The 72,089-nt window shown below is 43.5% G+C and overlaps 1 protein-coding gene across 2 annotated transcripts; it reads right to left on the bottom strand.

Annotated features, from left to right (window-relative positions):
* Nucleotides 1-6,798: 6,798 nt before the first annotated feature.
* On the bottom strand, nt 6,799-33,353 carry HNRNPH1 (heterogeneous nuclear ribonucleoprotein H1). 2 transcript variants are annotated; one of them, XM_073649505.1, is made up of 12 exons: nt 33,205-33,353; nt 32,775-32,974; nt 32,546-32,701; nt 28,238-28,381; nt 25,868-26,006; nt 25,226-25,398; nt 24,823-24,894; nt 24,625-24,731; nt 21,230-21,365; nt 17,540-17,623; nt 17,182-17,277; nt 6,799-7,299 (listed from the first exon to the last, which is right to left on the bottom strand). In XM_073649505.1, the coding sequence occupies exons 2-12, from the start codon at nt 32,860-32,862 to the stop codon at nt 7,181-7,183; spliced, it is 1,314 nt and encodes a 437-aa protein (XP_073505606.1). In that variant the 5' UTR covers nt 32,863-32,974; nt 33,205-33,353; the 3' UTR covers nt 6,799-7,180. The 2 variants fall into 2 exon arrangements, with proteins under 2 accessions (XP_073505606.1, XP_073505605.1); XM_073649504.1 differs by having other exon boundaries at nt 17,182-17,280.
* Nucleotides 33,354-72,089: the final 38,736 nt, after the last annotated feature.

The following is a 72,089-nucleotide window of genomic DNA, read 5'->3' on the forward strand; positions in this document are numbered from 1 at the left end:
GATGAACAGATTTACAGAGATACAAGGATTCCAAGAAGCAGCCTCCTAGATTACAGACAGAGGGAGGACAACAACAGGGTGCCTCTAGTGATCACATACAACCCCCACATGAACATTCTAAGGAAAAATGATGATTACCGGTAATTTGATTTTCTTGAATCCCATGACAGCACCATGGAGAGAATGGGCTCCGCTTGGACAGGTAGCCAAGAGCACAATATAAAAAAGGCAACTCCCACCTCCTCCTTCAATGTGGTTTCCAGGAAGTTAAGTAGGAGTCACCCAAATTATAATCATTCTTGTTATTATTTATACATTCACTCAGGCCCATTCTTCATTGTGAGAAGACTGAGAACCATCATCAGCCATAGGGAGGGAAAATTAGGGTGCTGTCATGTGTTTCAGGAAAATCAAATTACCGGTAAGTAATTATTTCCCCCCTCACCCATGACAGCACCATGGAGAGACGATGATAAAGGAATCCTCTGATAGGGATAACCCATTTAGGATCTTACACCTGAAGAAAGATCCCAAGAATATCCTAGTACAACAGATGGTGCTTCAGGAAGGAAGATTGAATGATCTCTAAAACCTTACACAATCAAGATCATGACCATCAATTTGGAGCTCCAGCAAAAAAAAAAAAAAAAAAAAAAGCACCAAAAAAGGAATTTTACTGTTTACAACTTTCCCTCTTTTTTTTCTTAATAGAGAGGGTCTATAGTTATAGATTTCACTTATATGTATGGTTGGTTATCTTCCCAAGATTTTAATTAGATATTCTATAGTCATTAAAACACCTAACCAACAAATGAAGTATATAGAACCTGGTACTAAGACTTAGAATGTGGAAACCCAAGTTTAAGTAATTCAGTGACCGTGATAACTTTAACAAGGCCTTGACTGGGGTTTCTACTCCAAAATTGTTTACCTTTTCTATTGAAGGCCCCCCTCTAAGGCCAGATCTGAACCATAAGACACCCTTCTAGTATCAATGATCAGCTGGTGGCTTAATTTCAACCTAACTATGCTAGCATCCCAGAAAGCCAAAGGGGTTCCAGAAACCAGCAGGAATATTTCGTTCCTTATTATAATCAGACTTTACATTTTTTTTTTTTCCCTTCAGTGTGTTTTAGGGTGTAACATTAAGTTCTCCTAAGAAGTTTATTTAAGCCGATACGGACCCCTATAGTTTGAGATTCCCAACTTGGGGAATTTCTGGTAACCGCATCCTAGCCACGTACTAAGATACCACCAGAACAGGGAAGAGAAGAAAAAAAAAGAAGAGCGATCCCATATTAAGAAAAGCCACTATCCACCCTTCTTATAGGGATGATAGGATTTATCCTATTCTCTATAATGGTATCAATTTTACAACTTAAATGGATGCTAATACAAATGAACTGTGTAGATCGTTAGCTGAAAACAGTTCAAGTGCAAAATATATTACTAGTTTTGAGCAAAATAAAACCTAAAAGACAAATGATAACCACCTCTTACCTTTTTTTTTAATTTTTTTCCCTAAGGGTGCGACTCAGTCAGAAAGATATATACCTCCTATGGTATTGGTCAAATCTCAGATGGTTTTAAACCAAGGTATTAGAACCCTGTCCAGTCAATCATGTACCTTATGGACAGTATCTGTGCTTGAATAATAAATCAGAAGGGTCTTACCTCCACGTGAAGTAATTCGTTTTAACTTGCGAGGAGGTTCACAGGTAAGGGGACATTAACTCATCCATCAATTCCTCTTCTTGTAGATTACAGAGTTTCCGTTTCGTCACTCCAAAGAGCATAATGACTAGATATTTCACCAACTCAGGGCTTAGTTGAATATATCAGTTTTAGGATTTCAATTCCAAAATACTTACTGGGTATAAAGGCTCCATCAACACAATTACCAATGAGTCCATTTTCTGAGTTCAACTCTGAGGATACGTTGGTTTGGATATATTTTACCAGATCCAGCATAACAATGTGTGTCATGGTATGCCATTTATTAAAAGGATAGACTGGGATATCGATGGTTTATCAGACCTATAAATCCAACTCACACCTCCATTAGCAGGGCAGATCAGTATAGTGCAGCTGCACTTGGCACAATAAAGTTCATTTTACCATTCCATACCAGGAGGGTAGATTTGGAGCCATTGGTGGTTTATCAGTTTTTATCTTCCTGTAACTGGATACACCATGGGGTTTTGGGGCTACACTGCATCATGCCAGGCTGTTTTCCCTCTCCAGAATGTCCTTAGGGATATTTCTACCCCGGGGATACACTGCACCATAGTTGGTCAAGCACCCTGTCCGGGGAGGCTGTACCAGCTTTGGTCCCTGGGGATACAGCACTCCATACCAGGGCATTCCCCTCACCAGAAGTGACGCCTTCTGTTCAGTCACGCCTAATTCCATTTTAGCGCAGCAATGTACATCTTACACCTCCAACCAGAAGGGTGAACTGAACTGTCTTAGCAGTCTTATGACCACAGACTGGAAGGATCGACTGGACTTCTACTGGTCTTGTTCAGCTTAGCCATACCCAAGCTACAAATCCCCTAGAAGGATAATCTGGAACCAACCTAGATGCCAACCAGTCCAAGTTATGACTCTACCCCCGAAACCTGGACTTACAATGACTGACTCATCACAACCGTGACCAATTTCAACAAGAAAATAACTGGGATCTAGATGTTAAATGCAGACCAGTTAAAAAAAAACAAACAAAAAAGCCTATCCAGCTGCTCCAGGACTGTATTTTATCAAGGCCCCTCACAGGCTGCCTGCATCATCTGGAAGCCATCCTTACCCAAATCAGCAGTATTGCTAGTAAAGGGTAGTGAAGCTTTGAGACAATAGTGAAAATAGACCTACAAGCCCCAAGTCGGCTGGCTAGCCAGGCAAAAGTCGCACCTTGAGGCAGAGCCTGCCAAGGAAAATCCTAGACCTATGACGTGGCCTGAAAACTTTCAGGCCAGTCACCAGATATGAGGTGGCACATAACAGATGGTCATAGTCCAAGCGACAAACCCAACCCACAAGCCAGACCAGAGGCAGCAGGCTCAATACACAAGCCATGAGGCAGCACAACACACCATGGCCAAGACAGGAGAAAATCACTAGGCCCCAGGGCTACTGAAACACAAGGCCCTAGGCCAGACACTAACCATAGGTAGGTCATGACACATTAAATGTAGAGCCTCCTGGTCTGAAGTCAGCATTTCAGCGCCCGACTGGGCCCACTAGAGCAGGGTTCCCCAACTCCAGTCCTCAAGGCCCACCAACAGGTCATGTTTTCAGGATTTCCTTAGTATTACACAGGTGATAATTGCATCACCTGCACAGGCAATAATTCCATCACCTGTGCAATACTAAGGAAATCCTGAAAATATGACCTGTTGGTGGGCCTTGAGGACTGGAGTTGGGGAACCCTGCACTAGAGGATAGCTATAGAACACACCATGGTGTTACATGATTCACGGCTGCTCCAGATGTGTGCTCAAAGCTCCTACATCCAGAGGACAGGAAACCACACTGAAGGAGGAAGTGGGCGTTGCCTTATTTTGTGCTTTTAGCTTCCTGTCCAGTAATAGGGGCGGAGACCACTCTCTCCATGGTGCTGATCTCTAACCCATATTCCACAGACTAAAAGGAATATTCCCAGAACAATCAGTTCTCTCCTACAAAGTCCATTAACTTAAGGAATCTCCTTGTCAGAAAAGTCCTCTCATCACTATCAGGGACGGCGCATTCCCAAGTAAAAATAAAAACGCAAGACTTGTACCCACATATTACCATCAAATACAGTCTACATACCAAACACAAATCAGGACTACAAAATCATGGATGTATTCATGTACATCCTCCAATGTAGTGTACATGATACAATGTGCAAGGTGCCCGGAAGGTGTCTATACTAAACTATGCAAAAACTGCAAACAAGAACAAATTTACACAGACACACAATTAATTGTGTTTCTGTGTAAGAGTGAACTCTTAAGAGTGAACTGGACATCTGTGGGAAAACATTTCTCTATTCTAGATCTAAAAGTCTTTATACTAAAGGGTTATTTCAAGGACAGAGAAATTTGGGAATTCAGGCTGATAATGTTCAATTCCTTGACAATAGGACTCAAATTTAACACCTGGATTTATGACTCACTACAGCGATGGGAAGTAAAATGGCTCCACAGTACGCAAATCTTTTCATGGCCAAGCTTGAAAGTGACTTTGTCCTTATGTCCCAGCAGGCCTCTGGCCTACTATCGTTTCATTGACGATATTTTAATCATCTGGACAGGGTCTGAGCAACAGCTGAAGACGTTCCATGAACAATTTAATCGATTTCATCCCACCATCAACCTAATACTCAACTACTACTGTACTGAAATTAACTTTTTGGACACCATCCTCAAGCTACAGACCAATGAAATAGAGACATCGTTGTACCGGAAACCAATCGACCGTCCTACATACCTTAAATGGGACAGTTTTCATCCAAAACACAAACTCTATTGTTTACAGCCAAGCCATCAGATACAATCGGATATGTTCCAAACCTATGGATAGAGACAAACACCTTGATGGCCTCAGAAAGACCTTTCTGAATCAGGGCTACCATCCAAGAACAATTGAGAACCAGATTACAAGAGCCACCAGAATATCAAGGAATCATCGCTTACATTACAAAACCAAACAAGAAAACAACCAGGTGCCTCTAGTAGTCACCTACAATCCAAATCTGGAGGCGGTAAGGAGAGCCGCACGGAAACTACAACCCTTACTACAAAAAGATGCCCGATTACAATCCATATTTCCGGACCCCCCACTTCTGTTTCAGGCAGCCCCCAAATCTAAGCAGCATCATTGTCAGAAGCCTCTGTCATCTCCACCAGCTACAGGTACCATTCCTTGCAACCAGAAAAAATGCAAAACCTGTCCATTTATAACGACCACAGACAAGATGATAATACCCAACTCACATCACGACTATAAGATCCCAGGTACGTTCAGCTGTATCACATCTAATGTAGTGTACTTAATTATATGTACCAAATGTCCAGCTGGGGGTCTTTATGTAGGGGAGACAGGGCAAAAACTTAGGACAAGGATGAATCATCGCCACACAATAAAAGAAAAAAAGAATAGATCTGCCTTTAGCCAAGCATTTTTGTTCCCCTGATCACAGCATAAAAGATATGAAATTACTAGTATTAAAAGGTAACTTCAAATCTCAAACAGAAAGAAGAATCTCAGAATATAAACTGATGATGACCTTTAACACTTTCAGAGCAGGAATGAATGTGTCACATGGATTTATGTCATTCTACATCAACTAAGGAATGTGCTCCTCAGAATTGTGAGGCCATCACAACACTGGACCTGGTCAAAGGACAATAAAACCTTCACACTACTTATCTATTAACTGCTAAAATATTTATAGCCAGAACTGTTTCTCTTCTATAATAACTCTGCTTTTCATCACCTGTCTTACCTATTGCATTTTTTTTTCTCTTGTGTGTCTTATTGTGTATAAATATGCGACTCTTCAGATTTTGTCTTATACTATGCCTGATGAAGAGACCTGAGTAGTCTCGAAAGCTTGCAATTTGTTACCATCTTTTCAGTTAGCCATTAAAAGGTATCAACCACTGAGGACTCTCAAATCTAAATATTTTTGACTCACTACATGGATTCAACTCACACCTCCTCCAGATGATCTCCCGGTAATTAAACACTCCCACAGCCTCTCAATTTGCAACAAAAAAAAAATCCTAATTTGATGTCCTTGTCATTAGGAGGCATCACCCCCTCCACCTCATGAACAAATGTCCTGCTGTAATATATCTCAAAATGTTGTGCTTTCTTCATTTGTCTTCTTAATTCATTTGTAATCCCGCCTGAAGGAATTTTTTTTTTATGGTTAGCCAATTAAAAGGTATCACTCCATTTTTGGACACCAGCATTTACATTGTTTTCTGTATTAAAATGTATGTATTTTATATGAGCAGGTTGGGTCTTTGTAGTGATTGGTGCTTGCCTGTAAACACTATATAAACCCAGCCAAACTATGCTTTACTGTTTGTACTTGATAAAGACCCACAGGTCAAAACGATGTATATATTAATGATGGAATAAACTGTACCATGTGACTGAACACCCTGGATTGGAGGCTGTCTACATTTATGTTCACATTAGAGTATCCACTAATGGACAATGCCAGTTAAATTAATAAAAAATTTTTAAAAAAAGCACATGGCTACATGACGTTGTGTCACTTGACAGCTGCAGCCAATGAGGGGGCCACCATTTGGCTACAGCTCATCAATACTCCATCAAGAGACATCCACTCTGATGAAATAAATGCTGCAGCTGACGAGCAGCCCTTCATCTGTCACATGACTGCCACGTCACTGCTAGGAAGATATGACATCACAGGAACAGTGTAGCTTCTGGAGGAGAGTCTACAGTTTAGATATAAGATGGGTTCCTGAATTAATTAACCCCATAACTGGTATATCATATGTGGTGGTAACCTTTCCATTTCAGTGCACAAACATTTTTTTTTATTATCATAGTCTATATATTTGTATATAAAAGTAAAATAATTTTATAATACATGGAGCGGTGTTTGTTCTTACTGTATTGGAGATGCTAATACTCAATTATTAACTAGCCTGCATTGTAGGTTTCATATACTGAAAACTAAAAACAGCTGGGGTGGAGGCACAGTAGAAAGGAAGTGCAATGAAATGGTGATTAGGGGGAAAAAAAAAACAAAAATAAAAAAAACACCCATAATATTGTTTTAGAATTTATTGGTCAAGAGTTTGAGAAACAGCTATACATATTCCAGAGCTGGAAGAAACCGGAGAAGTTTGGGGGAAAAAAACAAAACAAAAACCCAAAACAAACCATACCCCTCAGATTTATATGGGAGAAAATAAATGTCATTATGCATTAAAGAATATGGCAGGCACAATTCGCTTAAGGACTGCTAAAGCAAACAATATAAAAACACAGCTACTGAAATTCCTACAGAAAAGCTGGATGTTTTAGTTACAATATTTAATAGCATCTTGACAAACTGAAAACTAAAAAAAAAAAAAAAAAAAAAAGTTATTAAAATGGTCTCACAGTAAGCGGAGTACAAAAACAAAATAAAAAAAAATCAATTTTACATTTAAATTCCCCATGCAGCACTCATGTTCATGCTGCTTGACATTCCAGCAATTCCGTTCACTCCTAGTGAGCCTCGTGTCCCACTGCTGTAGTAACTGTTGTTTAAGCCACTTTGATTTCCTTAAAAAAAAAAAAAAAAAGTTAATAAGCATTCACTTAAGAGAAGTGGGATGAGGAAAAGTAATCAGAAAATCACCTACTGCTTAAAGGGAACTTGTCACCATTAAAATGCAGTCACATCTGCTGGCACCATGATATAGAGCAAGGCGTGCAAGCAGAGTCAGTATAACCTCAAACCTCTGCTCTTTGTGGGATTTTCTGTCCAGTGAGCAGTCCCATCAGTGACTGATTGCTTTCTTTGTATCGGCCTCTAACAGCCACGCGTGGGGCTTCACATACGGCTGTTAACCTGCTTAATGCCATTGGCAATCTGACAGCCATATTCAGAGCACAAGTCAAGGAAGTACAATGCTCTATTCTAACTGCCCCTTACGACTGCCATGACAACCAAGGTCCTGCTCAAGACCGCCCCCCCATCAAGACAGTGCCCCTTTGAACGCCAGCATCTGGCTAGTGTTAACAGTGATTTTTAATATATACAGCAATAAAATAGTTCAAGTCCCTAAAATACAGTGAAAAGCAAAAATGTAATATATACACGTAAATATACATTTTTTTTTTTAAATGTAAAAGAAAAATACAGAAGTTCAAATCACTCAACATGAAATGAGCTCCTTGACCCCACAGGTCTTTCATAAATACCTTTACCATTGAGCTGTAAGAAAGTTACAGTTTAACCCCTTAACATCTGACGTACTAATACGCGTCTGTGCCCTGGGACTTAAGAGCCAGACCCGTATTAGTACGTCATGGCGATTGCGCGCGCACACAGGCTGTGCGGGTGCGATCGCCGCCGGGTGTCAGCTGATAGTACCGGGTGTCAGCTGTGACAATGTGCAGGGAGCGGTCCTGCACCGCTCCCAGCACATTAACCCCCGCAATGCTGCGATCGAAGTCGATCGCAGCATTGCGGGGGCAAGGGGAGGTGATCGCAGATACTCACCTCCTCTTCCGGCTTCCAGCGCTGTCTGACACTGCTTCCCGGGTGTTGCCATGACGACCCGATGTCGTCATGACAACATCCGGGTCACCAGACAGCAGGAAGATTGTTTGGACATGCGCAGTGCATCTCCAAACAATCTCCCTGTCCAGCGCTGACAGCCTGCATGGCATAGGGATGGTGCTGCATTCCTGTGCCATGCAGGCGATCAGAGAAAAAAAAGTGAAAGTCCCATAGTGGGACAAAGTAATAAAGTATAAAAATTATCAGAAAGTGAAAAAAAAATAAAAAAAAATAATCCACTAAAAATCAAAATATAATGTACCCATCAATACATATTCTAAAAAAAAAAAAAAAACACAATAAAAGTACACATAATTGGTATCACCGCGTCCAGAACAACCTGACCTATAAAACTGTCCCACTAGTTAACCCCTTCAGTGAACACTGTAAAAAGAAAAGAAAAAAAAAAAAAAAAAAACGAAGCAAAAAACAATGCTTTATCACCATACCGCCAAACAAAAAATGGAATAACACGCGATCAAAAAGACAAATATAAATAAAAATGGTACCGCTGAAAACGTTATCTCGTCCCGCAAAAAACAAGCCGACATACAGCTCCATCAGCCGAAAAATAAAAAAGTTATAGCTCTCAGAATAAAGCGATGCTAAAAAATATTTTTTTCTATAAAATTGCTTTTATTATGTAAAAGCGCCAAAACCATAGAAAAACAATATAAATGTGGTACCGCTGTAAACGTACTGACCCGAAGAATAAAGCTGCCTTATCAATTTTACCACACGCGGAACAGAATAAAAAAAAAAAAAAAAAAAAAAAACAACAATTCCTGAATTGTTGGTTTTTGTTTATTCTGCCTCCCAAAAATCGGAATAGAAAGTGATCAAAAAATGTCACGTGCCTGAAAATTGCACCAATAAAAACGTCAACTCAGCTCGCAAAAAACGAGCCGTCACATGACTGTCTGCCAAAATCTGGAAAAATTATAGCTCTCAAAATATGGCGATGCAAAAACTAGATTTTACAAAAAAATTTGTCTTTTAGTGTGTGACAGCTGTCAGTCATAAAAACCCCATATGATTCTGGTATTGCTGTAATCACACCGACCCGAAGAATAAAGTCGTCTAATCACTTATACCGCACGAGGAACGGCGTCAAAAATAAACTCTTGGGTTAGGATTGGGCTAGGGTTGTGCTAGGGTTAGGGCTGGGGGTGGGATTTTTTTCAAAAGTAAGAAAAAAAGATGACGATATGGCGACTAGAGTTGAGCGCAAGTGCTCGCTACTTGAGTTTGCATCGGGTGCTCTGGTATGCATTGAGTATCGTGGGTATTTGAGTGACACGCTAAAGTCTCTGCCCCATATGCTTCGCGGCCAAAAAAACTTTACGGGGATTGCCTGCCATGCACGAGCGATCCCCGCATGTTTTTTTTTGGGTGTCTAATAACCGTGAAACATGCGGAGCAGGGACTCGAGCACACGCTGTACATGGTGCATACCTGAGTACCCGATGCAAACTCAAGTAGCGAGCACTTGCGCTCAAGACTAATGACAACTTATTCAATATGATGACCTAATGTAAACAAATTCTGTGTCGTACCTCTGGGTTCAAAATGTTCACTATACACCTTAATAAAATCCTTGAGGGGTATAGTTTCCAAAATGGGGTCACTTGTGGGGGAGCTCCACTGTTTAGGCACATCACGGGCTCTCCAAACGTGACATGGTGTCCGCTAACAAATTGAAGGGAAAATCGTCTCAAATTGTTAGCGGACGCCATGTTGCGTTTGGAGAGCCCCTGCGTGCCCAAACATTGGAGCTCCCCCACAAATTGATTCATAAAAATGAAAAAGTGAAAAAAAACAACAACACTTTTTCAATTTTACTAATCAATTTGTGAAGCACCTGGGGGTTCCAAGTGCTCACTATGCATCTAGATAGGTGCCTTGGGGGGTCTAATTTCCAAAACGGGGTCACTTGTGGGGGAGCTCCAATGTTTGGGCACACAGGGGCTCTCCAAACACAACATGGCGTCCGCTAATTATTCAAGCAAATTTTACAATCAAAAAGTCAAATGGCGCTCCTACCCTTCCGAGCCCTGCCGTGCGCCCAAACAGTGTTTTTTCCCCCAAATATTGGGTATCTGCGTGCCCAGGGGAAATTGCACAACAAATTTTGGGGTCCATTTTTTCTTGTTACCCCTGTGAAAATAAAAAAAATTGGGTCTAAAGTAAAATTTTTGTGAAAAAAGTTAAATGTTCATTTTTTTCTTCCACATTCAAAAAATTCCTATGAAGCACCTGAAGGGTTAATAAAGTTCTTGAATGTGGTTTTGAGCACCTTGAGGGGTGCAGTTTTTAGAATGGTGTCACTTTTGGGTATTTTCTGTCATAAAGACCTCTCAAAGTGACTTCAAATGTGATGTGGTCCCTAAAAAAATGGTTTTGTAAATTTTGTTGGAAAAATGAGAAATCGCTGGTCAACTTTTAACCCTTATAGCTCCCTAACAAAAAAAAAATTTTGGTTCCAAAATTGTGCTGATGTAAAGTAGACATGTGGGAAATGTTATTTATTAACTCTTGTGTGACATATCTCTCTGATTTAAGGGCATAAAAATTCAAATTTTCAAAATTTTCGCCAAATTTTCATTTTTTTCACAAATAAACGCAAGTGATATCGAAGAAATGTTACCGCTATCATGAAGTACAATATGTCACGAAAAAACAATCTCAGAATCAGGGGGATCCGTTGAAGCGTTCCAGAGTAATTACCTCATAAAGTGACAGTGGTCAGAATTGTAAAAATTGGCCTGGTCATTAACGTGCAAACCACCCTCGGGGCTTAAGGGGTTAAAAAAATAAAATAAAAAAAATTATATATATATTTTAACATTTTCTTCAAGAGATAATATGAGATAAAAGTAGTCTGCAAATTCCAGTCTATCCAAGGTGTTGAGAAATGGAGCATCATTTGGAGTCTTCAGCACACATTTTTCTAGATTGGTTTTTAGACGCCATACAACCTCCCATTTGTGACACATTTTGGCAAGTACAGCGCTTAAGGAAGACATGTAGTAGGGTATAAACATTTTTACTTCACAGGCATTTCAAATATTTTTACCAGTTGGCTGTCAAAGTGAAAGATTACTTAACTACATAGTATTGTAAAAAAGTAAGAGTACACCACAGTTTATTAAATTTTTCTGATTGCAACAATCAGCAACCCGCTTGTTGAATCACTCCCCAAACCAACATCTAAAAATTAAAAAAAAAAAAAAAAAAAAAAAAAAAAAGATGCCCGAAACTTTTTTTTAGGTCAACATACCTCACCATAAAACGTAATACAAAACGAAAATAACAGTTCAGCATGAAGAAAACAAGCCATCACACAGGTCAATAGATAGGAAAAAAAATTATGATACAAATCTAAAAAAAAAAAAAAAAAAAAAAAAAAAAATAGAAGACTTGGGTCACCATTTTTAACTCAAATCAACTTCTATTGGAGGATAAATGGCATATAGGGGATCATTTGAACCCCTTGTTGCTGTACAGGGTTGTGGAGTCGGAGTCCATTTTGGTGGAGTCTGTATAAAAAGGACCGGCTCCAAAAATATATATAATAAATTGGGTGCAGTAGTTCAATGCTGTTTGTGGGGAATATTTTTTCATAAGAATTTGGGAAAGTTATGAAATGTCCTATAAATGTCTGTCCTATTCCTGATCTAAGGGTGTAGACCAGGGGTCCTCAAACTACGGCCCGCGGGCCGGAGGACTTTTATCCGGCCCGCCGGGCTGTGGAGAGCGGTATCAGCGCCCACCCTTCCCCCCGCTTTCTCAGAGCCCCGGCAGCCCGATACTTACCTCTCCCCGTGCCTCAACAGATCCGCTGTCTTCCTGGTCTGCGCTCCCTGTGACGTCTCAGGTCAGAGGGCGCGGTGACGTCTTTACACCGCGCCCTCCCGAGTACCGTCACAGGGAGTGCAGAGAGGGACAACGCCGGAGACGCTGGAGTCCGGACCTGAGCAGCGGCAGCAGGCAAGGAGGGAGGAGAGTATTGGATTTTTTTTTTTTTTTAATGTATGGAGGCATGGGACATAATATTAGGGGTGACATCCTGCATGTGGCATTATATGAGGGAGAGAGGTGACATCCAGCATGGGGCATTATATGAGGGGGGGAGGTGACATGCTGCATGGGGCATTATATGGGGGGGGGGGGGGGGGGGGGGAGATATCCTGAATGGGGCATTATATGGGGGGAGAGGTGACATCCTGAATAGGGCATTATATGGGGGGGTGACACGCTGCATGGGGCATTATATGGGGGGGGGGGAAGACATCCTGAATGGGGCATTATAAAGAAGGGGGGAGTGATATCCTGCATGGGTCATTATATGGGGGGGGGGGGGGTGTGACATGCTGCATTATATGGGGGGGGGTGACATGCTGCATTATATGCGGGGGGTGACATCCAGCATGGGGCATTATAAAGACAGGGGAGTGATATCCTGCATGCGTCATATGGGGGGGGGGTTGACATCCTGAATGGGGCATTATAAGACAGGGGAGTGATATCCTGCATGTGTCATTATATGGGGGGGGGAGTTGACATCCTGAATGGGGCATTATAAGACAGGGGAGTGATATCCTGCATGTGTCATTATATGGGGGGGGGGGGTGACAACCTGAATGGGGCATTATAAGACAGGGGAGTGATATCCTGCATGTGTCATTATATGGGGGGGGGGGGGGGGTGACATCCTGCATGGGTCATTATATGGGGGGGGGGTGACACATCCTGAATGGGGCATTATAAAGACAGGGGAGTGATATCCTGCATGTGTCATTATATGGGGGGGGGGGGGGGGTGAAATCCTGAATGGGGCATTATAAAGACAGGAGAGTGATATCCTGCATGTGTCATTATAATGGGGGGGGGGTGACATCCTGAATGGGGCATTATATGGGGGGGTGACATCCTGAATGGGGCATTATAAAGACAGGGGAGTGATAAACTGCATGTGTCATTATATGGGGGGTGACATCCTGAATGGGGCATTATAAAAAGACAGGGGAGTGATATCTTGCACTGGGCATTATATGGTGGGAGAAAGGGAAATCCTGCATGGGGCATTATAAGGGGGAGACAGCCTGCCTATTGAGGACCTATGCTGCCTATTGGGGACATTTACTTGCCTATTGGGGACCTATGCTGCCATTGGGGACATTTACCTGCCTATTGAGGACCTATGCTGCCTATTGAGGACCTATGCTGCCTATTGGGGACATTTACCTGCCTATTGAGGACCTATGCTGCCTATTGGGGACATTTACCTGCCTATTGAGGACCTATGCTGCCTATTGGGGACATTTACTCACCTATTGAAATACAGGTTGATTTAACTTAACTTGTTCTTCATTTTAAATATTGTATTTGTTCCTGTATTGTTTTTTTTACTACAAAATAAGATATGTGCAGTTTGCATAGTAATTTGTTCATAGTTTTTTTTAAAAAACTATATTCCGGCCCTCCAATGGTCTGAGGGACCGTGAACTGGCCCCCTGTTTAAAAAGTTTGAGGACCCCTGGTGTAGACTTTTAGCTGAGATTAATCTGTGCTACAGTAAATTTATCACTTAAACATGAGCCGTGTATGAGGGAGTCTGTGTCATGGAAATTGAGGAGTTGGAGGTTTGGCTTACCGACTCCACAGCCCTGGTTGCTGTGGCCAGGTTTTCACCTTTCTGGCTAGTTTACATTTTCAAATTAAGACAAGTGTCACTTTATGTGGTTATATCTTTTGAATACTTCATATTATATCAGTCACCCAGACTGTTTTTTTTCCTTCATCTCCTCCCCAGTGGTTCCGACTGTTATAACCTTATTTATTCATCATAGCCATACGAGGGCTTGTCTTTTTTTGAGATGAGTTGCAGTTTTGAATGACATTTCCTTTACCATATAATGAACTGAAGGGAGAGGGGGTGCAAAAGGTTTGAAGCATTTCCCCATTTTTATACTTCAGTGGTTAAAAATTGAATTTCTAAAACCCATAAACCTTTTATTTCTCCATCCACAGACCTGGGAGAGGTCTCTTTTTATGTGACGAGCCATCCACATGTGCCATGCACATGCTGCGGAAATTTCCGCTGTGGATTATCATTGTGGAAAAAAAAAGCAGCACTACCAATTATTTTGCGGAAGCACTGCGTTTTCGCCGCCATTGACTTGCATTGGAACACATGGAATCCACATCCCTGCATCTGTCCATGCAGAATCCATGTGTTTCAATGTGCAGATGGTACCCAGGTGTGGAGGACAGGAGACTCTCCTCTGTACCCAGGTACCATAGAAACTGTAAAAAAGAATAAAATAAAAAATATGTTATATTTACCTTACGGCGGCTCCCGCTCTCCTTGTCTTCACTGCCTGCAGTTCGCGATGGACTGAAGGACCTGCGCTGACGTTATAGTCATGTGACGGGTCACGCGACGCTGACATTGGCAGGTCCTTCAGTGTACCGCGAGCTGCCGGCAGCCAGGATGGAGGGAACCAAGACTGCGGGGGCCATCGGAAGGTAAGTATAATATTTATTTTTAACACTCTCTCGGGTCACACTATATAAATTCATGCTGGTTGCATGGATTTATATAGTGTGACCAAGTTGTCAAGCACTTTCAAAGTGATGCTAAAATCGCTTGGAAAGCGCTTGTTAACCTGTATGCGGAAATGCAAGTGAAGAACGCTTCACTCCCGCTTGTCCCTGGCAGGAAGAACGCATGTACAATCCACATGTGTTCTTTCTGCCAGGGAGATGCAGAAACTATCAGGAAAAATCCGGAGCATTTCTGCATCGTGGACACCTAGCCTAAAGCATGGGCCCAAGTAATTTTAGATTGAGATCAGACTTTTTTTTTCCCCCCAAAACAATGATAAAGGTTTTAAAATGTATTTTCGAATAAGGAAAAACAAGGTTTGGAGAGGAAGGGGCTCTTATATAATTTAAAACTTTTCTTTTCTATGTTAACTTGTAGTTCAGTTGGGGACTTGAACCTCCAAACATTTGAGTGCCCATTCTATAAATACTCTGGTATGCAGAGTGCAGTTCTAAGCCCTTGCTCAGACTCAACTTCACAGGGGAACTAAGATGGCAGCCAGTGTTTTTGTGCTTTGTTAACAGCAGCAATCGGAGCAGTGAAGAAGTTACAGGCAGATGCTGGCTATGTAATACAGTCGGTATCTTCTACATATGAAGTGGGCTCAGCTTTTGAGCCAGCTCCACACCATACAGCCTTCAGTGAGGAAAATGTATTTAACCCATTATCTGCCAATGTCCTTTTTTTGGGACGCCTAATTTTTTGCTTCTAGCAGCTAAGATTTTCTAATTGGGTCCAAAAAAAACAAAAAATGAAAATTGCTAATTTGGCAAGTAATGGGTTAAGATGTCAAAATCTGTCAGCAGGTTTTTGCCATCTCAGCTGAGAGCAACGTAAGGCTATGTTCACAATTGCGTTTTTTTATGATCATTTTCAGCTGCGTTTTACAGTACCAGCAAAATCTGAGATTTCAGAAATCTCATGCACACACCTTAGTTTTTTTTTGTCCTGACTTTTGTCAAACCGCTGCGTTTTTGTAAAATGCATGTTACTTTCAGTGTTTTTCACCCATAGAAAGCAATGGAGGTTGAATCAGGTTATTTTTTTATGCACCAAACTTTTATCAGCATGCACAAAAGACAAATGTACCCTGACAAAAAAAAAAAAAAACAGTAAAAAAAAATACCACAAACTCCGCAAAACCTGCTTTTTTGACGTTGCTTCTTTATTGCCAAGAGAGCAGGTTTTGCTTGAAGAAAAAAAAAAAGCAACATCTGAACATAGCCTGAGGCTATGTGCCCACAATGCTGAAAATTTCTGCATGTTCTTGGCAGTCAAAAATGCGGATTTTACATGCGTTTTTGCAGCGTTTTGACATGCAGATTTAACTTGCATTTCTTAAATGCATTGGGACCTCAAATCCGCATGCAGAAATGCACAAATAATGGACAAGCTGCGGAAAATTCTGTAGCATGGGCACAGAACATGCAGATTTTCATTGGGGATCATGGGGCATGGATTACCAAGCATTTACACTGCGAAATTCCGCAGCAAAAACGCTTGAAAAACGCATAGTGGGCACACAGCCTAATGTAGGTAGAGAGAAGCTGAATCCAATGATGTATCACTTAGATTACTGGTTGAAGCAGTTCTGACACAGAGCTTTTAAATTTAGAATGAAACAGAGCTGAGAAAGCTACCCCCGTCCACACCATGCTCTCTGTGTACAAAGAGCCATAGACCAGAGGTGCTTATCACAGGAGGGGGTGCTGATGGACTAGTCAGCAATGCTAATCTCTTACTGATGAATCCCTCAGTTAGTAAACAACAGCATTCAGTTTGATAAGTGATATACTTAACTCAGTTTCAGATTGCACAGCAAAAACCTGCTGAAAGATTCTTTTTAAAAAGGGACAGTCAGCAGAGTTTGACTGTTCGAACCAAGTCCCTCCACTTCATGGCGGAGCCAATCATTTAAATACCACTGCTTATTTACCCTACATCACCACCCCTTCCCCTCTCCTTTGATTGGCTCTATGAAGCTAGAGCTGTCAGAGGGAAAACAAGCAGTTGGGAAGGTGTATTTAAATGATTGGCTCCGCCATAAAGCATCGAGGCCTGTACTTTGTTTGATCAGTTATTCTGTGCTGATAAAATCCCTTTAAAACCCAAAAGCCATACAACAACAAAAAATAAGTTGATAACTTTTGTCATATGTCTAAATCATTCTTTTGTTACTATGTAGATAGGCTCAAAAATGAGCGAGTGTGCACGAGCACAGATGGCACTGAAAAACACATGCATCACAGCACTGTAATAAGACACTTACCATAACCACTTAAGCTGGCTTGACTTCCATATCCTGCACCATAACTGCCACTCATTGCTTGTGATCCAGGACTGCCATAATTTGTTTGTGCGCTTGCTGCTGCAAATTATTAAAACAATACAACTTTATTTTTAACAAACTTCAGCAAAAAACACACACACGTTGAATGCCACAGAAAGCTTTATAGAAAATATAGATATACAGCAAAAGATGTGCAGTAACCAAGGAACTGTTTTAATACAACACTAACCAGAAGACAATCATAAACCAAAAGCCTAGTGATATTTATGCAGTATTTTGAATCAGTTTTAAAAATTAACGTAAATCTAAAAGCACACAAACATGACTTAACACGTACCAAGTCCTCCCATAATCTGGCTACCGTATGCACTGCTAGATCCACCAGCTGTTGAATTAAGAAATAGCTCCACATATCTGTGTTCTGTAAAGAAAAAAATATATATATTTTTCAAAATTAATATAAACATTTAACCCTAAGGACCCAGATATTTTCATTTTTTGCACTCACTTTTGTATTTTTTTCACCTTTCAAAATCCACAGCTCTATTTTTCAGTCCACATTAGCCATACAAGGGCTTGCTTTTTCTTTTTGGGGGACGACTTACTTTTTGAATGACACCATTCATTTTACCATACTATATATTGAAAATGGGAATAATTTCCAAGCAGGGTGAAATGGGGGCTGTTGGAACCACATGATGGCTGATTAATGCTACGTTCCCACGATGAGCTTTGGACGCTGGAGAATTTCTTCAGCTACCATTAAATGAAGTCTCTTACTTAATTTAAGTCACTAACGTTTTTTTTCATTGCATTTTTTTTAACAAGCGTTTGTCAGTGTGTTTTTTTCGTCTCTTTATGGTGTGTCATGCTTTAAATAAAGCAGCTTTGTGTTTGATCCTTCCTGGTATTTGGCTGACAGAAATTTGATATACTTTAGGTGTGGATTACATGCGTAATTGACGTGTTTCTGCAGCAGAAACACAAACTGCATGTGCATTCTTTGATTACCTGCGGATTTTCCGCATCTAATGCAAGTCAAAGGGGAAAATCCACACAGAGAACACTGCATACCTGCAAAAGAAACTGACATGCTGAGGATTTGAAACAGGCTCTGCAGGTCAGCTTATGCTAAGTAAATGCACAGTGCGCATGAGATTTCTACAAATGCCATCCACTTTACTGGCGCTGCAAGACACAGCATTTTAGGTCACGTGGGGAACGTACCCTAAATCAGCAATTAACTGTCAGGAAAGATGCGGTTTCAGAGTGTGAGCCTGCATCAAAGGCACACGACATATGACATACATGTCATGTTGTGAAGGGGTGAAGTAATTTTAATTCTAATCACAAAAAAAACCCTTAAATTTTTTTTTTTATATATAATGCTATATTTTAATCATACCTATTCGCCCTTTACATTCCCTACATTATATACACAGCTCTGCTAGATGCACATTTACATACATACACTATACATTACAATATCTTGCAGTTTCTGATCGGGACTGAATAAAGGCTGCAAGAGCTAAGCAGCCCACACAATTACCTCAAGGACCTTTCAGGTTATGTGAGCCATCACATGATCTGAAAGGTCCTTGAATTACTCAAGTAGGAGGTCCTTCAGCCGCTCAGCCTCCATTCAGATACACATGGCTTCCTCTCCTGTTCTGTATCGATCACAGATCAGTGCAGGAGGAGAGAGGCAGCTCTCTCTGATCAGGAAGGACGCAGTGTCTGATCTCCATCACAGGAAGCTGCCTCCGGACTAAAAAAGAAGCACACACTTAAGTTTTTCTTGATAAAGAATGCGTCTTAGGCTGCGTTCACACATTGCGTATTTTCGCGCGCTTTTTTGCGCACGCTTTTTCAAAATACGCAATGTGCCTTGTGTCTGCCAGCAAAGTGAATGGGAAATTCACTTTGCCGTTGAGACACTAATTTTACGCAGCGGGAAAGCGCAGCTGCGTAAAGAATTGGCATGTCAATTCTTTACGCAGCTGTGTCCTGCGCTTTCTCACTATTGTGCCCATTATAAGCGCTGGAATTCCGCAGCGGTGTTCACACACTGCGTAATTCCAGCGCTTTTTTACGGAGGCGCAAGACAAACTATGGATACTCACTTATCCGATGGATGGGAGAGGCATCCAGTCCCGCGCTTCCAGCATCAGCCGGTGAGCCGATCAGCTGTTAGCTAACCGGCTTGTAACCGGCCAATCAGCTGATTTACAAGCCGGTCAGCTGACAGTCTGCTGATCGCTTCACGGCAGATGCTGGAAACCGCGGGACCGGACGCCTCTCCCATCCATCGGATAGGTGAGTATCCATAGTTTTTTTCTTTCAATAACTTAAGCAGTGTATGTACTGCAGCCAGAAGCTGTCTTTACATACACTGCTAGGGGGACACTCACATACACGACACATACATTACACACACACACACGTGTCCATGCTCATCACACTTCATTTCTCCTGCACCTCAGTAAAAAAACGCAGTGTGTGAATGGAGGTGCTTTTTTTACCTGCGTAAAAAAACGCAGGTAAAAAAAGCAGGAACATACACGCGCGTAAAAAAACACAGAGAAATACACAATGTGTGAACGCAGCCTTATAGTGCGATAAATAGTGTATACTGCGGTACTGTTGTATATAGTACAAGAGATTGGACGACTGAATGTTCTAAGTACCCTAAAAGGGATAAGCAAAAAAAAAAAAAAAAATATGTGTCCATGAAACTCTGATCGAAATCTAAAATTAAGCTGATAGGTAAACTGCGCAACAACAAAAAAAAGTGGAAAATAGAAAAATTATTTCAAGATCGATTCAATTACGTCAACACATACTGATAGGGAATGCAGATTGTGAGCTCCAAAGGGCACAGTGCCGATAATGTCTGCAAATTGTCTGAACTGAAAAGTGCTGCGGAATATGTTGGCGCTATATAAATAAGATTACTACTACATATTTGGAGAAACATATTACCTACTTTTACCAAACAGTAAATACCCCCCCAAAAAGTTGAGGAATTGATCCCCCCTCCCAATTTCACTGCACTTTCCTACCCCTATTTATTAGCATGAAATGGTATTAATTGTGCCATTCGAAAGAAAGCAGGAGAGCGAGAAGAAAATGTTCGAGAGAAATTGCAAGAAATAAAGACCGCAAAAAGGAAAGGGTGACTGATATACCCACACCTACCTACATGTATGTATATTTACATTCATACACCTGCACATCTTTTATTTGTAGCTTTTATCTACACTGCTCAAAAAAATAAAGGGAACACTGAAATAACACATCCTAGATCTGAATGAATGAAATATTCTCATTGAATACTTTGTTCTGTACAAAGTTGAATGTGCTGACAACAAAATCACACAAAAATCATCAATGGAAATAACATTTATTAACCAATGGAGACCTGGATTTGGAGTGACCCCCAAAAGTAAAGTGGAAAAACACACTACGGGCTGATCCAACTTTCATGTAATGTCCTTAAAACAAGTCAAAATGAGGCTCAGTATTGTGTGGCCTCCACGTGCCTGTATGACCTCCCTACAATGCCTGGGCATGCTGCTCCTGATGAGGTTGCGGATGGTCTCCTGTGGGATCTCCTCCCTGACCTGGATTAAAGCATCTGCCAACTCCTGGACAGTCTGTGGTGCAACGTGACGTTGGTGGATGGAGTGTACATCCCATCAAGAAGGTGTACACAGTCCAGAAGTAGTGAGGTTACTGTTGCACCAACCACCAGATTGCTGCGACTTGTGATTGGCTACAGAGGTCAGCCGACTTTAACAGCACATAATCTGATGTGGTATGATTATGCACTGCTTACTTTTCTAACATACCGTCTCCTGAATATTACTTTGCTCATACAACCCCTTTAAGCCCTGGAAATGATCTCTTGCATCTCAAAAAAAAAAAAAACACCACACAACGTGTATGGTGGGAAAACCTGATGCACAAAATCGTGTTTACATAATATAGTCAGCTTTGCCACAGAAATGTATAAATTGTTACTTACGCATATTTGCTTTATCTTTGGACATTGCAGCCACAGCATCTTCATGAGTAGCAAACTCAACATCAGCTTCTCCAGTTACTCTGCCATCTGCTCCTATTTCTATGTGAACTCTGACTGGATTCAATGGAGAGAAGAACTGCAAACAAAGAAAGAGGCTTACTAAAAGCACCATACTATTATATACAATGGGCAGCCAGTAGTGGTGTATGTCCTATAGCAAGTATTTGTAGAGCACCAACAGGAGGTGGGCTGAAGGGTGCAGTATTTCTGTAAACTTGTTTACACAGAGGGAACCTATAAAGGCTTGATAATGCTGTTAACCTGCAAATATAGGATTAATCTGTAGGTTAATATTTTCATAGATACCTGGCCTTTGTGCACAAAGTGCAGCATCTGGGAGAAAATGTACTTTATTTTTCTTGGGAACTGAAGGCTTTCAATCACACAGCCGCTGCTTCAGTCTCTGCTCACAGCATTGGGATTGGTGACTAAGCCCACCCTAGCACTGACTGACAAGTTGTTCAGCATTGAGTCAGTACAAAGTAGGCCATTAGTGCTGGAGCGTGCTTACAGCCATCACACTCAGTACGGTGAGTGGTGACCAATTTCTCCAGGCCTGCCTGCATGACTGAAAGCTGGCAGCTCCTGGTAGGAATGAAGTCCTTCGTAACGCTATTATCCCTAGATCTGCAGATTGAAAAAAAAAAAAAAAAAAAAAAAAAAAAAAAAAGTTATTGGACCCGACAGGTTCCCTTTTAATCCTCTCACGATCTTGAACGTATCCATACGTCCTGGCTGGGAAGGGGTTCTTGACCTAGGACGTATGGTGTGGGCACAGGAGTTGTGCCTGTGTGATCGCCGACGGGAGCTTGGCTTACATGACACCAAAACCCAGTTCTCAGGAAACGGAGTGGGGTTGCCTCTCCCTGCTGATCGACGCCATCAGCAGGTCCCAATTATTGCCATGGCAACCCAATGTCATCATGACGACCGCCTGGTTACCCAGCTACAGAAAGCCTGTTAGACCATGTTCAGAGCTTCTGTCAGTGCAGCACTGACATGTATAAAGCACTGAAATGCATCAGTGATAAGAGTTAAAGTCCCAAACAGAAACAGTGTGACAGCAGCCAAAGAATCACTGTAATCACACAGTCCTGAAGAATAAAGCCATGTAATCACTAATACCGAACGAAGAATGTCACAGAATATAAACAAATCCAATTCTTGACCTACTATTTGTTCATTCTGACTCCCAAAGATCGAAGTAAGGCTCGGCTCAAATTTATCCTGTGCTCTATGCCGAGCGCTTACACCAGGGTTTCCTTGTAAATCTCTGAAATATGTGATTCAGGTGGAACCCCTGGCGGAAGATTCCCTATGAAGTCATGTCTCCAGAAGAATGAACTGGTCACTACAACATCCACTGCTGCTTGTTTCTGGAAAACACCCATGGAGTCAAATCACCACTACACCTGTACATAAAATCTTAAAAGGGGTAGAATTTCCAAAATGGGGGTCACTTGAGGGGGATTCTGCTTTTCTAGTAAGCAGGGGCTCTGTATATGAAGTCTGCAAACTATTCTAAGAAAATCTGCGCTCCAGGAGGCAAACAGCGCTCCATCCCTCCAGAGTCTCGCTGTGTGGCTTAGTACTGTACAGCCACAAATGGGGTAATTCCATATTCAGCAGAAATTGTGGGACAAATTTTGTTCCATGTGAAAATTTAAAACCTGGGGCTAAAACAATTTTGGTGGTACAAATGTTATTTTCTCTGCACTGCCAAATGGTATAAAAGTATGTGACACACATGGTGTCAATATGATCACGGCACCCCTTGATTAACTCAGAGGTATATTTTGTAAAATGAGGTCACTTATGGGGAAGGGGGGTGGAAGCTCTGCTGTTTTGGCATCACTGGGACTTTTCCAGTGGGCCATGGCACCCGTAACTAACAGTAAAATCTGCACTTAATTATGGCGCGCCTTCCCTTCTGAGCTTTGTACTGTGCCTGAAAAATAGTTCCCGAGTACATGTAGCGTACTGGCATACTCAGGAGAAATTGCACAAACTGAGAGGTCCATTTTTTCCCTATTAGGACAAAACAACATTTTAGTGGTAAGAATGTTACTCTTTTTTCTCCATCTAATGGTATTAATTTCTGTGATGCACATGTAAAGTGCTCACTGCAACCCTAGATGAAGTCATTGAGGGGTGTTTTTTTTGTAAAATGAGGTCACTTATGGAGGGTTTCTGCTGTTCTGGCACCTCAGGTGCTCTGCCAATGTGACATGGCACCCTCAAACCATTCTAGCAAAATCAACTCTTCTTCCCGTCAGCTTTGCACTGTACCTCAAAAGTAGTTTTCGACCATATATGGGGTATCTGCGTACACAAGTGAATTTGCATGGTCCATTTTGTGTCTGTTACCCCTTGTGAAAACGAAAAATTTGGGGCAAAACCAACATTTTTTGTGGGAAAAATACATTTTTTTTTATTTTCACAGCTCAACATTATAACATTCTCTGTAGTACCTGTGGGTTCAAGGTGCTCACTACACATCTAGATAAATTCTTTAAGGGGTGTAGTTTCCAAATTGATGGGCTTAAACAGTGGAAACCAATCAGGAGCTCTTCAAACGTGACATGGAGTTCACTAAGGATTCCAGACAATTTTGCATTACAAAAGTCAAATGATGTTCTGAGCCCTACCATGCGCCCAAACAGTAGTTTTCCACCACATATGGGGGTATTGGCATACTCAGGAGAAATTGCACGGTGCATTTTATTTTGTTACTTCTGTAAAAATGTTAAATTTGGGGCTTAAGTAGCATTTGTGTGGGGAAAAGTAAAAATATATTGAGGACTTTGATGAGTGCAGTTTTTAGAATTGTGTCACTTTTGGGTATTTTCTGTCACATAGGCCCTCAAAGTCCCTTCAAATGTGAAGTTATCCACCAATTCTTCCTGCATAGAGCAAGATGATCTCAAACCACCTTGAGAAAGATGTGCACCTAACTGGTTATTTCCATTTTTTTGGGCAAGAAAATAGTCAAGTTTTCCTGGTTGGGAAATGCGACCTATTTGTAGTACTGGAAGAAAACAGCTTCCTTAGATGTAAAGGCAAACTAGTCCATGACAAATAGGGTGTGTCTCAGTGCCTAAGGTCTGGCATACATGAAACCAACTTAGAATACAGCTTAAGGCCCTTTCACACTGCGCTTTGTCCCATGTTCAGTGGTATTGTCAGGGCTTACATACATATTCCCCTGCAAAACATGATTTGGGCGTACATGCGCCGTTGACTAATTTTGCCGACAGTCAACGTGTGCTCTGTCATGCATAATTTTTGTGCCTATATGCCTACTGGAGGCAGACACTCAAACGTAGTAGACTTACAGTATATATATCAGTTTCGGTTGCTCTGTAAGGTAGACCTCTCATATGGACGCAGTGACCAGTTGTGCTTTGAAAGCTAGATCCATCTGCGTATCTATGGTCTGAAACTGTTGGTAAAAAAATATAACATGCAAATGTTAAGGGCAAACAAAGGTGACACTAAAAAGAACGTGAGGGAGTAACAGCCATAAGACATACCTCTTCCAAACCTTTGGTCGGCACCAAATGCATATTCATTGTATCCGTTATATTCCTCATAACCACTGTAGCCTGAAGAACAGAAAAACATGTCATTTAAAATCCACAGTATAGACAATTCACCATGATGCTGTGTGATTAAAACGTCAAGGCCTCCTATTTCAGCCATGTATTTTAATTACAACCACCCCCCTTTAAACATTTTGTTAAAATTCATTTTAAAATCTAAAAAAACCTGTAATTTTCTAAGATTTGTTTTAAGTGAGCCTGAGGAGGTTTTCCTGTAGTACACAACTAATGAACTATTTTTGACATATTGTTTAATTGCCAGGAGTACTGGGTGTGAGACTTCCCATATTAGATCAAACAGGTTGCAGAAGTCAAGCAAAAACACCAAGCTTACCTCCACCATATCCACCACGCCTCATTCGATCAAAACCTCTTCCCAAATTATTGTAACCTCTCCCCATACCAGGTCGATCATACGGCCCTGGGCGCTGCATGCCAAAAAGCTTTCTGGGAGGATCATAGTGTGTACGGACCTCTGCTCTACTGCTTTTAAATATTTCTATATACCTGGAAAAGTAGGAAGGAAAGCAGAAGTGTAGTAAAATATATATTCGCAAGCTACTAATGCAATTCAGTTATGTGACAGTATAAATTTAATCTACATATGTTTTAACAAAAATGTAGCAAACACTTACTGTAATCTTAACATTTGACCATAGATTGGGTCTCAGTATGGTGCATGAGTTATTACAACATAATTAAAATAGATAACATTGAATCACACATGATCTGTATATAGTCACAGGTACAAGTAAACCCAGTGTGACAATGTATCAATTGCATTTGATACCATATACTATACATAAATAAAACAGTCAATCACATTTTCTTATGGCAGTACTAATCTAATTTCATGATATCGTAAAGCCAATAAATTCACTTTAGAACCAACTCATACACATTACAAATTCTAAAATATTGTTAAAGTTACGCATCTATACCATAAGAAAAGTGACATCCAACCATCCATCCCCACCTGTGCCCTATTCTCTCCTTGTGTTTCTTTAGAGCCTTTTCAGCTATTTCCTGTGAAGCAAACTGCACGAAGGCCTCCCCCGTACTCCTCCCCTGGAAGTCCACCGGCAATGTTATCCCATTTGGCACGATTTCCAACCCTTCAACCCAAGGACAAATAACCCCAGTGGGGGGTTAACATTTTATGTATAAATATTTGTAAAAATAAATTACAAGCCCAGACAGACATCTTTCTTTTCGGTTTTAAACACCACATAAGGGCAGCAGCAAACATTTGCATTAAATCAGTTTTCTTAAAAATAAAAATATGATTAAAAAAAATGCTTTTCAAGAAAATGCATTTAAACAGTAATTAGGCCTCCCCCACCAGTTAAAAAAATGCATTCATTTTCAATGAAAACCCTGAAGCTAGGGAGCTCTGCCATCTCTGGCGGTCCTTTTAAGAATGAATGGAGCGAAGTACCGCATGCTTGATCTACGCTCCACTCAAACAGAGCTTGGGATAGTGGCAGTATAAAGAATTAAAAGTTATATCCTTTCTTATGGATAGGGAATAAATTCTCATGGTGAAAAGGCCCCCATACGCACTAGATTGTAGTTGGCTGAACTCTTATTTTTGTGAAATTTGCAGACCATCTATTATGTATGGGTGCCTGCTGAGAGATAATGTGGGAGAAGAGAAGACCCAGGCAACGTAAATTTAAAAAGTTAACCAACCCTTTAGTTCTGCAAGCAGATAAGCTTCAGCCAGAAAAGGTCTGACAGACATTTACCCTGCAACATACTCGTTAATAAGCCTAGTAAAAAATGCTCATTTCACGATTACCTTGCCGTGTGAATAGGCTGACTATCACAACGCTTGTCCATTGAGTGAAATGATAGTTTGTGCAGAGTAAAATACCAATGTTCCTGAAGGTGCATAGTCCTGTGTAAACAGGACTCACATTGCCAATAACCATGGCAACCTAATAAGATTGGTAAGTGGGCATTGTTTGCTTTGTCCTGCCTCTGTAAACAAACAGATTTACCAATCAATATGACTGTCGATCGGTAAGGAGTTTACTGATGTGTTTGTATCAAGCGGCAGGTCGGCCCATGTAAATGGACCTTTACTCCGTTGCCTATTAAACCAACCGGCTGTTTAAATGTCTATTTACATAGGCAGATCAAAATAAACGATACACATTGAGCAATCTATAATGGATGGCTCAGTGAGCATAGGCTGCTATTGTTTTTGGCAACACTGGATGACGCACAGCCAAGAACGATCATCTTTTGTGCAGCGCAAAAGATTGTATCACACAATGAAAGTGTATGGCTTGTTCAGCAGCCTGTTAACACTACGATACAAAGATGATTGTCAAATGAAATGTTTTTAAGAACGCTCCTTCACGGTTATCTTGCAGTGTAAATGCAGTTTAAATTTTCCCACACTCACCGCTCTTGGCTATAGATAGTTTAATATTTGTAATGTAAATATTTACCAGTTTTTGGAAAGGAGGGGTGTAAGTACACAATATACCTTTAAAAACAACGTTATACAGTAAACAAGTTTTCTTTTAAGAGACTATTAGGTCACTTAAAGGGATAGGTGATAACTTGTTGATCGTTGACAGACGGGCACCCCCACTAGAACAGGGAATTTTTTATCCCAAACTTAATCCCCATTAGAATGGAGTAGCAGCGAGCAAGCCCGACCAACGCTCTTAGGGCAGTAAAAAAAACCAAACCTGAGCACAATGCTCACAGCCCCATGGGGAAACAAATAGAGCAGCTGTCGAGCATGCACATTGCCACATTCTACAAGGGTTAAAAGTGTCCAATTCTGCCGATTAGTGTGTCCCTGCAGTCACACAAGCAATAATTACAGCATCATCACCTATCTTATAGACAGGTAATAGTTTATATTACCAGACCATCCCTTTAACAGATATTAGATGTGGAGCAGTGGAAATCTGGGTTATAATTAAGGAAATTAAAACTAGTATCTAAGACAAAGTTTATCGTTTAAGTAAAATCTAATGCAACAATACTGTATGTTACTTCAACATAATTACATTTTTAAGCTGTTATATTACACATACACATTCTGAAGGCTGTGATTGGTCTTAGCCGATCCTTTACCTTTGTGTGTATTTTATACAGCTGCATAACATAAGCACTCCTTGAACTAGTAATATGAACAGCAACAACATTATTGGATTAAAAATTGCTATGATGAGCAATAAAAAAAAACTCTAGAAAGATTTTGATACCTTTAAACCAACGGTTAATTTTCTAATATACTTTGTTAGAGAAGTTGCCTAACTCATTATTACCATTTAAAAAAACAAAACTAAAAAATAAACCTCCATTAAAATACATCCTGTACCTGAAAAAAACTGAACTATTTCTTCCTTGCTGCAGCCAAATGGCAGACCTCTTAAACGAACAAAGCCATCATTGGCAGTGTCGGGACTGTTTGGACCAGTGTGCTTTAAAACCCAGTCCATTTCAACACTGTTGGACTTGAAAACTGGAATAAGAAAGAAATAATTAGTGAATAATGTAATTGAATAAATAATCATAATTTATGTTTCTTGTTCAGCTATACAAGTTCTGCTTGCTACTCCTTCCAGTCATCTGTGCTATGCTGCAGTAGGACGAGCTACAAGCACGGCCACTTGGCATTGATTGATATCAAAACAGGATGTACAGTGACAGTTACATGCCCGTCCCCTTCAAGAAGAAAAAGCATGGAAACTGGCAAGGGATTGGTAATTTTTTTTTTTTTTAAACTAAGCAGGAATGGACAATTTTTAATAACACATTTTGTACCACCATTAACTATAAGTAGCCATAAAGAAGTCTTTAAAATTACTTTGTAATTTACGTCAATGAAAAATATTGTGCCATTTGCAAGGTAAATAAATACCTTCCACGCCTGGGGAAAATGTTGGAAATGCTTACAGAAACAGAATGATGACATGGTGTTCCTGAGCAATATTGGCCAATTCCGCTGTGGAAAAGCTTAAACAAAAACGCTTGGTAGGTGGTCTGCCATGGTCCCCAATGATAATCTGCTGTGCACATGCTGCAGAAATTTCTGCTGCGATTTATAATTGCAGAAAAATCTGCAGCACTACCATTAATTTTGCGTAATCGTGGCGCTTTCGTCGCCATTGACTTGCATAATATCCGCATCACTACATGTGACATGCGGATATGAAGCGATTCAATCTGCGGATGGTACCCGGGTCTGGAGAAGAGGAGACTCTCCTCCAGACCCGGGTACCATAGTACCTGTAAAATTTAAATAAAAAAAATAGACCTTATACTCACCTTCCGATGGCCCCTGGTCGCCTTAGCAATGAGTCCTGGCGGCTCGCGATGGTCTAAAAGGACCTTCCATGACGTAGTTTAGTCATGTGACAGGTCACACGACCGCTGACGTTGGTGGCCGCGTGACCTGTCACATGACTAAATGATGTCATGAAAGGTCCTTTTAGACCACCGCGAGCCGCCCAACACACCAGACGGACCGGAGAAGGATACCAGGGGCCATCAGAAGGTGAGTATAATGTTTATTTTTTACCATTTTATTCTTTTTTTTTTTTAGCCATTAACTTGGTCACACTATATAAATCCATGCTGTTTGCATGGGTTTATATAATGTGACCAAGTTGTCAAGCACTTTCCAAGTGATACTAAAAATCGCTTGGAAAATTGCTTGACAACCTGCATGCGAAATCGCATGTGCAAAACGCGGGACATACGCTTGTCCCTGGCACAAAAACGCATGTAAAATCAGCATGTATGAGGCAGTCGGCGGTGTCATGGAAACTGAGTGTCGGATGTTTGGCTTAACGACTCCACAGCCCTGCTTTTAATAGTATCATAAAAGTGGACCTAAAGCTGAAAGACAATGGATATCAACCAACCTTACCACAGCTGTAAAGTGCAAATTCTCAAGACAACCAGTGCTCCAAAAAAAAAAAAAATCTCACCTACAGATCTTGAGGTCTCTCTCCCAAGGTAACAAATGGACCAAAATAGTGATGGAACAGAACCTAGCACTGGATAATCCTGTTATGCCCCATGTAGAGCTCCTGCCTTTACAAGGGCAGTACCCACTTGTGGTACTAGCTCAAAAATACCCCAAGGTGACCCTCCCTACATGTTTCCTCCTCATTACTGAGGATTCCTCATGGGAATACGTGACTGTACAAAAAAGGGAGGGGGGTATAAGTGGGGACCTGCAGTGGCAGGGGAACCCTATGCAGATTTGCACGGTGCTGCAAAATCTTCATACTCCCCTGAAGAATACTCAATACGGAGGAGAAAACGTGTAGGGAGGGTCACCTTGGGGTATTTTTTGAGGCAGTGACAAACGTGGGTACTGCCCTTGTAAGGGCAGGAGCTCTACAGCGGGCATGACAGGATTATCCAGTGCTAGGCTCCGTTCCATCACTACTCTGATCAAACCATTTTTATGAGCACTGGTATGTTACATTTGTGGTAAGGCTGGTTGATATCCATTGTCCTTCAGCTCTAGGTCAACTTTTAATTTCTTTGTAGCCATTCTCTCCCTGCTATAATATTATACTGGACTTGAGAATACATTGGAAGCCCTATACAACTTATGATATCAGCTGAGATTTAAGAGTCTATAGATTAAAAAGGAACATGTCGCCAGAAATAACACTATTAACCTGCAGATATGAGGTTAATCTGCAGGTTAATAGTGCTATTATGCAGCCCAGCACCTGCATGCAGCGGGGAGAAAAAAAATCTTTAAAATGTGTTCACTGTATGGTATAAAACAATCTTATTCTTGAGGTCCGTATGATTTATACCACAAACAGATTTATACAAGGCTTTTATTTTTAGGATTTTCTAACTAAACTTTTTTTATTTTTTATTTTATAAAAGATGATTTTTTTCATTGTCATATTAAGGAGCTACAATGACTTGTGGGATGAGTTCAAATCTTTGATGCTGTACTTAACATTTTGGAATTGCTTTTTATTCAGAATTTTCAGGGAAAGAAAATAAGGAGCAATTACACGTTGGAATACACAGTCATGTAAATCATCAGGATACACCACTGGCAGATCCCTTTGCAATTGCCCACCATTGTGCTCGATGGGAGACAAGTCCGGAGATGCTTCAGGCCATGGTAGCATGTTTTGGCCAGGCAGACAACCAACAGAATTACGAGCAATAAGCTGCCTGGCGCCGAGTTGGAAAACAGCTCCTGGACCACTATGGAGAAATGGCCATATAACTAAAGACTACAGGAGCTCGGCTGCTGTACATAATGAGGCCTCAGACCATCAGGTGTTTTCATGACATTGATCCAGACATCCAACTACAGGTGATCGACTAACCTCATGCCACTGATCTAAAAAAGGATACCATTGTGTAAAACCGCAATGGAGGTCTATCCTCTATAGTGTTGAGTTCCGCTTTTGCCTAGGACACAATTATTGGTCTTTGGAGATTGGTCTGGAGATCATGTGGGCAACGGCATGAAGAGGCCTGCACAAGGGAAAGTGTCCCCGCTGCAGTTTTTAAACAACGCCAGGAAGTATGGTGCTACTGTGAGCAGCCTGTATTGCCTCAACGTGTACACTAGCCAAACCTCATCCCAGGTACACCAACAGCGAAGCATTAGATTAGATGGTGGACAGAATGGAATAGCCATTTCTCTAAAGACTCCCAAAGTGTGACTTGTCTACCATAGAGCAGCACATCATTGATTAGCAATTGAGCTACCAGCTGCAGATCTTGAGATATAAGAGAAAAATCTCCCACTAGTGTGCTCACAAGCTCTTTCTTGTCCACCATTTGGCCTTGCTTTCTGCCCCCTGTTCCGATCAGCACTGTATCCTAACTACAAGTCCCAGGATTCCCAGCAGTCTGGCTTCTTAGTGGGTGGTACATCCAGGCCTTCATGGGTGCTGGAGTGGAACTATGGAGTTTGGGTTTACTGGGAGGAGGATCTTCAAGAAGTTGTCCACTACTTTAAGAGACCCCCAATGTATTAACCGAGTGATTATAAGATGTTTTGTAAATACCTTGCCGTGTCCTCCTTGCCTGTGAACAGCGCCATCGTGGGCCGCTCAAAGGCATCACGTGACCCCCCCACTGATGTCACGTCAAGTGAGGCGTGACAGCGCTGCGTTCCACAGTGGACGCCGGGCTTTGGGCAGGGTTACCCCGCGCATCACACACAGCATCCACCGCGCACTTTTCCAATGAATGAGGAGACGGAGAGCGCGCGGTGGATGCCGGGTGTGACACGGAGGTGGGGTAACCCTGCCCAAAGCCCGGCGTCCACTGTGGAACGCAGCGCTGAGTCACATGATGCATCTGAGCGGCCAAGGATAGCACCGCTCACAGGCAAGAAGGACACAGCAAGGTATTAAAACGTCTTATAATCACTGGGTTGATACATTGGGGGTCTCTTAAAAAGTAGTGGACAACTCATTTCAGTTGCCTCTTGTAGAGACCAGCAGCTGAGGGAGGAGGCCATGATCCTGCCGCACAGTCCAGAACCTATCCAGTATATTACAAGTCTGCAGAAGACAATGCAGAGAGGCTCAGTGACAAGAACCTTCCAAGAGCTGCAGGCTTCAGTGATTGACGGCCACGATGACACGACCTGCCCGATAGGCGGCAGCACCTCTGCACTGACCTTCCACATATCTGCGGCCCATGGTTTCTCGGTCTTTCTTCAGACCAATATTCAGATCCTCTTCGCTTTCAAACTCGACAAACGCCTCTCCGCTCGGCCGGCCTTCCCGGGTGTAGATGAAGTGGACGCCGCAGGTGCCATTCAGGATCTTACACTCTGAAGGAACAACAGACGGGCTCTCAGCACAAAGCCCGCGCTCAGCACGCGGCAGAGCAGCCATTGCACTCACCAGCGAAGAAGCTCTCAATCTCCTCTGCAGAGCACGACCACGGCAGCCCGCGGATCTTCACAACGTTGCCTTCACCGCCTTCAGACATTTTCTCCCTCACAGACGACGGACAGGGAAGGGCGGAATGTACAAGCACGTGACTGGCTGTTTCGTCACAAAGACAAAATGGCGGCGGCGGCGGCGCGCTGCGAAGCCTGAACCTGCAGCACAACGTGAATACAATACAGAGGGGGAAACAATCATCATCGAGGCGGCGTGCACGTCCAGCATGGTACGCTGCCGGGCCAGAGAGACGTCTGCGCAGCGGCACCCCTAGCCATACAATAAGCCTACACAGACAGGATATCAATACAACACGAAGAAGCAGACTACACTGCTCCCAGCGCGCACAGCAGCTCGGCTCCAGGCAGCTCGCACAGCTGGCTCTCACCTCTAGTACAGCACACGTCTCTCTGACCGAGAAGCAGCTCTGGAGGGAGGCGGCGTGTAGACTAGGAATGCTGCGCATGTGCAGTGACACCGCCCCGCCTCCTGGCAGGTTCTCAATACGTCATGGACAGTCAGGGCCTTACTTTGGAGGGGTGCACATTGTAGTTAGTCTGCACGCTGTCGGGATTCTAATGTGCCTTAAGGGGGCAGGCGTGTGACTGCAAGTATGCTATTTCCATACATGCAATCACATGAGGACTAGACATGCGCAGGCTCGCTCAATACAAGCGTCTTAAGTGAGGCCGGGTACATCTAGTTGGAATGTGGTCGGTAGTATGCAAATTGCATATTTGCTGTCATATTACAGGCCTCTGCCGGCTTCAGAGAATCTTGACACACGCAGTGAGGATAGGAGCGAGAGAAGCCTGACCAAACCCTTTGAAGAAGCACTCCCATGGACCATTTGCTTTTTCTTCACCCCCGCGGGTGGTTTGCACATTAATGACCGGGCCAATTTTTACAATTCTGACCACTGTCACTTTATGAAGTAATTACTCTGGAACGCTTCAACGGATCCCCCTGATTCGGAGATTGTTTTTTCATGACATATTGTACTTCATGATTGTGGTAAAATTTCTTCGATATCACTTGCGTTTGTGAAAAAAATGGAAATTTGGCGAAAATTTCGCAATTTGCAAACTTTGAATTTTCATGCCCCTTAAATCAGAGATCTGTCACACAAAATAGTTACTAAATTACATTTCCCACATGTCTACTTTACATCAGCACAATTTTGGAACCAACATTTTTTTTGTTAGGGAGCTATAAGGGTTAAAAGTTGACCAGCGATTTCTCATTTTTCCAACAAAATTTACAAGACCATTTTTTTAGGGACCACATCACATTTGAAGTGACTTTGAGGGGTATTTATGACAGAAAATACCCAAAAGTGACACCATTCTAAAAACTGCACCCCTCAAGGTGCTCAAAACCACATTCAAGAACTTTATTAACCCTTCAGGTGCTTCACAGGAATTTTTGGAATGTGGAAGAAAACAGTGAACATTTAACTTTTTTTCACAAAAAATTTACTTTAGACCCACATTTTTTTTAGTTTTGCAAGGATAACAGGAAAAAATGGACCCCAAAATTTGTTGTGCAATTTCCCCTGAGCCTGCAGATACCCCATATGTGGGGGAAAACTACTGTTTGGGCGCACTGCAGGGCTCGGAAGGGAAGGAGCGCCATTAGACTTTTTGAATGTAAAATTTGCTTGAATAATTAGAGGACGCCATGTCGTGTTTGGAGAGCCCCTGATGTGCCTAAACAGTGGAAACCCCCACATATGGGGTATCTGCTTACTCAGGAGAAATTGCACAACAAATTTTGGGGTCCATTTTGGAAACTAGACCCCTCAGTGAACTTCTCTAGATGTGTGGTAAGCACCTTGCACCCCAAGGTGCTTCACAGAAGTTTATAACATGGAGCCATGAAAATAATAAAAATATAACTTTTTCCACAAAAATGATGTTTTAGCCCCAATTTTTTTTTCACAAGGGTAAGAGTAGAAAATGGACCCCAAAAACTGCTGTACAATTTCTCCTGAGTACGCCAATACCCCATATGTGGGGAAAATACAGTGTTTGGGCGCACTGCAGGGTTCAGAAGGGAAGGAGCAGTGTGTCTTTTTAAACACAAAATTGGCTGGAATCAAGAGCAGACATCATGTCGCATTTGGAGAGCTCCCTGATGTGCCTAAACAGTGGAAACCCCCCACAAGTGACTCCATTTTGGAAACTAGACTCCTCAAGGATTTTATCAAGGGGTATAGTGAACATTTTGAACCCAGAGGTACAACACAGAATTTAATAACATTAGGTCATCTTATTGAGGCGTAATAATACGTACCTGGTCATCACAGCCCAGGTCACAGGTACGTATTATTACGCCTCACGTCAGAAAGGGGTTAAAATTGTATATGCAGTGTGCTGTCAGTTTATAAATATACTCACATACTGCCGCCTTCTCCAGAGAGTCTGTAGAGCGGTGCCACAACTCAGAAGAGGAGCAGAACGGTACTGGATGCCTGGAGAAGGCTGCGGTAGGGGAGTATATTAACACACTGACACTTCACCATACCACCCAACTTTACCAGAGGGAGGATTACCAATTCACACAAGAAATAGTAATAAGTGTGTGCAAGTAAATCAGTCATTTGCACTACAAGAAAAATACCACACTTTGAGAGCAAATTAAAATACATTATTTACTAAATAGCTTAAAGCCTCTTTCACACGTCCTGATATTTGTGTCCGTGTGTACCGGAGATATCCGTGTGTATCTATGTGACATAAGTGTGCCGCATCAGTATTACACGTACCGCCACCTGGGAATCAGTGGTACAGTTCACACTGTTCCCAAACGCCGGGTGCTGGAGGCAAGTCTTATCATTGTCCCCTGCTGACGCTGAGATCAGCGCAAGCAAGGGACAATGTTGGGAGCTGTATTCTGTCCCCGCTGTCTACAACAAGTGTAACAGTAAGAATAAAAAACATTATACTCCCCTTTACACCTAATTCCCTGAAGCCATTGTCTTCTGTAAACAAATCAAAAAAAACAATATCCCTTACCTGTCCGAAGTTTAAATAATCCAGTATCCCACGCTGTAATCCATCTGTGCGACATTTCTTCGTCAGCGTGATCGGTGGCTTGAGGCAAGCGCACACGCTGAGAAGCAGGGGAAAATGACGTGCTACAGCAGGCGGGCCCCTGACCTGCGCTGAGCTTACTGAGTGACCGGGCACTGCTCAGTGAGCTCAGCGCAGTTCAGGGGCCCGCTCGCTGCAGCGTGCACGGATGTCATCAGTGTGTACATGTGTGGGACGTTTTGCGGACCGTACTACTGCCGGCAAAAAACGGACATGTCAGCTTGTTTTACCCACGGACACATGGTCCGTGGAAACACACTGACATGTGCGCAGACCCATAGATTTGAATAGGTCTACGTGTGTCAGTGTCTCCAGAATGTGTGGAAACTGTCACCACACGTACTAGAGGCCTTAACCCCTTTCTGACGATGTACGTAATAATACGTCCCTGTGCCCTGGTACTTATGGACCAGGTACGTATTATTACGACATGGTGATCGAGCCCGCACACAAGTTGTGGGGGCGCGATCGCCGCCGGTTGACAGCTGATCCTGACAGCTGAAACACGCCACTCAGTGTCAGGAGCTGTGCCCTCACCCCTCCCGGCACTTTAATCCCCTAAAGCATTGAGCGACCAAGCCGAGGGACAAAAGCCTCTGTGCTCTTGGATTGGAGTCCCGATCGTTGTCATGGTGACCCGATATCGTCATGATGACATCCGGGTCACCAGGCACCAGCAAGTTAGTTTGATCATGCGCAGTGGATGGTCACACTAACTTGTGTCTGCAGCACTGACCAGGTATAATGTATAGCAGTGATTCTGCACTGCTAGACATTATAACTGCGATCAGACTACAGAAAATGAAAGTCCCATAGTGGGACTGAGTAAAACAGTGAAAAAAAAGTAAAAAAAAAGTTGTAAAAATATTTAAATAAAAATAAATAATAAAAAATAAATTGCTCAAAAAAAGGCTGATCCAACTTTGATGTAATGTCCTTAAAACAGGTCAAAATGAGGCTCAGTATTGTGTGTGGCCTCCACGTGCCTGTGTGACCTCCCTACAACGCCTGAGCATGCTCCTGATGAGATTGCGGATGGTCTCCTGTGGGATCTCCTCCCAGACCTGGACTAAAGCATCCTCCAACTCCTGGACAGTCTGTGGTGCAACGTGACATTGGTGGATGGAGCGAGACATGACATCCCAGATGGTCTCACAAGGGGTCTGAGGATCTCATCTCGGTACCTAATGGCAGTCAGGCTACCTCTGGTGAGCACATGGAAGGCTGTGCGGCCCTCCAAAGAAATGCCACCCCACACCATTACTGACCCACTGCCAAACCGGTCATACTGAAGGATGTTGCAGGCAGCAGATTGCTCTCCACGGCGTCTCCAGACTCTGTCACTTCTGTCACATGTGCTCAGTGTGAACCTGCTTTCATCTGTGAAGAGCACATGGCGCCAGTGGCGAATTTGCCAATCCTAGTGTTCTGTGGCAAATGCCAAGCATCCTGCACGATGTTGGGCTGTGAGCACAACCCCCTTCTGTGGACGTCAGGCCCTCATACCACCCTCATGGAGTCGGTTTCTAACCGTTTGTGTAGACACATGCACATTTGTGGCCTGCTGGAGGTCATTTGCAGGGCTCTGGCAGTGCTCCTCCTGTTCCTCCTTGCACAAAGGCGGAGGTAGCGGTCCTGCTGCTGGGATGTTGCCCTCCTACGGCCCCCTCCACGTCTCATGGTGTACTGGCCTGTCTCCTGGTAGCGCCTCCAGCCTCTGGACACTATGCTGACAGACACAGCAAACCATCTTGCCGCAGCTCGCATTGATGTGCCATCCTGGATGAGCTGCACTACCTGAGCAACCTCTGTGGGTTGTAGAGTCCGTCTCATGCTACCACGACTGTGAAAGCACAACCAACATTGAAAAGTGACCAAAACATCAGCAAGAAAGCATTGGTACTGAGATGTGGTCTGTGGTCCCCACCTGCAGAACCACTCCTTTATTGTGTCTTGATAATTGCCAATAATTTCCATCTATTGTCTATTCCATCTGCACAACAGCATGTGAAATTGATTGTCAATCAGTGTTGCTTCCTAAGTGGACAGCTTGATTTCACAGAAGTTTGATTTACTTGAAATTATATTCTGTTGTTTAAGTGTTCCCTTAATTTTTTTGAGCAGTGTATATCCCATCAAGAAGGGGTTAAATAGGTTGTCTGCAGTGTGCTTTATCATCATACCACCGAACAAAAAGTGGAAAAAAACACAATCAAATGACTAATGTAAATAAAAATGGTACCGCTGAAAACATCATCTTGTCCCGCAAAAAACAAGCCGCCATTCAGCTCCATCAGACGATTAATAAAAAAGTTACAGCTCTCAGAATAAAGTGATGCAAAAAGATATATTTTTTTTATAAAATAGTTTTATTGTGTAAAAGCACCAAAACCTAAAAAAAATATAAATGTAGTATCTCTGTAAACGTACTGACCCGAAGAATAAAGCAGCCTTATCAATTTTACCCACGCGGAATGGCATAAAACCCCCCCCCAAAAAACAATTCCTGAATTGTTGTTTTTTGTTTATTGTGCCTCCCAAAAATCAGAATATAAAGCGATCAAAAAATGTAACGTGCCCGAATATGGTACCAATAAAAATATCAACTCCTGCAAAAAATTAACCCTTACATAACTCTGTTGGCCAAAATATAGAGAAATTCTAGCTCTCAAAATATGGCAAAAAATAGCCTTTGCAAATAAAAGCGTTTTTTAATGTGTGACAGTTGTCAGTCATAAAAACTCCAATATAAATCTGGTATCGCTGTAATCGCACCAACACAAAGAATAAAGTTGTCTAATCACTTACACCGCACGAAGAACAGCGTAAAAAATAAATAAAACCAATTCTTCACCTGCTGCTGATTTGTTCATTCTGCCTCCCAAAGATCGCATTTTGGCTCGGCTCACATTTATCTTGCGCTCTGCGCTCAGCGCATACACTGGGTTTTCCGTGTAAATCTCTGAAATATGTGATTCAGACAGAACCCCCGGCAAAAGATTCCCTGTAATGAGGCAGATGGAGGCACCGTGGACGTCTGGCCTGTGATCCCACCCACAGTATCCGTCTATTTATTAGGTGTGAATAAAAGTGCCATCAGCCACAGTTTTATGAACCTCTGAAAAAAAGGACACTGTGATACAGAGGCCAGATGGAGTCCACAGTGACTCTGCTGCCTCATTATAGTGAATGGATAGGGTTAGGGTTGTGCTAGGGTTAGGATTAGGGTTACGGTTAGGGTTGTGTTAGGGTTAGGGTTGTGTTGGGGTTAGGGTTGTGTTGGGATTGGGATTTTTTCAAAAGTAAAGAAAAAAAATGATGACGATATGGTGACTAGTGTTGAGCGCAAGTGCTTGCTAATTGAGTTTGCATCGGGTGCTCGGATATGCACCGAGTATCGCGGGTGCTCGAGTGACATGCTCTAGTTTCCGCCCCGCATGTTTTGTGGCTTTTATACAGCCAAAAAAATCATGCGGGGATTGCCTGCCATACATGAGCAATCCCCGCATGTTTTTTTTGGTGTCTAACAACCATGCAACATGCGGGAGAATGTCAGTGGAGCACCCGCAATACTTGGTGCATACCTAAGTACCCGATGCAAACTCAAGTAGTGAGCACTTGCGCTCAAGACTAATGACAACATATTCAATATGATAACCTAATGTTATCAAATTCTGTGCCGTACCTCTGGGTTCAAAATGTTCACTATACCCCTTGATAAAATCCTTGAGCAGTTTTGTTTCCAAAATGGGGTAATTTGTGGGGAGTTTCCACTGTTTAGGCAGATCAGGGGCTCTCCAAACGTGACATGGCATCCGCTCTCGTTTCCAGCCAATTTTGCGTTCAAAAAGTCACACAGTGCTCCTTCCCTTCTGAAGCCTGTCGTGCGCCAAAACAGTCTTTTTTTCCCCACATAGGGGGTATCGGCGTACTCAGGAGAAATTGCACAACAATTTTTGGGGTCCATTTTTTCCTCTTACCCTTGTGAAAATAAGAAATTTGGGGCTAAAAGATCATTTTTGTGGAAAAAAGTTTTTTCTTTTTTATTTTCACGCCTCTACGTTATAAACTTCTGTGAAGCACCTGGGGGTTCAAGGTGCTCACCACACATCTAGATAAGTCCTTTGAGGGGTCTAGTTTCCAAAATGGGGTCACTTGTGGTCACTTGTGGGGGGTTTCCACTGTTTAGGTACATCAGGGGCTTCCCATACGCAACATGGTGTCCGCTAATTATTCAAGCAAATTTTACATTCAAAAAGTCAAATGGCGCTCCTTCTCTTCCGAGTCCTGGCGTGTGCTAAAACAGTGGCTTCTTGTCCGGGTGGTGGAACCACTGTGCCGTGGAACAAGGAGGGACCAGAGGGGCGTAACTAAGTGCCTACCTGGACCGACCCTGGCTACCCGGCGTCTTAGTCGACTCCGTGAACCAAGGAGGGACCGGGAAGGTGGACCAAGTGCCACTCTGGGACCGACCTCGTGTGAGAGCAGGCGACTCCCACGGGACTGACAGCCGAAGCAGATGAGCACGGCTGGTAGGCAGGCAGGCAGGCAGCGCAGGTAGACAGGCAGGCTTGGTTGACAGACTGACAGGTGGACACGGCTGATAGGCTGGCGGGCATGGCTGATAGGCTGGCGGGCAACAATGGAACTTGGGGGCTGGAGAGAGTGTAAGAACACTACTAACAACAACTTTGCACAGGCACCTCCATTTTTGAGGAGGTGCCTTAAATAACAGAAGTCCTTCGGCCTTTGGCCAGGGACATTTTAGGACCGCGTGCCCCTTTAACAGGCCGGGCAGATGCGGTGAGGGAGTCAGACGAGAGGTGGGGGAAGCCGGACCGGGGCCGCAGCGGTAAGTGGATCGACGCCCACGCCACAAATTTCTCCTGTTACCCTTATGAAAATGCAATATTGGGAGCTGAAAATCATTTTTGTGGGAAAAATGTGAAAATGTTATTTTTACGGCTCAATGTTATCAACTTCTGTGAAGCACCTTGGGGTTCAAGGTGCTCACCACACATCTAGATAAGTTCCCTGAAGGGTCTAGTTTCCAAAATGGTGCCACTTATGGCACATGACGTCCACTAATTATTCAAGCTAATTTTACATTCAAAAAGTCAAATGGTGCTCCATTCTTTCCAAGCCCTGCCATGTGCCCAAACAGACATTTTCCCCCACATTTGAGGTATTATCATGCTCAGGAGAAATTGAACAATACATTTTGGGCTCCATTTTTTCCTGTTACCCTTGCAAAACTAAATAAATTTGGTTCTAAAGTAAAATTTTTGTGTAGAAAAGTTAAACGTACATTGTTTTCTTCCACTTTCGAAAAATGAAGCACCTGAAGGGTTAATAAAGTTCTTGAATGTGGTTTTGAGCACATTGAGGGGTGCAGTTTTTAGAATGGCGTCACTTTTGGGTATTTTCTGTCATATAGACCCCCCAAAGTCACTTTAAATGTAATGTGGTCCCTAAAAAAATGGTTTTGTAAATTTTGTAAAAATGAGAAATCGCTGGTCAACTTTTAAACCTTATAACTTCCTAACAAAAAAAATTTTGGGTTCCAAAATTGTGCTGATATAAAGTAAACATGTGGGAAATGTTATTTATTAACTATTTTGTGTGACATATCTCTCTGATTTAAGAGCATGAAAATTCAAAGTCTGAAAATCGCGAAATTTTTGCCAAATTTCCGTTTGCTTCACAAATAAACACAAATCATATCAAATAAATTTTACCATTATCATGAAGTAAAATATGTCATGAAAAAAACTTTCTCACAATCAGTGGAATCTGTTGAAGGTTTACAGAGTTATTACCTCATAAAGTGACACTGGTCAGAATTCTAAAAATTGGCCTGGTCATTAACATGCCAACAACCTTAGGGGGTAAACGGGTTAAATACACATTTTTTATCATATCAAAATATGTACACAAACTCCATGGAAATGGTAAACACATTAAGCGGATATTGGGAGATTGGGATACTGTATAATGGTAATAATAATCATGTACTCAATATAAAAATTGATAGATACAAAAATTAATAAACCATACAGATAAACATTACATGAACATGATCAAACTAGAGGGAAAATTCATGTAAATAAAAATCCTCAACCAATCAAAACGTAATTTCACACATGAATACAATATTAACTTGCTTCCAGTGAGTCCACATTCGGGCATCGTGCACGTACGCAGTCATTGCCGCAAGTATTCCTGGGGCATTGTCAGGGCAGCCAACCAGTGAGATACCTGTGAACCAGAAGTCAAGGACTGCGTTCCACCTTGGAACACATGATGATAAACCCCTGTGTTACGCGTCAGATGCGCAAAGGGTCAAAGTTGCGTTGTACCTTGGGCCGCACGATGATCCCCTCTATTGTGCGCCCGTGAGGTCAATCCAAGGCATGTGCACAATTCATTGGGTCGGCGCCGAAGAGAAAATATAACATTACGCTACTGTTTGGTTCATGTAAACGGACCCTTAATGAGTCTAAATGGACCACTAATCAGCAAGTTTGTCGGCTATGAAGTTTTTTTTTTAACATGCTCAAAAATCATCGTCATCATTCTGAGTAAACGTGCTGCTGAGAACTATGCTATTCTATGCATACAGAATGATCGTATTAGCTCTCATTCTGTACACGTAGGTCTAGACTCATTACACGCCAGCCTTAATGAAAGGGCATTTTGGAGTAGGATGCGCCACTTTCATTATGCCACTGTCAACCTAAAAAAATCATCACAACCAATGAATCTCAATTATCAGCCTGACTAAAACCAGCATAAGTACCAGGTATACATATTAGATAAAGGATCCCCACCAATCATAAAGGGCTTACTTTATAATAGAGAAGTGCTGTGATGGTGTTTCCCGATATTATGTCACAGGTTGGATCCTGCTGGTTATAGCAGAGGGTACACACAACTGTACTTTGACAAGTCTGAAAACCAAGGATTTATTTTTCCTTTTCAGTTATTTTTGTATGTTTCTATATTAGGATTGCACAGGATGCAGTGTCGAAGCTTGTGGGCTCAAAATGCAACATGTCCAACAAGTTCCCTTACCAGTGAAGCTAGTTTTCACCTTCTTGACCAAATTTTTCAAAGTTTGACGTGTCAGTTTATGTGGTAATGACTCTGAAATGCTAATACAGTATGTATCCCAGTTATTCTGAGATCGTTTTTTGTGACATATGGTACTTCATAATAGTAGTAATTTTAGGTCGATATGATTTGCGTTTATTTATGAAAATATGAAAAATTTGATTAATATTTGGAAAAATTCAGTTTTAAAACTTTAAAATTTTATGCCCTCAAAACAGATAATTAGACCGCACAAAATAATTAATAAATAAAATTTACCATTTGTCTACTTCACATCAACACCATTTTTGAACATCTTTTTTTATTAGGATCTTGGAAGGATTACATTTTAGCAGAAATTTTTATTTTTCCCCAAAATATGCAAAACTTATGTCAGGGTAAAAGAGAATATATTTATTTCCACTTTTATATTCTTGTAACTTTTATACGCTATTTTTGCTAATGTACTAACCACCATTTTGTGTCTTATAACAATAAGCTTTCCTTGCTACGTAGTGCTCAAATCGAAACTTAAACTAAGACAGTTCCAGTGTTGCCAAGACTTATTTCAGAGAAACGAAACAAGATTATAAGCTGACGGCTGCAATATCTGCCCAGAGACTGAGATAAGGAGATGTGGACCAATCAGGAGTGGCCAGACACTGGACTTTCATGGCTTACCCCGCTCCGGACAACCTCTTTCCCCTCCCATTATGTAGTGTATTTAGATTTGTGCATGTAAAAAATAAATTCAGAACACTGCTGAGAACGTTGTCTGTAGTAGCCTTCTGAGCATGCTCTGAGTTTGAACCAGCTTGTTGTCTGACTCATTCTTTGAATGGTTGACCCATGCTCATAGTTTGAATTTGGAGTGACTGGAGGACGAGTGGAATGTCATCACGACCCCCACAAATGGCGCTCAACGTGCGGCGTGGCTAGCGGTACGCCGCCCTCCCGGACCCATATTGCTGATTTCCCTGGTGGTGACCGCGGTGGCTGAATTTGAGGCCTGATCAACCTCCATCGAACACGGTAAGTTGAGATGTATTTTATATGTCTCACTTGCCTGTGTGTCAGCCGCAGCGCTTCCTGTTGGGTTGTCAGGTTGGATCTGGGTGGGTGACCGGTCGAGTGGTGACACCTCAGGCGTCCCGCACCACGTCCTGAACCAGCAAGTGTTAAAACGAGTGACGTCGCATGCCTGCGCGTGCTCGTGTGCACACCACCTCCTCCTCCTCCGGTCACTGTACTTTTCTTAGATAGCTGCCTCCCGTAACTGATAGTCGAAGTTTCAAAGCATTCCTGAATTGTAGTGTAAAGGAGGTGTTGTGCTGTCAGAATCTGTGACGAATTGAGGAGTACTCTTCGTCTAACACAGAGACTGCTGTAGTCAAGGTTAGGAAACAGTGTATTGAGGAGTACTCTACACTGACGGGTGGTGCCGTGGTAGGAAAGGAGATAGATCGAGGGGTACTCTCTATCTCATCAGTGTATTGAGGAGTACTCTACACTGACGGGTGGTGCCGTAGTAGGAAGGAAGACGAATTGAGGTGTACTCTTCGTCTTATACAGAGAAACCTCATAAGGAGGGGTTCTGCTGTAAGGGTCTGTGACGAATTGAGGTGTACTCTTCGTCTTATACAGAGAAACCTCATAAGGAGGGGTTCTGCTGTCAGTCAGGGTGCCGTGGTGAGTCGTACTGTAAAGTCGCCATTCAAGGTTAGGGAAGGGACGGATTGAGGTGTACTCTCTGTCTTATCAGTGTATTGAGGAGTACTCTACACTGACGAGTGGCGACCTGTAGGCTGCACCAGTGATCTGAGTCGCGACAGATCATTGCATTCTATAAGAAAATGTTGTGTATATTCAAATTTGAAAGATCTCGTAAGTTGCGGAATGCTACTGTGGGAGTTAAGCCAATTAGTGGAGTTACGGGAAGGCAAGAAGGCAAGAAGAATGTTAGGAATTTGTAGAACATGATAAGCTTATCCAGTACAGGCAGGCTTTAGTCTTCAGTTTGGAAAGAATGTGTTACACAGAAGTTGGGAAAGTTGGGTGAGGACTTCTTCACCAGGCTCAAGCACATTTTAGAGTAGCGAGTGATTTGAAGTCTGAAGGCTGGAAAGAGGTAGATGGTGTGGGGGGGACAGAGAATGCCGAGCCTTTGTTCGGATACATGAAAGCTGCAGAATGTGATTTGTTATGTGACCCTAAATTGGCCGTAACCCCGTTGATGCCTCTTACTACACCTTTTCCTGCCTCCAAGAACAATCCCACCCCCACTCCCACCTTTTCCCTCCCACGGCCATCTTGCTACACCTCTTACTTCTTGTGGGAGGCCCGGAAAGCCCCAATCCGGCCTATATCCACTACTACATCCGTCCGGTGCATATTACCAGCCACCAGCACAGGTGGAAAAACCCGTAGTCCCAGAGCACCCATCTGAAACTAATGTGACACCCCCTGCTCCAGTCCATGATGCTGAGACGCTTCCCCTGTTTCCTATGGGAGTCACCCACAACCCTGGGGATATCCTCCTCAACCCCCCAGAATTTCAGGCCAGACTGCTCTCCCTCCGCCAACATACTGTTACTCAAGACGATACGGAGCCAGATGAGGGATGGGCTCAAGATACTCCAGCCCCCCCTCCTTTACCCCATACGTCTCCTATGGCATCTTCCACCCCACATTCATTGCCCATACTCTGGCCCTTGCTCCAAGCAACTGCTGAAAGAGCACCACCCTCCCAGCCCCTCAGAAGTTTGGGACCCCTGCCGCTCCCGTAATCTAGTAGACCCATCAGGACGCCCCGTCACTCTGTCAATAGGCTATGGTGACATCCTTACACATCGGATGGGGGCCATAGTCAACCCTGCAAACACCTGTATGAGCCATGCTGGAGGATTGGCTCGCAAAATTTCCCTTGCTGCTGGTTCTACTCTGGCTGCAGAATGCCAGGCTCACTTAGCCGAAAACGGAGAGCTTTCAAAAGGCCATGGATTCCACAAAAGCAGGACCCCTTAGTACGTATGAATCCGGCCTAGAATACATGAAACAGTTAAAAGCCTGGGCTCAGGATCGCTTGTCAGATCAAGCTGGGTCTGTACAAGATGTTCAACAAGACCCTGATGAATCTGTGGAAAAATATGCTGCAAGACTCAGCATGCATTTTGAGGATCTCGGATACAGTCTTCACGTCAAGACGCAGGCCGCCCTGTTGGTTCAGGCCCTAGTAGATGGCCTACAAGACGCTCTCAGAGATGAAGTCCTGAGAGTACGGCCCGAGATTCGTTCTTCTTCTTTCAACGACGCGGTAGACATCGTTAAAGCTTTCCAAAAATCAATGCTAAAAATGGAAAAAGATACTAAGCCAAAGAAGAAAGCCGCACCTGCCATGCTATATCAAGCTCAAGAAAGCTACCCACCCCCTGGCAACCAACATGGAATCAAGTGGGTAATGGTTAAAGGCACAGGTGATGATACTCCTCCCACATATAGAAAACAGGACAGAAGAGATGACAAGGGATCATCTAGAAACAGAAGACAACCTCGTGATTCTGAAGGATGAATGTTATGTTGGGAGTGTGGTAGCCTTGACCACATGCTCAGAGACTGTCACTTTACAGGTGGACCATCAACCACTGGAGTTCCTGGTGGACACTGGGGCGGCAACATCTGTCATTTCCTCTGCACAGCTCCCTCCTTCTGTATCCCTATCACCGGATACCCTCACCTGTGTTGGGGTGGAAGACCAACATATTTCCTCTCCACTCACAGTCCCTGTGTCTGCAGGACCGTTCACCGGAGTACTCACAAGATTCTTGGTCTCTGAAACTTGCCCTGTCAACCTGTTGGGAGCCGATCTCTTAGAGCGGATGAAGGCAACAATTACCTTCGGAAACCATAGTATGGAGCTTCTTTTGCGGGACCCTCATTCCGAACAAGGGACTGAAGACCGCTGTGTTCTTAAAGCCTTCCCTCTCATGATGATGACCATACAACCTCACACTCTTCTTGATATTTCACAGTTCCCTCATTCTCTGTGGTCCAGTGGGCCAGAGGACGTCGGCCTCCTGCAGGTTCCCCCGGTCCGAGTACACCTCAAGCCTGGACACAGGTACCCACGGTTGCCACAATACCCCCTCAAGGCTGCACAAGAACAAAGCTTGGGTACCCAAATCGCTTCCCTCCTGGAATCAGGAGTCCTTGTCAGATGTGTATCTCCATGCAATACACCCCTCTTTCCTGTAAAAAAGAAAACCGCTCCAGGAGAGCCTCCAAGATACCGGTTGGTTCAGGATCTCAGAGCCGTCAATGCAGCTACCATTTTAGAAACTCCAGTGGTACCCAACCCAAACACCCTCTTATCTCAACTGCCTCCAACGGCCACCTTGTTTACGGTGTTAGATCTGGCCAACGCCTTCTTCAGTATACCCTTACATGAAGATTTGTGGTTTCTTTTTGCCTTCACCTTTCAAGGAGCACAGTTTACATGGTCCAGGACTCCGCAAAGAGCCCAGAACTCTCCTAACCAATTCACTCATTCTATGAAGTCTATTCTGGAGCCATGGGTTCAAGAGAACCCTCAGGTCACCTTTCTACAGTATGTGGATGATCCTTTACTCTGTGGCACTGAAGCAAATTTGCCAGAGATGTCAGACTGTCTCAAGGATGAATGCTCAGTTTGGCTTCATGCTGAAGATCCACGTGTTTCTCTTCAACACAGACTATGTTTTGACCGCCTTAAACAGGCTGTTGTCTCTGCCCCGGCCTTGGACTTACCAGACTATACTCAGCCATTCACCTTTTTGTCTCGGAATCGGAAGGTCATGCCTCTGGAGTTCTAGCACAACGCTATGATCATAAGTATCGGCCTTTGGGCTACTACTCAGCCCGCCTGGACCCTGTCGCCCGAACTGCCCCCACGTGCCTTAAGGCGGTCCACGCTGCTCACATCTTCCTTGACGAGTCAGCTGATATCGTCCTTGGACATGATCTAGTTATATAGGCCGGTCATGATCTCTCAGCTGTTCTGCAACAAACATCTCCGAAACATCTAACCAACCAAAGACACCTGCGTCTGCAGTGTTCCCTATTGTTGCCCTCCAATATAACATTTACCAGATGTCTGACTATCAATCCTGCCACTTTGCTTCCACCTTCTAGGGGGGAAGGTGAAGAGGGTGAAGGTCCATTGGTGGAACCTCATGATTGTATAAAAATTTTGCAGGAAGAGACTTCTGCTCCAGAGAATATGGTGGCACATCCGATCGCAGACCCTGCCTTGCACCTATGGACTGATGGATCCCGTTTCGCAGACCCTTAAGGGAAGTTCCACACGGGATATGCTGTCACAACAGACCTAACAGTCCTCAAGGCTGAAGCTCTACCACCATACATGTCTGCACAAGAAGCTGAACTTGTGGCTCTCACAGAGGCCTGCCACCTGGCAGCAGGAACAAAGGCGAATATATATATACCGATTCCAGGTATGGACATGGAATTTGCAATGATTCTGGACTCTTGTGGAAGTCTAGAGGATTCATCACAGCTGCAGGTACACCAGTGAAACATGTCTCATGGATTAAGGCCCTAATGAAGGCCCTGGAACTACCCATTCAGGTTGCTGTTATGAAGGTCAAGGCTCATGGAAGACTAGAATCCAGAGAAGCCAGGGGCAATCACCTAGCTGACCAAGCAGCCAAGACTGCAGCAGTGGAGAATGTGTCATCAAAGTGGCAGGAAAAGGAAGAAGAGATGGGAGAGACTCTGCAAACCGTAGCTGTGGCGCTCACTAGAGCAAGAGCCAAGGAACAGCCGGCGGAAGACCATACAAGTCCAGCGGAGACACGGGTGGAATCCAGGGGGGTCAGGATGCCTGAAGAAAAATTGTGTGAGGAACAAAGGAAGACCCCACTGAAGAAGTCAAGCAATGGAAAGCGGCAGGAGCCGTGCTGGCAGGTCGCAAAGATTCAAAGGTCAACTCGACTCTTTACCAAGTGGATGGGAAACCTTGCTTGCCTAGACGCATGTACTCAGCTGTGGCAGCATGGGCTCACGGGCCTATACACGCAGAGGAAAGAATCAAGCCTTGGCATGTATCAAGAAACTGTACTTTGCACCCGGAATCTCTTCCACTGTGACTGCATACTCAAAATCCTGCTCTGTCTGCGCTACCTGCAACCCAACGTGTACGGCACGGGTCCCTCTCCAACACCTGGCTAAACCAGACTACCCTTGGCAGAGAATACAAGTCGACCATATCCAAATGCCTAAAGCAGGAAAATAGGAGTACGTTTTGGTAGCTGTGGATATGTTCTCAGCCTGGCCCGAGGCCTACCCGGTTGTCAACATGACTGCTAAAGTCACAGCCAAGAAACTGATCACCGAAATTGTCTGCAGATTTGGAGTTCCCCAAGTCATAGAATCGGATCAAGGACCAGCTTTCACAGCAAATATCTACGAAGAACTCTGGAACATGTTGGGAACAGATTTGGGCCTCCACACTCCATACCATTCTGCCAGTTCAGGCAAAGTGGAGAGAATGAATTCCACACTCAAGACCCAGCTCTTGAAAATGACCTAAGATCATCCCCTCCCCTGGCCCGACCCACTCCCCATAGTATTGTATCATATCACACACACTCCTCAGGCCAAACATGGGCTGATTCCCTATAAAATTTTGTTTGGGACCCCACCCAAGATAGGAGAGATTAGGCCCCAAGAGTTGTCTGAAACACATGATAGAGTGGTAAAATTTGTGATTGCCTTGTCTAGAGAATTGACTAACACCCGCTTTCCAGTATCTGCTTCTTTCCCAGAATCTACAGGTGATGCAGTACATGATTTCATCCCAGGCGATCTAGTGTATGTGAAGAAATTTGTCCGGAAAGACTGCCTCCAGCCGCGGTTCGAGGGACCGTACACTGTGCTTCTCACCACCCCGACGGCTCTGAAGCTTGAGGGCAAGAGCACCTGGATTCACGCCTCCCACTGCAAGAGAGACAGAACGAGTCTATAAAAGATGACTACCTTCTTCTATATCCTTTCCATATGCTTACTGTCTGTCCCAGGGTGGACAGCTACCACACAGGGGTAGATACCTCCTTCTTCTCAAGTTGGTTGGGAGGGCTCAAGGGATTCCTCCAACAAGTTTGTCTAGTAATGGGAGGTCTACTAGTATTGGGCCTGGTGGTCCTGTGCTGCATAGTCCCCTTATATAGAGAAATACATTCCTTTGAACAAGTCTGACCAGACCCCCCATAACAAAGTTCAATTGAAAGATTCAGTTTAGGATCAGTTGGGAGAACTCCATGTGTCATTCAGGATAGGGCTCGATTGTCTGGGGGCGTCCCATAAGGGGGCAGCTTCTAAGATGATTGGGTGAAGAAATCCACCTCCCCTCTCCCCACACATGGACAGTCTCAAAGGCCCCGAAGCAAGGGAAAGCTTAGTGTTTAGGGGGGAATGTCAGGGTAAAAGAGAATATATTTATTTCCACTTTTATATTCTTGTAACTTTTATACGCTATTTTTGCTAATGTACTAACCACCATTTTGTGTCTTATAACAATAAGCTTTCCTTGCTACGTAGTGCTCAAATCGAAACTTAAACTAAGACAGTTCCAGTGTTGCCAAGACTTATTTCAGAGAAACGAAACAAGATTATAAGCTGACGGCTGCAATATCTGCCCAGAGACTGAGATAAGGAGATGTGGACCAATCAGGAGTGGCCAGACACTGGACTTTCATGGCTTACCCCGCTCCGGACAACCTCTTTCCCCTCCCATTATGTAGTGTATTTAGATTTGTGCATGTAAAAAATAAATTCAGAACACTGCTGAGAACGTTGTCTGTAGTAGCCTTCTGAGCATGCTCTGAGTTTGAACCAGCTTGTTGTCTGACTCATTCTTTGAATGGTTGACCCATGCTCATAGTTTGAATTTGGAGTGACTGGAGGACGAGTGGAATGTCATCACGACCCCCACACTTATTTATTTTTTTTAGGGATCACGTCACATTTGAAGTAACTTTGATGGGCCTATTTGTCAGAAAACAACTCTAAGTGATATGATTTTAAAAACTGCACCCCTCAAAAAAGGGCTTGGGAAGGAAGAAGTGCTAACTGACTTTTTGAGTGCAAATTTGCCTGGAAATTATTGTGGATGCCATGTTGCATTTGTAGAGCCCCAGAGATGGCCAAACAGTAAAAAATACACACATGACCCCATTTTATAAATTACACTCCTCAAAGATTTTATCTAGAGGTGTGCTGAGCATCTTGAACCCACTGATGCTTTATGAAATTTTTTAACATTGGGCAGTGAAAATGAAAAATGATGTTATTTACTTAAAAAAATAGCTTTAGACACTAAATGTTAATTTTCACAAACATAACAGGAGAAAAAGGACCCCATAATTTGTTGTTTAATTTCTCCTGAGTACGGAGATGCCCCATATGTGGTGGGAAACTACTATTTGGGCAGATCTCTGAAAGGAAAGTGTGGTATTTTGGAGTGCAGACTTTGATCGGATGGATTGGTTTGCAGGCACCGTATCACATTTGCAGAGCCCTTGAGGTGCCAAAATAGCAGAAAACGCACACAAGTGTCACCATTTAGGGGTGTTTTGAGATTTTTATTTTTACGGGTTTTACTGATATTTGATTGTATAATGTGGTACTGACCTCGAATGGTAGGCAGCTGACCTCCAAGGACTGGAGGAAGGCATTGACAAGCATGGCTGATGGACAGGCAGACGGGCACGGCTGAGGGCCTGGCAGGTGGACACAGGCTCATAGGCAGGAGGACACGGTAAGTACTAGTAGTGGAACCTGGAACTAGAGACAGTTAATTTTCAACAAGCAAAGTTGCACAGGCACCTCCATATTGGAGGAGGTACCTTAAATAGCCAGAGTCCTCCGGCCATTGGCCAGGGACCCTTTAGCATGGTGTGCGCGGTTCCTTTAAGAGGAGGAGCGCTCGCGCCCTAAGCACAGTGCCCGGGGATCTGGTAAGGGGATTGGCGTCTTTACCCCCTCCTTTATGCCCCCTCTTTTTGAGGCTCGCAAGAAATTTCTCCAGGAGGAGGGAAGCATGGATGTTCTCTCTGGGTTCCTGGGATCTCTCCTCGGGACCAAACCCCTTCCAATCTACAAGAAAGAAGGTCTTTCCTCTTACCCTCTTGGTGGCCAGGATACTCTCTACTTCAAAAATGTCCGCAGTGCTGACAGGATCAGGAGTGGTACCTGATTTTTCGGAAAACAGACTGAGGACAAGAGGCTTAAGGAGAGACACATGAAAGGAGTTGGGAATTCGTAGAGATGCTGGAAGTTTGAGTTTGTATGCCACCGGATTAATCTGATTTAGAATCTCAAAGGGACCAATGAAACGCGGACCAGTTTGTATGAAGGTACCTTGAGATGAACATATTTAGATGACAACCAAACCTTGTCCCCAGAACGAAACAAAGTAAGATCCAAAAGTCTCTTATCTGCATGTTTCTTCATCCGCTCAGAAGATTTTTGTAAAGTAGATTTGGTCTCTTGCCAGATTTCAGAGAAACTCTTCACAAGAGATTCAGCAGCATGAATCTTGGTGGACGTGGAGACAGGGAACAGGATGTTGGGATGTTGACCGTATACCACAAAGAACAGAGACTTGGCAGAGGACTCACTCACGTGATTATTGTAGGAGAATTCGGCCCAAGGCAAGAGTTCAACCTAGGTGCTCTGGTGAGCGTTGACAAAGTGTGGGAGGAAGTTAGTGAGGATCTGACTGATTCGCTCCACCTGTCCATTGGACTGGAGATGATATGCCAAAGAGAAATCCAATGTGACATTCAGCAGCTTGCATGTGGCCCTCCAGAAGTGAGAGATAAACTGGACCCTCTATCCGAGACAATATGAAGAGGCAGACCGTGAAGGCAGAAGATATGAAGAAAGAACTTCTCAGCGAGCACTGGTTCGGATGGAATACCGGTCAGAGGAATAAAGTGAGCCATCTTGGAGAAGCAATGCACAACCACCCAGGTGACGGTACAACTGGCTGATACAGGAAGACCCTGATGAAGTACATCTCAATATGCTGCCAAGGCAAGGAGGGTACAGACAAAAGAAGTAATCGACCGGTCGGGAGTTGTTTAGGAGTTTTATTCCAAGCACAAGAGGAACAAATCAAGACGAAATCCGCCACTAGTAATGTCAGGAAATAAGTAGAACTGTCTTCTTTTTTCTGGCATGACCTGCCAGCTTGGACGAGTGCCCCAAAAGAAGGATTGCCCTTTCTATCTGGATCTGCCACATACATCTTACCGGGCAGAAGCTGGGGCAGGTCCAACAAGACGACCGTAATGATTTTGGAGGGATCAATGATGTGTTGCGGCTCCTCCTCCAGATCGGAAGATAGAAAAGATGTGGAAAGTGCATCTGCTTTGATGTTTTTATCCACCGGCCGGTAGTGGAGGAAGAAGTTGAAACAAGCAAAGAACAGGGACCATCTGGCCTGTCAAGAATTAAGTATTTGGGCAGAGTGCAGGTAGGTGAGATTTTTATTGTCCGTGTAGATAATGACCGGATGCCGAGCCACCTAAAGTAAATACCGCCACTCCTCTAGTGCCAATTTGATCGCTAACAGCTCCTGGTCCCCAATGGAATCATTTCGCTCAGAAGAGGAAAAGAGCTTGGAGAAAAAAACGCAGGTCACCATGCGACCGGATGAAGATTTCTGGGCGAGGACGGCTCCAGCCCTAAGGAGGAAGCATCCACCTCCAGGATGAATTGCTTATTACTGTTTGGGCGATGCAGAACCGGAGCAGAAGAGAAGGCTTGCTCTAAGGACACAAAAGCACCTTCGGCCTCAGGGGTCCATATCTTAGAATCGACCCCTTTGCAAGTCATGGCAGAAATGGGAGCAGTCCGGTAGGAAAATTGAGAAATGAATAGATTGTTATAATTTGCAAAACCGAGGAACCGCTGAATCGCCTTCAGACCATCTGGCCGAGGCCACTTGAGAGCGGCTGACACCTTCTTGGGATCCATTCTCAAGCCCGTCTTCAAGATAATGTTCCCCAGGAATGGATGAGAAGTCTGTTCAAAAACACCTTTTCCAAATTTGGCATACAGACGGTTCTTCCTTAGCCTCTGTGGAACCTGGCAAACGTCCCTTCAGTGTGAAGGCAGGTCAGGAGAGAACACCAGGATATCGTACCGATACACTACCACACATGTATAAGGAAGATCCCGGAAGACGTCGTTCACCAGCTCTTGAAAGACTGCAGTAGGGTTGCAGAGTCCAAATGGCATTACCTCATAATCATAGTGGCCGTTCCGAGTATTAAATGCCGTCTTCCACTCATCTCCCTGCCAGATTAGGATCAGGTTATATGCCCTTCGAACGTCTAGTTTAGTGAAGATCTTTGAGCCCTTAAGACGATTAAACAGCTCGGGGATAAGAGGCAGCGGGTATTTATTTTTTATGGTTATCTGATTCAGTCCCCTATAGTCGATGCAGGGCCGAAAAGAACCATCTTTCTTCTTGATAAAGAAGAATCCTGCACCAGCTGGAGAGGTGGATTTCCGGATAAATCCCCTAGCAATATCCTCCTTTACATTATCAGACATGGCACGCGTCTCTGCCTGTGACAGGGGATAAATCCGACCTCGAGGAGAAGCGCCGGGCTGAAGGTCAATAGGACAATCATATGGCCTATGGGCGGTAAATTCGAAAGTCTTTTTATCAAAGACGTCTGCATACGTCCAGTAGGGTGCGGACAGGCCAGGAAGTTTGGATGGAGAAGCCGGAGGTCGAACAGGCTGAGAGGGAAGCAGGCAGGATTTGTGACAATCCAAACCCCAATGGAGCACTTCTCCGGAATTCCAATTCAAGACTGGTTCATGTCTTCTCAACCACAGTAGACCTAGTAGCATAGGGTGAGAGAGACGGGACATCACATAAAAGGAAATCTTCTCTGAGGGGAGCATTCCTACCTGGAGCACCACGGGCTCAGTAATGGACAAGATGGTCTCCAAAAGGGCCCTTCCATCCACTGAAGAAACAACCAACGAATCCGGGAGACGTTGGGTAGGAATTTGATACCGCTCAACCAGAGTTTGCTGGATGAGATTACCTGCAGCGCCAGAGTCCAAATAGGTAGATTCATCTAAATGGATGTTGCCGCAAGATACTGATACTGGCAGAGTTAGAGATGGAGAGGACAGATTCTTGCACAGGGTGACCTCTCCAAGCGGCCCTAGGCTCTGGAGTTTCCTGGCCTCTCAGGACAGGAGCAGATGAAATGCTCCAAACTGCCACAGTAAAAGCACTTTCCTTCAGCTCAACGGATCTCCTGGCGGCTTCTGACCATAGTCACCCGATCAACCTGCACGGGTTCTGGAGAAGATGCTGAAGCAGAGGCTACCTGTGAGACCTGCCTTTGAAAGGTAGGCGCCAGGTGTGGAAAGCTCCTCTCGCGAACCACCTTCTTGGTACGTTCTTGAAACCTTATGTCAACCTCTGTAGCTAGAGACACCAGATCATCCAGAGAGGTGGGGAGATCGCGACCGGCCAGCTCATCTTTAATTCGTCCTGAAAGGCCCTTCCAGAAGGTGGCCACCAGGGCCTCGTTATTCCAGGTGAGTTCAGATGAGAGAGTATGGAAACGCACAGCGTACTGGACCACTGTTTAGTTTCCCTGACGCAGTCAAAGGAGAGATGAGGCCATAGAGGATGCTTGACCAGGCTCATCAAAAACTCTTTGGAAGGCCTCCAAGAAAGCCGGAATGTTTGACACCAGTGGGTCCCCTCTTTCCCATAGGGGATTAAGCCATGCCAGTGCTTCACCAGTGAGAAGGGACATGATGAAGGCTACTTTGACACAGTCTGACAAGAACTGAGAAGCCAGGACTTCGAAGTGCAGTGTACACTGATTCACGAATCCACGATATTGAGCAGGATCCCCACCAATGCGTGGAGGATCAGACAGTCGCAGTCCCGAACCATTACAGGGTTGAGATACCGCCGGAGTAGTTACCGCCCCTGTAGGGGCAGGTGCTGCAGGTGAGGTAAGTGCATCCATACGGGAGTTCACAGTCCGCAAGTAGGACAGAATTGTGTTGCTGAGACCTCTGGCGGGAGACCTCCTGGTATAGGTCTGCAAGGGAGGGAGCCTGGGAGCCAGCGGATTCTATGGCCTGTGCAAACTGTAACGGGGAGGGTGGTGGAAGCACTGTGCCACGGTGCAAGAAGAGACCAGAGCGGCGTAACTAGGTGCCTCACCAAATCTAGAGACTCTGTGATCCAAGGAGGAACGAGGAAGGTGAACCAGGTGCTACTCCGGTACTGACCTCAGATGGAAGGCAGCTGACCCCCAAGGACTGGAGACAGGCACTGACAGGCACGGCTGATGGACAGGCAGACGGGCACGGCTGATGGGCTGGCAGGCGGGCATGGCTGATAGACAGGTAAGTGGATATGGCTGATAGGCAGGTGGGCACGGCTGTTACACAGGCAGGCAGGCATGGCTAGTACTAGTACTGGGACCTGGAACTAGAGACAGTGTTAACAGCCAACAAATAAAGTTGCACAGGCTCCTCCATAATAAAGGAGGTGCCTTAAATAGCCAGAGTCCTCGGGCCATTGGCCGGGGACCTTTAGGACGGCTCGAGTGCGGTCCCTTTAAGAGGAGGCCTAAGCACAGAGCTCGGGGATCTGCGTGCCGTGTGCGCACCCCGGGCTGTAACAGCATGGAGGAAGGACGCCGGAGCGGAACCCTCCGGCCGAGGGCCGCGGCGGTAAGGAGATTGGCGTCTCTGCTGAGGAAGAGGCAGAGACGCCGGTGCTACAGATGTATGTTACACTTTGAAACATTCTTTTATGCACAGACCAGGTTTTTTTGGGTTATGTGTCACATTGCCAAGTGTTCTTTCTTATGGCTCTTTTGTAACACTCTCTGAACATTTTTTTGCCACCTTCTTCTCCTTGTATAAACCTAAGCGCTCATATGTTGGCTGGAAGCACAAAACACAGCAAACCTACAAAGAACACTTCCATGCAAAAATGCATTTAAATAATTAATCTTTATTAGTATGCACAAATTTATTTATTTTTTTTAAAAAAACAAGTAAAAAAGATATACTGCAGAATGAAAACAGCTGGTATACAGAGCCTTTGTGTGTCACATGCATAGAACAAATTAAGATTAAGTAACATATAATTATGTTCACTTATATGCAGAGAGACATATATACACACACATGCCCCCTTGATATATACAGGTAAATATAAATAAACTAATATAAGTGCAGCATCAGTAGAAAAAGGCATGTATATTAATGGAAGTTATAACTCCGCTATGCGAAAGAAGGTCACTTAAAAGTTTTGCCTAAATGTTTTATTTCAATAAACAAAAGTGCAAGTGCAAATATCAATAAATTCTAAGGCAACCGTAAGTGCTTCTTGGTAAAGCAAATAAATATATGTATACATGTGAGGAGGTCCACACCATAGTTACCAGACATAGCTATATACGCCCTTTCTGAGGAAGTAAGACACGCGAAACGTACGTTAGAGGGCTATGTCTGGAAGAGTTGATCTCTCTGATCAAGTCCTCCTGGCTTATAGTGCCATGCGGAAAACAAAACTGTGGTGCAAAAAGCTGGCCATGCACATGGTACAGATGGCACTGTATAACATTTACATGCTATCACAATGTGCAGGCCAAATTGGCAAATTCCTTGATTTTCAGGAGGTGGCGATCAAGGACCTAATATTTGGAGGTCAGGAAGCTGAGGGCCCCAGTGCCTCTGAAACTGAAGGTGCCTATATTGTACCAGGTCAACTTTCTCCTGTGATGTCCCTCAAACTACAATGAGAAGAAAAGTGCAAGTGCAAATATCAATAAATTCTAAGGCAACCGTAAGTGCTTCTTGGTAAAGCAAATAAATATATGTACACATGTGAGGAGGTCCACACCATAGTTACCAGACATAGCCCTCTAACGTACGTTTCACGTGTCTTACTTCCTCAGAAAGGGCGTATATAGCTATGTCTGGTAACTATGGTGTGGACCTCCTCACATGTGTACATATATTTATTTGCTTTACCAAGAAGCACTTACGGTTGCCTTAGAATTTATTGATATTTGCACTTGCACTTTTCTTCTCCTTGTAGTTTGAGGGACATCACAGGAGAAAGTTGACCTGGTACAATATAGGCACCTTCAGTTTCAGAGGCACTGGGGCCCTCAGCTTCCTGACCTCCAAATATTAGGTCCTTATCACCACCTCCTGAAAATCAAGGAATTTGCCAATTTGGCCTGCACATTGTGATAGCATATAAATGTTATACAGTGCCATCTGTACCATGTGCATGGCCAGCTTTTTGCACCACAGTTTTGTTTTCCGCATGGCACTATAAGCCTGGAGGACTTGATCAGAGAGATCAACTCTTCCCGTATTCTTATTGCACCCAGGGCACAGTTTAATCTGTGTGGTGGTACCTTGTACAGTGTGTTGTGGGCAAGGTAAGGACATCCCTCTTGACCTTAAACTTTATTACCAGCAGGTCGGTGTGACATTAGGCTCTGCTCTCACCCTTTCTGAGCAGTTGTGCATTTAGCGATTTAGGGAGGCCTCTCTATGTTTTGTACACAGTTCCGCATGCTGTGGTAGCTCTGACAGAGAGTAACTTGAAGAGTGGGATGCTGGTGTCACTCCCTTTGTAAACCCTCAGTCTGTGGTTGTACCAAGAGGTACTCACACACAGTTTATACATTTTGATTCCTTACCTTGCCCTCTTAGGTATTGCCGAAGTTTAAAGGGGTTATCCAGGAATTTGTGGGGTTTTTTTCCTATGGGGCTAATAACTTAGAAGCAGGTAGTTGCTAACTACCTGCTTGTTCTGTCCGCCAATGATATCTCTGTCTCTTTCTGATTGACGGTCAGGTTTCCCTGCTTAGGCAGCATTGAACTGTCTGTCAATCAGCAAGACATTGGCTGTGACACCCCATTGACAGAGAAGAGTGAAAGAGAAGGAGCTACTCTATCGACTTCAAGTCACCGGAATCATGAGAATCGTGTGACCACTACTGAGTAGAACAGGAAGTTATCAACTTGCCTGTAAGTTCTTAGTCCCATCGGAAAAAATAACCGAAGTCCCGGATAACCACTTTAAGCTCCCCCTTGAAGTGAATTAAGGACTCATCTATGCAGATGTTCTCTTTGGCGAAGGTAGATTTCAGCAAATTTGTTGCTGAAATGATCAACAACCAGCCAAACTTTAACTAGACAGAGTTTGGGTCATTTCCGGGTGGACACTGTTACGAGAAGTTCAAGGGGCTCACCTGGTGAGGTGGATCCTCTTAGCCCAAGATCCAGGTGGGCACTTGGGCAACGGGCATTGGTGCGACAGGTTGGTGAGTAGAAGGACGGGAAAGGTAAACAAGTGGAGTGCAGGAAACCGCAGGCAAGCAGGAGGAGTGGAGGAAACCGCTGGCAAGTGGAAGATGTCAGAAAATCACAGACAAGCAGGTGGAGTGCGGGAAACTGCAGGTGGGTGGAGTGCAATGCTGGAAACCGTAAGCAGGCTGAGGACATCAGAAACCACAGGCAGGTAGGCAGAGTGCAATGCCGTAAAGACTCTAGAGTAACAGGAAAGTCAGAAACCAAGAAGCCACACACAGCCAGGAAGACTTTCTGAAAACTGCAGGCAGACACAGAGAAGAGGTCCAGAAGACCCACGAACAAGTAGCCGAGAGAACCTCTGAGTCAGTTGCTGTAGACAAGTAGGTAGAGGCACTAGAAGCTGCTGGTTTACAGGAGACAGCCTGCAGCCAGGTTGCTGTGCTAACACAAACTGCAAGTGTAGTCTCAGATTCAATACCAAGGCCTGGGTGTGTGTCTTAGAAGCCCTTAAATATGCCCAGGTAATTCATCACATAGAAGCACACCATGTCACCTGCAAAGTCCGACGTTGAGCACAGAAAATTCAATGGACCAGGGCAGATGGAGCAGATTCTAGAACAGAGACTGGTGTGTAACAAGCATGTTCTTTATAATGGAAAAACTTGAGAAGGCCTCAAATCGTGTATGGGTATAGCCATGCAGAAAATTGGAATGTTAAATAAAATAGCTACACTCCAATATTGACAACATTCTAGCTTCCTCACTTTCCTCATGTGAAGCACATGGTCCCAAAAATTCATGATTTCTATTGCATCATTCTTGTATCTCTGCTGGCAGCAATAGAGAATAACAGTGTAGCTGTAGAAATCCATTCCTGGCTTCCTGCCGGTCTCTTTCTCTATGACTTAGCCGGCACAATGATGTTATTGCACTGGCTGAGTCATTTTATTATGTACCTGTCGGCGAGAGACGGTTCTACGTAGAGCCACAGGGATCGTCTGGAGAGGTAAGTGATTTTTTTTGTCATTTAGTGAATTGGGGGTGAGGACATGAAAGTTTAATGAATTGAGGGTGGGGGGTGGGAGAGAGCACATGAAAGTTTAATGAATTGTGGTTGGATGGTGGGAGAGAGGACATAAAGGTTTTATGAATTGGAGGTTGGGTAGTGGGAGAGAGGACATGAAGGTTTAATGAACTGGGAGTAGGGGGTGGGAGAGGGGACATAAAAGGCCTATGGATTGGGGGTAGGGGTTGGCAGAGAAGACATGAAAGTATAATGAATTGAGTGTGGGTGTGGGTGGGAGAGAGGACATTAAAATGTAATGAATTATGGGTGGGAGAGAGGAAATGAAATTATAATGAATTGGGATGGAGGGCGGGAGAGCGGACTAGAAGGATTAATGAATTGGGTGTCGAAGAGAGGGCTTGAAAGCATAATAAATTGGGGGTGGGAGAGAGGACATGAAAGTAATGAATTGAGGGAGGATGGGTAATTATAATGAATTGAAGAGGTGGGGAACATGTAATTATTAGTGTTGAGCGAGCATGCTCGACACTGCTCGGTACTCGCCCGAGCATCACACTACTCGGGATGTTCGGCGAGCACCGAGCATTTCCGGGTTACTCGGGCGGGAGCTCAGGTCTCCGCCCTGCATGTTTGGCGCTCTTTACAGAGCCAATGAACATGCAGGGATTGCCAGCCAGTCATTGTAATGCCGCAGCCATGTTGTTTGTGGGCATTACAGTGATTGGCTGGCCGCACAGCGTCACCTCGAGTATTTAAAACCGGGCGCAGCCATCTTGGACACAGTCGCTCTGGATCAGACAGTGTAGGGACAGCGCTGCTGATTTAGGGAGAGATATAACCTGCGAAATAGTTAGTGTAGGGTCTGTAAAGGCTGCCAGATCAAACAAACAGTCCTTCTCAGGACTAATATCCATCCCAGATATCAGGCAGGCAGGCTGTTTAGGAGACGCAGTGGTTATACCAGAAAATGCTGCATTACAGTCCTGTGTGCTCCTGTTGCTGAGATTGCTGGACTTAGCTCCAGGTCTCGGGGGCCAGGAAAAATCCTTTCTTTTTCATCTAAATCCTCTTTTTTTTTCCTCCTTCACACTGTACAGATACCCATCTTATTAACCTTTTGGTGTCCCCCCCCCCCCAAAAAAAAAAAAATTATAGTGTCTCCTGATTTTTCAGACACAAATATATCTGTTGAAAATAGTCTGGTGTAGGCCAGAGAAACAGAAGTGTGGTTTTGCAGTTCCACGGTTCAAACCTCTGTATTATCCACTTTTGGGCCGTTTGTATCTAAAAAAAGAACAGTTTGAGTGTGTCGCTCACTGTTCAGCCGCAAATATATATATTTAAAAAGTCTGGTATACACCAGTAAATTATAACTGTGGTTTTGCTGTTCCACGGTAAAAAATCTCTATTATCCTGCTTTTGCCATTTTTTGCCGTAAAAAAAAAAAATAATAGTGTCTCCTGATTGTTCAGAGACAAATATATCTGTTGAAAATAGTCTGGTGTAGACCCGAGAAATACAAGTGTGGTTTTGCAGTTCCACAGGTCAAATCTCTGTATTATCCTGCTTTTTTGCATTTTTTGCCGTAAAGAAAAACAGTAGTGTCTCCTGATTGTTCAGACACATACAGTACAGACCAAAAGTTTGGACACACCTTCTCATTTAAAGATTTTTCTGTATTTTCATGACTATGAAAATTGTACATTCGCACTGAAGGCATCAAAACTATGAATTAACACATGTGGAATTATATACTTAACAAAAAAGTGTGAAACAACTGAAAATATGTCTTATATTCTAGGTTCTTCAAAGTAGCCACCTTTTGCTTTGATGACTGCTTTGCACACTCTTGGCATTCTCTTGATGAGCTTCAAGAGGTAGTCACCGGAAATTGTCTTCCAACAATCTTGAAGGAGTTCCCAGAGATGCTTAGCACCTGTTGGCCCTTTTGCCTTCACTCTGCGGTCCAACTCACCCCAAACCATCTCGATTGGGTTCAGGTCTGGTGACTGTGGAGGCCAGGTCATCACTCTCCTTCTTGGTCAAATAGCCCTTACACAGCCTGGAGGTGTGTTTGGGGTCATTGTCCTGTTGAAAAATAAATGATGGTCCAACTAAACGCAAGCCGGATGGAATAGCATGTCGCTGCAAGATGCTGTGGTAGCCATGCTGGTTCAGTATGCCTTCAATTTTGAATAAATCCCCAACAGAGTCACCAGCAAAGCACCCCCACACCATCACACCTCCTCCTCCATGCTTCACGGTGGGAACCAGGCATGTAGAGTCCATCCGTTCACCTTTTCTGCGTCGCACAAAGACACCGTGGTTGGAACCAAAGTTCTCAAATTTGGACTCATCAGACCAAAGCACAGATTTACACTGGTCTAATGTCCATTCCTTGTGTTATTTAGCCCAAACAAGTCTCTTCTTCTTGTTGCCTGTCCTTAGCAGTGGTTTCTTAGCAGCTATTTTACCATGAAGGCCTGCTGCACAAAGTCTCCTCTTAACAGTTGTTGAAGAGATGTGTCTGCTGCTAGAATTCTGTGTGGAATTGACCTGGTCTCTAATCTGAGCTGCTGTTAACCTGTGATTTCTGAGACTGGTGACTCAGATAAACTTATCCTCACAAGCAGAGGTGACTCTTGGTCTTCCTTTCAGGGGGCGGTCCTCATGTGAGCCAGTTTCTTTGTAGTGCTTGATGGTTTTTGCCACTGCACTTGAGGACACTTTCAAAGTTTTCCCAATTTTTTGCACTGACTGACCTTCATTTCTTAAAGTAATGATGGCCACTCCTTTTTCTTTACTTAGCTGCTTTTTTCTTGCCATAATACAAATTCTAACAGTCTATTCAGTAGGACTATCAGCTGTGCATCCACCAGACTTCTGCACAACACAACTGATGGTCCCAACCCCATTTATAAGGCAAGAAATCCCACTTATTAAACCTGACAGGGCACACCTGTGAAGTGAAAACCATTTCCGGTGACTACCTCTTGAAGCTCATCAAGAGGATGCCAAGAGTGTGCAAAGCAGTCTTCAAAGCAAAATGTGGCTACTTTGAAGAACCTAGAATATAAGACATATTTTCAGTTGTTTCACACTTTTTTGTTAAGTATATAATTCCACATGTGTTAATTCATAGTTTTGAAGTCTTCAGTGTGAATGTACAATTTTCATAGTCATGAAAATAAAGAAAAATCTTTAAATGAGAATGTGTGTCCAAACTTTTGGTCTGTACTGTATATATCTGTTGAAAATAGTCTGGTGTAGGCCCGAGAAATACAAGTGTGGTTTTGCAGTTCCACGGGTCAAATCTCTGTATTATCCTGCTTTTTTGCATTTTTTGCCATAAAGAAAAACAGTAGTGTCTCCTGATTGTTCAGGCACAAATATATCTGTTGAAAATAATCTGGTGTAGGCCCGAGAAATACAAGTGAGGTTTTGCAGTTCCACAGGTCAAATCTCTGTATTATCCTGCTTTTTTGCATTTTTTGCCGTAAAAAAAAACAGTAGTGTCTCCTGATTGTTCAGACACAAATATATCTGTTGAAAATTGTCTGGTGTAGGCCCGAGAAATACAAGTGTGGTTTGGCAGTTCCACGGGTCAAATCTCTGTATTATCCTGCTTTTTTGCCGTAAAGAAAAACAGTAGTGTCTCCTGATTGTTCAGACACAAATATACCTGTTGAAAATAGTCTGGTGTAGGCCCAAGAAATACAAGTGTGGTTTTGCATTTCCACAGGTCAAATCTCTGTATTATCCTGCTTTTTTGCATTTTTTGCCATAAAGAAAAACAGTAGTGTCTCCTGATTGTTCAGACACAAATATATCTGTTGAAAATAGTCTGGTGTAGGCCCGAGAAATACAAGTGTGGTTTTGCAGTTCCACGGGTCAAATCTCTGTATTATCCTGCTTTTTTGCCGTAAAGAAAAACAGTAGTGTCTCCTGATTGTTCAGACACAAATATACCTGTTGAAAATAGTCTGGTGTAGGCCCAAGAAATACAAGTGTGGTTTTGCAGTTCCACGGGTCAAATCTCTGTATTATCCTGCTTTTTTGCATTTTTTGCCGTAAAGAAAAACAGTAGTGTCTCCTGATTGTTCAGACACAAATATATCTGTTGAGAATAATCTGGTGTAGGCCCGAGAAAAACAAGTGTGGTTTTGCAGTTCCACAGGTCAAATCTCTGTATTATCCTGCTTTTTTGCATTTTTTGCCGTAAAGAAAAACAGTAGTGTCTCCTGATTGTTCTGACACAAATATACAGTTATATGAAAAAGTTTGGGCACCCCTATTAATCTTAAGCTTAATGTTTTATAAAAATTGGTGTTTTTGCAACAGCTATTTCAGTTTAATATATGTAATAACTGCTGGACACAGTAATGTTTCTGCCTTGAAATGAGGTTTATTGTACTAACAGAAAATGTGCAATCTGCATTCAAACAAAATTTGACAGGTGCATAAGTATGGGCACCCTTATCATTTTCTTGTTTTAAATACTCCTACCTACTTTTTACTGACTTACTAAAGCACTTTTTTTGGTTTTGTAACCTCATTGAGCTTTGAACTTCATAGCCAGGTGTATGCAATCATGAGATAAGCTACTTAAAGTGGCCACTTGCAAGATGTTCTCCTGTTTGAATCTCCTCTGAAGAGTGGCATCATGGGCTCCTCAAAACAACTGTCAAATGATCTGAAAACAAAGATTATTCAACATAGTTGTTCAGGGGAAGGATACAAAAAGCTGTCTCAGAGATTTAACCTGTCAGTTTCCACTGTGAGGAACATAGTAAGGAAATGGAAGAACACAGGGACAGTTCTTGTTAAGGCCAGAAGTGGCAGGCCAAGAAAAACATCAGAAAGGCAGAGAAGAAGAATGGTGAGATCAGTCAAGGACACTCCTGAGACCACCTTCAGAGAGCTGCAGCATCAACTTGCTGCAGATGGTGTCACTGTGCATCGGTCAACTATACAACGCACTTTGCACAAGGAGAAGCTGTAAGGGAGAGTGATGCGAAAGAAGCCGTTTCTGCAAGCACGCCACAAACAGAGTTGGCTGAGGTATGCAAAAGCACATTTGGAGAAGCCAATTTCTTTTTGGAAGAAGGTCCTGTGGACTGATGAAACCAAGATTGAGTTGTTTGGTCATACAAAAAGGCGTTATGCATGGCGGCAAAAAAACACAGCATTCCAAGAAAAACACTTGCTACCCACAGTAAAATTTGGTGGAGGTTCCATCATGCTTTTGGGCTGTGTGGCCAATGCCGGCACCGGGAATCTTGTTAAAGTTGAGGGACGCATGGATTCCACTCAGTATCAGCAGATTCTTGACAATAATGTTCAAGAATCAATGACAAAGTTGAAGTTACGCAGGGGATGGATCTTTCAGCAAGACAATGATCCAAAACACCGCTCCAAATCTACTCAGGCATTCATGCAGAGGAACAATTACAATGTTCTGGAATGGCCATCCCAGTCCCCAGACCTGAATATCATTGAACATCTGTGGGATCATTTGAAGAGGGTTGTCCATGCTTGGCGACCATCAAACTTAACTGAACTGGAATTGTTTTGTAAAGAGGAATGGTCGAAAATACCTTCATCCAGGATCCAGGAAATCATTAAAAGCTACAGGAAGCGACTAGAGGCTGTTATTTTTGCAAAAGGAGGATCTACTAAATATTAATGTCACTTTTCTGGTGAGGTGCCCATACTTATGCACCTGTCAAATTTTGTTTGAATGCAGATTGCACATTTTCTGTTAGTACAATAAACCTCATTTCAAGGCAGAAACATTACTGTGTCCAACAGTTATTACATATATCAAACTGAAATAGCTGTTGCAAAAGCACCAAATTTTATAAAACATTAAGCTTAAGATTAATAGGGGTGCCCAAACTTTTTCATATAACTGTATCTGTTGAAAATAGTCTGGTGTAGGCCCGAGAAATACAAGTGTGGTTTTGCAGTTCCACGGGTCAAATCTCTGTATTATCCTGCTTTTTGCATTTTTTGCCGTAAAGAAACACAGTAGTGTCTTCTGATTGTTCAGACACAAATGTATCTGTTGAAAATAATCTGGTGTAGGCCCGAGAAATACAAGTGTGGTTTTGCAGTTCCATGGGTCAAATCTCTGTATTATCCTGCTTTTTTGCATTTTTTGCCGTAAAGAAAAACAGTAGTGTCTCCTGATTGTTCAGACAAAAATATATCTGTTGAAAATAGTCTGGTGTAGTCCTGAGAAATACAAGTGTGGTTTTGCAGTTCCACGGGTCAAATCTCTGTATTATCCTGCTTTTTTGCATTTTTTGCCCTAAAGAAGAAAAGTAGTGTCTCCTGATTGTTCAGACACAAATGTATCTATTGAAAATAGTCTGGTGTAGGCCCGAGAAATACAAATGTGGTTTTGCAGTTCCACAGGTCAAATCTCTGTATTATCCTGCTTTTTTGCATTTTTTGCCGTAAAGAAAAACAATAGTGTCTCCTGATTGTTCAGACACAAATATATCTTTTGAAAATAGTCTGGTGTAGGCCCGAGAAATACAAGTGTGGTTTTGCAGTTCCACGGGTCAAATCCCTGTATTATCCTGCTTTTTTGCATTTTTTGCCGTAAAAAAAACCAGTAGTGTCTCCTGATTGTTCAGACACAAATATATCTGTTGAAAATAGTCTGGTGTAGGACCGAGAAATACAAGTGTGGTTTTGCAGTTCCACGGGTCAAATCTCTGTATTATCCTGCTTTTTTGAATTTTTTGCTGGAAAGAAAAACAGTAGTGTCTCCTGATTGTTCAGACACAAATATATCTGTTGAAAATAGTCTGGTGTAGGCCCGAGAAATACAAGTGAGGTTTTGCAGTTCCACAGGTCAAATCTCTGTATTATCCTGCTTTTTTGCATTTTTTCCATAAAGAAAAACAGTAGTGTCTCCTGATTGTTCAGACACAAATATATCTGTTGAAAATAGTCTGGTGTAGGCCCGAGAAATACAAGTGTGGTTTTGTAGTTCCACAGGTCAAATCTCTGTATTATCCTGCTTTTTTGCATTTTTTGCTGTAAAGAAAAACAGTAGTGTCTCCTGATTGTTCAGACACAAATATATCTGTTGAAAATAGTCTGGTGTAGGCCTGAGAAATACAAGTGTGGTTTTGTAGTTCCACGGGTCAAATCTCTGTATTATCCTGCTTTTTTGCTGTAAAGAAAAACAGTAGTATCTCCTGATTGTTCAGACACAAATATATCTGTTGAAAATAGTCTGGTGTAGGCCCGAGAAATACAAGTGTAGTTTTGCAGTTCCACGGGTCAAATCTCTGTATTATCCTGCTTTTTTGCATTTTTTGCCATAAAGAAAAACAGTAGTGTCTCCTGATTGTGCAGACACAAATATATCTGTTGAAAATAGTCTGGTGTAGGCCTGAGAAATACAAGTGTGGTTTTGCAGTTCCACGGGTCAAATCTCTGTATGATCCTGCTTTTTTGCATTTTTTGCTGTAAAGAAAAACAGTAGTGTCTCCTGATTGTTCAGACACAAATGTATCTGTTGAAAATTGTCTGGTGTAGGCCCGAGAAAAACAAGTGTGGTTTTGCAGTTCCACGGGTCAAATCTCTGTATTATCCTGCTTTTTTGCATTTTTTGCCGTAAAGAAAAACAGTAGTGTCTCCTGATTGTTCAGACACAAATATATCTGTTGAAAATAGTCTGGTGTAGGCCCGAGAAATACAAGTGTGGTTTTGCAGTTCCATGGGTCAAATCTCTGTATTATCCTGCTTTTTTGCATTTTTTGCCGTAAAGAAAAACAGTAGTGTCTCCTGATTGTTCAGACACAAATATATCTGTTGAAAATAGTCTGGTTTAGGCCAGATTACTAGAACTGTGGTTTTGCAGTTCCATGTGTCAAATCTCTGTATTATCCACTTTTGGCATTTTTTGCCATAAAGAAAAACAGTAGTGTCTCCTGATTGTGCAGACACAAATATATCTGTTGAAAATAGTCTGGTGTAGGCCTGAGAAATACAAGTGTGGTTTTGCAGTTCCACGGGTCAAATCTCTGTATGATCCTGCTTTTTTGCATTTTTTGCTGTAAAGAAAAACAGTAGTGTCTCCTGATTGTTCAGACACAAATGTATCTGTTGAAAATTGTCTGGTGTAGGCCCGAGAAAAACAAGTGTGGTTTTGCAGTTCCACGGGTCAAATCTCTGTATTATCCTGCTTTTTTGCATTTTTTGCCGTAAAGAAAAACAGTAGTGTCTCCTGATTGTTCAGACACAAATATATCTGTTGAAAATAGTCTGGTGTAGGCCCGAGAAATACAAGTGTGGTTTTGCAGTTCCATGGGTCAAATCTCTGTATTATCCTGCTTTTTTGCATTTTTTGCCGTAAAGAAAAACAGTAGTGTCTCCTGATTGTTCAGACACAAATATATCTGTTGAAAATAGTCTGGTTTAGGCCAGATTACTAGAACTGTGGTTTTGCAGTTCCATGTGTCAAATCTCTGTATTATCCACTTTTGGCATTTTTTGTCATAAAGAAAAACAGTAGTGTCTCCTGATTGTTCAGACACAAATATATCTGTTGAAAATAGTCTGGTGTAGGCCCGAGAAATACAAGTGTGGTTTTGCAGTTCCACGGGTCAAATCTCTGTATTAGCCTGCTTTTTTCCATTTTTTGCCGTAAAGAAAAACAGTAGTGTCTCCTGATTGTTCAGACACAAATATATCTGTTGAAAATAGTCTGGTGTAGCCCAGAGAAATACAAGTGTGGTTTTGCAGTTCCACGGTTCAAGCCTCTGTATTATCCACTTTTGGGCCATTTTTACCTAAAAAAAAAACAGTTTGATATATCTATTTAAAATTTTCTGGTATACCCCAGTAAACAATAACTGTTGTTTTGCCATTCTACGGTAAAAAATCTCTATTATTCAGCTTTTGGTATTTTTTCCGTAAAGAAAAACAGTAATAGTTTCTCCCTGATTGTTCAGATTGGTTAAAAGAGTCGGCTGTAGGCCAGAGAAATAGAACTGTGGTTTTCCTCTTCCACGGTTCTAATCTACTTTTTATTACCCTTTTTCCATTGATAGTGCGAGTGTAAGCTATTTTATTTCCTTTACAATGGGCAAGGCGCGTGGCAAGGGACGTGGAAGTGGACGTTCTGGTGATGGTGCGTGCAGAGGATGGGGCCGTGGCCAAGGTGAAAATGTGCCACAACCAACAGCCACATCTTCTCGCTCACACTTCTTGACCGAATTACTAGGGAAGCACAGAACAACACCAGTATTGCGAACTGATCAGTGTGAACAGGTTATTAATTGGTTAGCAGATAATACTTCCAGTTACCTGGGCACCACCACCTCCGGTCTGTCTTCCACACGGTCAACTCTTAGTAGCCATGAGTCTTGACCGCATACTCCTCCTCACCCTGATGCTCCTTCCTCCCACCATGCCGAGTGTCGTCAGACAGAAACTGATCCCACACTTGGACACTCTGAAGAGCTGTTCACTGGTCCATTTCCAGATTTGTGCCCCTCGCCTGCTTCGCTTGAAGTGGTGGAAGAGGAGATCCCATGTAGCGATGCCCAAATATTTGAACAGCCACGGCCACAGGAAGTCGACGCTGGCAATTTGTCACAAGAGGTGGACGATGACGAGACACAATTGCCAGAAAGTGAGGAGGAAGATCGTGGTGCGCAAGTTGAAGAGGAGGAGGTGGTGGATGATCTAGTAACTGACCCAACGTGGCAGGAGGACATGCAGAGCGAGGCCAGCAGCACACAGGGTGAGGAAGGCAGAGTACCCCAACAGGCAGGAAGAAGCAGTGTGATGGCCGCACACAGAAGGCGGGCAACAGTTCCCCGTAACACCAACACGAGGGACGTTGCCAGTACAACCTGTAGGTCTTCCAGAGTCAGGAATTTTTTTAAAGACTCTGCTGATAACCCCATAAAGGCCATTTGTACCACCTGCCATGCCAGCATCAGCAGGGGTGACAAAACTACCAGCCTGACCACCATCAGCATGATCAGGCACATGGCAGCAAAGCACCCGACTTTGTGAGGCGAACCCCAGGGTCCACGACCAGTGTCAGCGGGTGTCACCACTGCTTCTTCCGCTTTTGTGCGTGCAATAGAACCCCCTGTTGTGTGTGCAAGGCAATCCCCTGTCCATACTGCATGCAAAGATGCCCCCTCCAGTCTTCACTTGTTATGGCAGTTTTTCAAGAAACAGCATCAACGTCCACATCCACGTCCCACCGCAGCGTTCAATTGTCCATATCCCAGACCTTTGAACGAAAGCGGAAATTTGCAGCTAACGCCCCACAGGCCACAGTCCTAAATTTGCACATTTCACGACTGCTTGCATTGGAAATGCTGCCTTTTAGGCTGGTGGAGACGGAATCCTTCCGCAACCTTATGGCGGTGGCCATCCCTCGGTACTCGGTCCCCAGTCGACACTATTTTGCCCGGTGTGCCATCCCCGCACTTCACAAGCACGTGTCCCAAAACATCTGCCGTGCCCTCAACAACGCAGTTACTGGGAGAGTCCACCTGACAATGGACACGTGGACAAGTGCTTGTGGCCAGGGACGGTACATCTCCCTGACGGCACACTGGGTAAACATAGTGGAAGCTGGGACCCTGTCGGACCTTGGGACGGAACACATCCTCCCCACACCGAGGATTGCGGGCCCTATGTCAGTCAGAGTTGCCCCCACAGTGTACAGCTCCTGCGCATCATCCTCCTCCTCCTCCTCATGTTCAGCCTCCATCTCAGATATCACCACATCAGTTACAAGCTGGAAGCACTGCAGTACTGCCTCCGCCAAGCGGCAACAGGCTGCGCTGAAACTCATAAGCTTAGGTGATAAACCTCACACTGCTTGTGAGTTGTGGACAGCTGTGAAAGAGCAGGCAGATCTGTGGCTGAGACCGCTGAACCTACATCCAGACATGGTCATGTGTGACAATGGCCGTAACCTGGTGGCGGCTCTGAGGCGAGGCGAGATCACACACGTACCATGTCTGACTCATGTGCTTAACCTTGTGGTTCAGCGGTTTCTTAAATCGTACCCCGAGTTGCCAGATCTGCTCGTCAAAGTACGCCACCTGTCAGCTCATTTTCGCAAGTCGGCTACAACTTCTGCCGCCCTTGCTGTGTTGCAGCAGCGTTTGCAGCTTCTGTCACACCGACTGGTGTGTGATGTCCCCACACGTTGGAACTCTACCCTCCACATGTTGCAAAGGATTTGTGAGCAGAAGAGAGCAGTTGTGGAGTACCAGCTGCAACAAGGCCATCGATATTCAGGTCAGACTCCACACATAAGACCTCAGGAGTGGACCTGGATGTCTGACATATGTACCATCTTGGCAAACTTTGAGGAGTCCACCAAGATGGTGAGTGGCGATGACGCCATCATTAGCATCAGCATTCCACTTGTCTGTCTTTTGCAACGCTCTCTGCAGAGAATTAAAGAGGAGGCATTGCAGCCAGAGTATGATGAGATGGATCAAGAAGCTGTAGCGGTCGATTACACACAGCCCAGCCTCATCTCATCCCAACGTGCATTGGGGGACAATGAAAAAGAGGAGGAGGAGGAGGAGGAAGAACAGGAGCTTGTATCATGCGCTGTAGACGGTAGTACCTGTACAACTGTCATACCGTCGGTTCAGC

This window comes from Phyllobates terribilis, unplaced genomic scaffold, assembly GCF_046119375.1.
Source record: "Phyllobates terribilis strain yellow unplaced genomic scaffold, ASM4611937v1 Scaffold_10__3_contigs__length_209671492, whole genome shotgun sequence".
Taxonomy (NCBI): domain Eukaryota; kingdom Metazoa; phylum Chordata; class Amphibia; order Anura; family Dendrobatidae; genus Phyllobates; species Phyllobates terribilis.

Coding starts and splice junctions, on each gene's coding strand:
- HNRNPH1 (XM_073649504.1), bottom strand. CDS start 32,862: ATGTCTGAAGGCGGTGAAGGCAACGTTGTGAAGATCCGCGGGCTGCCG. Junction 32,702..32,774: donor GATTGAGAGCTTCTTCGCTG/GTGAGTGCAATG, acceptor TTGTTCCTTCAG/AGTGTAAGATCCTGAATGGC. Junction 28,382..32,545: donor GGGCCGCAGATATGTGGAAG/GTCAGTGCAGAG, acceptor TTCTTATTCCAG/TTTTCAAGTCCAACAGTGTT.